This window comes from Benincasa hispida, chromosome 1, assembly GCF_009727055.1.
Source record: "Benincasa hispida cultivar B227 chromosome 1, ASM972705v1, whole genome shotgun sequence".
Lineage (NCBI taxonomy): Eukaryota > Viridiplantae > Streptophyta > Magnoliopsida > Cucurbitales > Cucurbitaceae > Benincasa > Benincasa hispida.
Genome location: NC_052349.1, coordinates 53,060,988 through 53,133,076, shown reverse-complemented (window position 1 = coordinate 53,133,076; position 72,089 = coordinate 53,060,988). Strand labels below are relative to the sequence as shown.

Here is a 72,089-nt window from a genome sequence, read left to right as displayed (position 1 = left end):
TGTTACTACTACAAAAAAAAAAAAGGGATCGTCCTCTAAAAGGCATGCTATTGCTTCTTCTTCAAGAATAAGAGTATTCCAGTAAAAAAAAGGGAAAGGGAAAAAGAAACCTACTAGCAGAAAGGGCAAGACAACTGTTGTAGATAAAGGAAAATGTTTCCATTGCAGTGAAGAAGGGTACTGGAAAATGAACTTCCCACAATACCTTGCGGAGAAAAGAGTAGAGAAAGCAAGACAAGGAAACTAGTCCCTTGTAAAATCCAAGTTTTGAATAGGGGAGAATTTCTCAGAATAACCAGTGGGAGATGCAGTTGTTGTTTAAAGGTAAATTTGTTTACTTTTATTATTATAATGAAAGTTATTTTATCTTTTATAAAGATTGCATAAACCTTTTGTTATAAATGAAATGTTCATTAGCAAAAGTTGTATTTATTCTACCCTATAGCAACTTCTGTTAGAACCAACCAAGTTAAAAGTCATTTGCAAACATTTAGATATTTAAAAATGGCTAGAAATCAATAAAGACAATTGGATCAAAGTAGAGAAAATAGAGAGTTTGAGATTTCTAAGGCTATTTTGATAGAACATGAAATTCAGTTAAAACTCTCTACACCTAGTTGCCTTAATTGTTTTGAACATCATTCCAATTTTAAAGTATTTTCTGAAACTCCATATGAGATATGGAGAACTCATAAAAGTTGTTTATGAGATGTAAAAAATGTTTACATAGCTCAAAAATCTAAAATAGATCGGCATATGTGTTAGTGTCAAAACCTTAAGTATTGGAATACCATTCAAATAACATGTCTATAGTAGGTAATCAAAAAGTAGTATATTTTTTCAAGAAGATGAAAATCAAGTGTTTGTGTTGACAAATACCAAATTTTCTTGAAAAATATACGAGGTCAGCATGTATTATTTGTATTCCATAAAAAGCAATTGTATGTCAATAAGAGTTATTGATCAAAGCTGATACTATAACAAAAGTTGTTTAGATAGATCAGATGCATCTTACTCAAAGAGTTGAGGGTACCTTAGTGTAGTGGATGGAGTGTATGACAACCTAGCCATAATTTGAGTGGAAACTCAAGTCATCAAATCTCAGTGACAACATCGAGAAACAAAGAGTTGTGAAAATAAGATGCATTCTCTATATAATTTAATGAGAAATCCATTGTATACTAAAGTGTTTATAGCAATCCTCTCGACTAAAGTGTTTGAGGATCACCTAGTGCGACTAGGATTATGAGTTAAATAACCTAGGGCAAGTGGGAGAAAAACCCATGGGTATCTGATACCTAAGGATAGGTATGTCTGTAGGAGTGTATCAGCAACAGCGAAAGTAACAAGGATCATTTAAGCATTTTAATTCATTAATTTTGGCAAAATATAAAGCACGCTCTTGCAGAAAACAAGTGAGTTTCATGACATACCTTTGTAGAACCTCTTCAAAGCTCGATCTCTAGCTGCAATCTTCTCCAAATCTTGTTGCAGACAACCTCAAGATCTTCCCCACTATTCTCTTAGTACTCTAGATTGAATTGTGGGACTTAAAACAAGCTTGAATCAATGGATTAAGAAGAATTACTCACAGCAGCAATCTGGTTGAAGAACACTTTCTTCAGCACGAATTTTCTCTAAAATTCTCTCTTGATTGCATGCCCGAAATTCACTCCAAACTCTTCAATATATTGCAGACTATCATGCAAGGAAGAGAGTTGCATGAGTTGACAGCTCATGCTTGGAGTAACACAAGGCAATAGTGATGACTTTTGTGTGAGCAAGTAGAAGATGGATAATGGAAAAACATGTTTTTCCATTTGTGTATTGCATTTTCCAATTTTCTAATTTTATCTCAAAATCAAAATTTGATATTTACAAATTCCATTTTGATTTTAAAAACTAAAAAATAAAATTAATTTTCAAATAAAACTAAATAATTTAATATCAAATATTAAATTAATTTTTACACACATCCATCTTTATATATTTAAATCATATTTAAATATAAATTCTACTATTCCGCTTAATTCTCAAATTAAACACGTAATTATATTTCATATAGTTACTAATTCCCTTAATTCTAATTTGAACGTTTCAATTAACTTATCATGCTATTCTAGAGCTTGTCCATTACGAGCTAGTAGGGGGACTTCGCGGACCTACAGATCATAGGCTCCAACGATCCGAGATTAATTGGCTAAACTCATTAGACTAGATTAATCCCCATTCGTTAACTAATGGGTCACTCCACTAAAGCCCATAGTTGCACTTCCCTCACTGTAGATATATTATGTCTACATGATTTAACCATAATTAGCAAGTCAGCGCTTCACAGGTTGTTCGTAATAACGGTTGGGTCAAATATCTGTTTTACCCCCGAGATTACGACTTATTCCTCAAGTTCCTACTGATCCTCTAATGAACAACTGGTTTGTGATCTAATCACTAAGCCAAACTCTCTCAGTCCAATGAGAGGGTGGGGCCCCTTGTTCAAGACTTGGATTCAGTACTTGAGAGAACAACCTTTCTTCTATCCCTAAATCGGGTAGGCGTGAACTCCGTCTTACACCCTATGTCCCCAGCTATCTATTGGATCTTACCCCTAAAATGGAAGTCTTATTGAGCCGGCACTGTTAAGCCAACCCTCACCTATGCAAAAGGTAATCCTGAATAAATAGAAGTTCATAATCAGCTTAGGATTAAGATCGAGTTACCTAGGTCATCTAGGTAAAATAGTCAGCCTTAAACAGCATTATAAAGTAAGAGTGACTTATTTCTTGGTCTGATCTTATGAAAACTCATTGCATAAGACGCCCCCACTCCTCATGTCATAACATGTACGAATTAGGATCACATCGTATGTAGCACTTTACAACTCTTTGTAACAACTACAGAGTAGGCTGCATCCAATAATGTTACAAGAATAAGGTACCCAACCTTATTCATGTACTATAGATCATTTAGACTATTTACTCAAACTTGATCCACTCTTATGTCTCCACATAAAGTTCAAGTACTCATGTAATAGTCATGGGTCTTAGTTTATTGGATTTAGACTTTCATACAATTTATAAAATCAATAATAAGTTTATTGATTATAGAAAATGTTTATCATTTTACAAACTGCGAATTTTAGGACATAAAACCCAACAATACTCCCACTTGGATTAAAACTCCAGTGGATCAATAATACAAATATATATAATGTTGAGTTTATATGGAGAGAATAAAAATGTACAAATACAATAAACTAGGACATTACAATACCAAAAAATCTCCTACTTGCCCTAGTGATACAAAACTTGTAGTCCTAGTCTTACTAGGTGACCGTCAAACACTTTAGCCGAGAGGGCCTTTGTAAATGGATCAGCTAAGTTGTCTTGTGAAGCAATCTAGGTGACAATCACGTCACCTCAGTGTACAATCTCCCTGATGAGATGTTACTTCCGCTCAATATGCTTTCCTCTTTTATGGCTTCGTGGTTCCTTTGAATTTGCAACTGCTCCACTGTTGTCACAATAGAGAATGACAGGCAAGTGCATATTAGGAACTACTTCCAGATCTGTCAGGAACTTTCTGAGCCATACTGCTTCTTTTGTTGCTTCACTTGCAACTACATACCCAACTTCCATCTTGGAGTCAACAATACAACTCTGCTTGATGCTTCTACACACAACTACTCCTCCGTTTAAAGTGAATATTGACCCCGAAGTTGATTTCCTCGAATCAACATCGGTCTGAAAGTCTGAATCAACGTATCTAGTAAGGATCAGATCCTTAGCACCATACACGAGCATATAATCTCTCGTTCTCCGAAGATACTTGAGAATGTTTTTAACAGCAGTTTAATGATCATATCCAGGATTGGACTGAAATCTGTTGACTACTCCTACAACATAGCGTATATCGGGACAAGTACACAACATTGCATACATTAAACTCCCTACTGCTGATGCATTTGGAATTCAATTCATCTTCTCAACCTCTTGAGATATCTTAGGACTCTGTTCCTTAGACAGGTGAATTCCATGCCTGAAAGGTAAAAATCTTTTCTTGAAGTTTGCATTTTATACCTAGACAACATCTTGTCTATATAAGATGCTTAAGATAATGCTAATATTCTGTTCTTGCGAATCTGAACTATTTGGCTTCCAAGAACATACTGTTCTTCTCCCAAATCTTTCATTTGGAATTGTGAAGCCAGCCATCTCTTAATATCAGCTAGATATTCTACTTCATTCCCAATGAGTAGAATATCATCAACATGACCAGAAAAGCGATAGTTTTGTTAATGATCTTCTTGTATACACGAAGTTCGTCAACATTTTGTTCAAAGCCATAAGATTTGATCGCAGTGTCAAATCTCATATTCCAGAATCTAGAAGCTTGTTTCAATCCATAAATGGATTATTAAGTTTGCAAACATTTTGCTTTTGATCCTGCTGTATAAACCCTTCTGGTTGAGACATATAAATACTCTCTTCAAGATAGCCATTCAAAAAAGTTATCTTGACATCCATTTGCCATATTTCATAATCATAAAATGTAGCTATGGGCAAGAGTATTCTAATTGACTTTATCATGGCAACTGGAGAGAAGGTTTCTTCATAATCTACCCTCTCTCTTTGGGTAAACCCTTTTGCCATAAGTCTAGCTTTGTAGGTTTGTACTTTACCAGCTTGGTCTTGTTTTCTCTTGTTGATCCATTTACAACCAATGGGTTTTACCCCTTCAAGTTGATCTACAAGATCCCAGACAGAATTGAAATACATAGATTCCATTTCAAGGTCTATGACTTTAATCCATTGGTCTTTGTCCACATCATTCATTGCTTGGTTAAAAGACAATGGATCCTCTAAACCATCATCTGGAACAATGACTTGAGTTTCAGTTAAACCCATATACCGGTCAGGCTATTGCACAACTCTCCCACTACGACGAGGCATTCTCAACTCTTGAGAAGGATGTGAAGCCTCAATTTCATCAACAACTCTTGTTGATGGACCTGCTTTATCAACAACTCTTGTTAATACATTTGTCGTTTCTCTAGACATTTCTTCTAAAGCTCTACACATGTGCTGGACAACTCCAAATCCTGAAGTGACATAAATTTCCTTTACATCCTTTCTAAAGCTCGTAAGGCATTTTTGAAACACTTTTCGAGGGAACTATGTTCAAAATATACACCGCAGTCCCAACTGCATGTCCTAAAAAAGAATTTGGTAACTGAGCGTAACTTATCATGGAACGAATCATGTCCAACAAGGTTCTGTTTCTCCTTTCTGCCACACCATTTTGCTAAGGTATGCCAGGGGCCGTGAGTTGAGACTGAATTCCATATTCTATGAAATAGTTCTGAAATTCTAAGTCCATATACTCACCACCTCGATCCGATCAAAGCGTTTTAATCTTTTTACCTAATTGGTTTTCAACCTCAACCTTATACTCCTTGAACTTTTCAAAAGTTTCAGACTTTTGGTGCATTAGTAAATATACCCATACCTAGAATAATCATCTATAAAACTGATGAAATATTCATACCCTCCTTTGCTTTAACATTTAAAGGCCCACAAAGATCTGAGTGAATCAGCTCGGGGGTTCTTTGGCTCTAAGGCCTTTTCCAGAAAAAGATATTTTTGTCATTTTACCCTCAAGACAGGACTCACATGGTGGTAATGAACTGTTTTCCAACTTATTTAGATGACCGCTCTTAACCAATCTCTCAATCCTGTTGAGATTTATGTGACCCAGTCTCAAGTGCCAAAGATAGACATTTGGAGAAATCTTCCTTTTCTTATGAGTCTCAGTAGTCTTAAACATCTCTATGTTCAATATAGCTTTGACCTTAGTTGGTTTTAACATATACAAGTTATTTTCTAATTTTGCAAAGCAAAACTGTTTACTTCCTATATTGATGAACACTTCATCATTTTAGAAATAAACTTTATAATTTTGTTCTAGCAAAGAAGTGATAGATATTAGATTCCTTTTCATAGAAGGAATATAATATACAGTTTTCAAATAAATGTACTTATCTCCTATAAATAACTTCATATCTCCCACTGCTTTGGCTGAAACAACCTCCCCGGTCCCTACCTCAAAGATTGTTTCACCTTCTATTAATTGTCTCTAGGAACTTGTTTCCTATGGGATACTACAAACATGATTTGGGGCACCTGAATCAATTGTCCAGATTTTATCGTATTCTACTAAACATGCTTCGATAACAAGTAAATTATATTTATCATGTTGTTCGAATTCTACACTCTCATCTAAATAATTCAAAATTTCATATGAGTTTGGAGATAGAGGACAATCCTCTGTTAAAACTCTTTTAGTGTAATCAACCGCTAGTAATTTGTTTGTTGATTTTATTTTACTGTTATTTAAATCATAAGTGAGTATTCTAGAAGAATTTGACATGCTGATAAAATTCAAGCAATTTCTAATTAGCAAATTGTAACTAAATCCAAAATCAATTTTTAGCAAAAAGTAATAATGTACCCATAATCATTATTTATTTGAACTGATACTTTAGTGAGTCAGAATATGTTCTACCAAGGAGTATCCTCACTAAAGTAAACAATTTTGACCAAGTACTATCTCTGGAATAACTCTTATTTCTATTATCTCCGGAATAACTCTTATTCCTATAGTCGTTTAGTTATCGTTTTCGGTCATGATCTTTACTAACAATTTAGTAATTCTTGTAAGTATGACTCGTCATTTTCAGATCTTATAAGATAGTATGAATTTGCCTCCGAAATAGAAGACAATATCCGAGACGGAACTATAAGACACTATTCATTTTACTGAAGCCTGGGTTGTTCCGAATCCTATGTTACAACCCTTCATGAGATAGCGTCGCTAAACGACTAGCAAAGAGTCGCTTAAAGCTAACCAGCAAGCGCAACATAGGAATCTCATGATTTAGACTAATGGACGAGACCATAGGATATATTAACACATATCTTTCACTCACTTACTATGAACTACTTCCTTCGTTTACCTTGATATTGACTCATACAAAACACTTTCCGAATGGAGGTCACTTCCAGGGTGACACGAAGCGTCATATGAATCTCATGGTGTAAACTATGTAGAGAAGTGGCACTTGAAATCTATATATCGAATAATAGACATGTTTGAACAACTTCCCCTTATTCACCGTAATCTAGATTTAAGCTAAAAAAATACTTTCCGAATGGAGATTACTTCCAGGGTGACACGAAGTATCGCTTAAATCTGGATTGTGAACTCTTAGAGACGTGAGAGCTAAAAATAACGTATCGTATATGTTATTAATCTCCCACTGAAGTTTTCTCATAACTATATCATATAGAAGTTATTAAACTACCACTGAAGTGTTCTATTGGGTAGATTTATACTTAGGTTCTTTCCGGCTAATAAAACAACCCTAAGTCTATGTGATTTATCTAAGTATAACTCTTATAATTGGATTTTAACCTACGATGTTTATGTGATAAACAAGTTTATTACCTCACATCGCTCACGTATGCTCATAAAACTAGTTACCAACGCTCAATAATTCGGCCATAATGCTTAGGTAGGAGGTGTTTCGTAAACCGTCAACTTAAGTACTCCTTAGACAGGATTATATACCGGTTGAGTTTGTAACCTAAGTTTTATAAGTTTGAATTATTAAAATAGGTCGTCAACCTACGTGAGCATGCAGCTGTTGTTTATGGATTTTAAATGTCTAACCCAATTTTATAACAATTTATAAAACTTTAGACATGCTAAACATCCATAACATACATAAAGCCATTCAATATTTAATATAACACTTATATTAAATACAAGAAACCCTAACATGCATCTTGAACCAAACCAGCCAAAAAAACTTTGAGGTTGAACTGGATTGGACCTCGAGAAAACCGGTCGAACCGGCTGCTTTCAATCCAACCTCAAAGTCTCGCTAAGGGCGATCGTGTAGCGCTGAAGGCAATCGTCTAACACCATCACCTTGTGTTGAGAAGAGGTACACGATCGCTTAGTGTCTGCCATAGCTAAATGATTGCTTAGCTCTATCGTACAGAACTACATGATCGCTTAACACCATCGCCTAGCATTTCATGTCATAGTTTAGTGTCAGCCGCAGCTAAACGATCGCTTAGCTCTATCATATAGAACATCATCGTGTCGTTCAACATTGTAGCTAAATGATCATTTAGTTCTATCATATAGAAACTTCAACGCATCGTTTAGCAACGCATCTACACGATCGCTCAGCGCCGCATCTGGACGATCACTCAGCGCTATCGCATAGCACTTCATCGCTTCGCTTAGCGCCACGCCGCAACTACACGATCGTGTAGTGCCATCGTATAGCAAATTCAACGTATCGTTTAGTTCCAATGCAAAAGCTAAACGATCGCGTAGTGCTATCGCATAGCAATTTGAATGCATCGTTTAGCTCCCGTATGTACACGATCATTTAGCGTTCAACATCACAATGACCAATTCCCATTGCTATACGATCGTCTAGCTTTTCTTCACATCATGTAATGCCTGGAACTAGATGATCGCTTAGCAACTAAACCTCAACAATTATTTTGAGCATAAGCTGAAAACTGGAACAGTAGCTCGGCCTCCTTCACTTATTTCTTCAATTACATCTTAATTTCAACTCTAATGACTCCAAATAAATTACAGACTCTTGCTAACACATAAAAGCTCATCAAACAAGCAAATTTAAATGAGAAACAAAAAGAATTAAAATGCCAGAACTCAGAAAATCATATTAGTGCATCAGTTTCATATTTCTCATATAAAACACCCACCAAACCAAAATTAAACCAAATTGAATGCTTATATGATGTTCTGATACCAATTGTAGAAGTGTATCAGCAACAAGGATCATTTAAGCACTCCAATTCATTAATTTTGGCAAAATATAAAGCATTCTCTTGCAGAAAACAAGTGAGTTTCATGACATACCTTTATAAAACCTCTTCAAAGCTCGATCTTCAGTTGCAATCTTCTCCAAATCTTGTTGCAAACAACCTCAAGATCTTCCCCACTATTCTCTTAGTGCTCTAAATTGAATTGTGGGACTTAAAACAAGCTTGAATCAATGGATTAAGTAGAATTACTCACAGCAGCAATTTGGTTGAAGAACACTTTCTTCAACACGAATTTTCTTTAAAATTTTCTCTTGATTGCATGCCCGAAATTCACTCCAAACTCTTCAATATATTGCAGACTATCATGCAAGGAAGAGAATTGCATGAGTTGCAGCTCATGCTTGGAGTAACACAAGGCAATAGTGATGATTTTTGTGTGAGCAAGTAGAAGATGGATAATGGAAAAACATGTTTTTCCATTTATGTATTGCATTTTCCAATTTTATCTCAAAATCAAAATTTGATATTTCCAAATTCCATTTTGATTTTAAAAACGAAAAAATAAAATTAATTTTAAATAAAGCTAATTAATTTAATATCAAATGTTAAATTAATTTTTACACACATCTATCTTTATATATTTAAATCATATTTAAATATAAATTCTTCTATTCCGCTTAATTCTCAAATTAACACGTAATTATATTTCATATAATTACTAATTTTCTTAATTCTAATTTGAATGTTTTAAATTAACTTATCATGTTATTCTAGAGTTTGTCCATTACGAGCTAGTAGGGGGACCTCACGGACTTACAAATCATGGACTCCAACGATCTGAGATTAATTGGCTAAACTTATTAGACTAGATTAATTCCCATTCGTTAACTAATGGGTCACTCCATTCATTAGACTAGATTAATCCTCATTCGTTAACTAATTGGCTAAACTCATTTACTTGCTTAATTCTTGCTAATTACCCATTGGATTAAGAAAACATCATGGAGAAAATGAATTATGGATGAACGAAAATAGACAGAGAAATGATAATGCAAATGATCATAACATTCAATACTAAAATTAAGCGTCTGATACATGGTGTGAATGATAGACTAAGGAGATGAATACAAGTGATGATAAAGAGATAGAAACAAATATAGAAGAGTGTCAACGTCTTGACACAGATCTGGATGGTGGTTTTTCTTGCCGGCGTGTGAAATGGATAAACAGAAGAGCTTCCCTCTCAGGCTTGCTCGTCTGGTAGAGGTGACCTCCGTACAGAGCTTCGACGGTGGGGATCAGAAGGATTCTTTGCTCGGAGACTCACCTCTCGGCCTTGTCTCTTAATTCTTCCCGGATCTACTCTGATTAGTCGCTCAACCAGTCTCTCTCTTAGAGCAGTATATACATTTTTTCTGATTGAAGACGCCTGCAACTGCATTACCACATTATTTTTCTCAATGTATTGCTTGAGCAGGGAGTCCAATGAATTACAAGAGGTGTTAGAAGAGGATGGTTGGTTTTGCGGCTGTCTCTGATGCCCTTGATTCTGGTTTAGGTGAAAAGGTGGAGGGTTTCCTTGATTCCCGGAGTTGCTATTCTGATGGTTGCTTGGCCCACCTTGGTTATGATTTCCTCCTCAACCGAAGTTAGGGTGATTCCTCCAACTAGGATTATACGTGTTTCTGTAAGGATTATTTTGGATAGCGCATACTTGTTATGGGCTTGATAGGCACATTTCCACCGCATGGCCCCCTCCACATTGGACGCAACTTATTGCGGCCACCTGTGCCGGTGCATTGGGTTGCACATATCCTTGGGAGAGGGCACCTTGATTAAGCGCCATCAATTGGAGGATAGAAGTTACCGTGGCCATTTGTACGGCCAAAGTTGTCATTGTCTCCGCAGGCACAATGGCAGTATCATTTCTTCTTCTCTTGGAGCCTCTTCCTTCGTACCCGTCATCAACCCAGTCATCCATATTCCGAGAGATGCGGTCAATGATGACCTTGGCTTCAGTGTATGTTTTACACATAAAACCTTCTGCCGTGGAGGCATCAACAACAGCTTGCATTGATCTGTTCAGGCCATTATAGAACGTTTCCATCAGAATGCAATCGGGTATCCCAATATGTGGACAATTCTTCACCAATCTTCTGAATCACACCCAGGCGATGCTTAGGGTCTCATTATCCATCTGCTCAAAGTTCAGCACATCCTTTCGTCTTCTTGTGTTGACTGCCGGATGAAAGAACTTCTTCATAAACCGTTCAACCAACTAGTCTCAGGAAGTTATTTCATTTGGCTCCAGTGAATGAGCCCACCTCTTATCCTCATCCCTCAAGGTGTAAGGGAAGAGGTAAATTCTAATACCTTATGGGGTAACGCCAGGTATAGAGAAGTTACCGCACATCTCGACAAAACTAGTCAGATGGGCATGTGGGTCTTCACTTTGCAGACTGCCCCGTATTCTGAATCATTTGGAGCATGACCGGTTTAATCTCGAATCTTGCATTCTCCTCAACTATCGGTCTTGAAATTCCAGGCGAAAAATAATACAGATTAGACGCTGCGTAGTTCCTCATTGGGATGTTGCAATCGGCAACAAGATATACAGGGTCTTGCACTGGCCAGCCCACCCTTTGATTCACTTCGGGTGCCTCATTATTATTATTTTCTGCCATGTTGGCTCTCTTTCACCTCGCTCTGTTCTGGCGTGCTCTTGCACGAAATGTATGCTCGATCTCTGGGTCAGCTTCGAATTCTGGTTCAGTTCCAGTACTCATAAACTGTCAGACTACTCTTCGCGATAAACAGTCAGTACAAAGAGATCTGTCCTGCAAAATATCACAAACGTACTCAACCCTAACCATTACCAATCCCCGGAAATGGCGCCATAAACTTGATGACTTGAAATTGATCGTATGTTGTGCATGCATGATGATGTGCTACAAGCTCATGTTGCCATAAACTTGTAACGCTAAATGTAATCTTATGCTATGTTAATGCTCATGCACATTTTTATGTGATACTACTTCTAGATATATGCGTTGTTAATTATATGCTTGTAGTATGCTATGGAGTAATGCATTGTCACAAGTTTCCTTGCGCTAAAACCAAGTATAATTCCAATGCAAATTTCTCAGAGTAATCCAAGGTCAAACATAGGGATTGTTTTCGTTAATGTGTTACTTTTGTGATACATGCGACCGGTTTTTACAATTAATAAGAATTGGGTTTGTACGTGAATTTAAAGTTGCGGTAAAGTAAAATTGCATTGATAAACTAAATTGCGATGAAGATAAACCTAAGCAAATGTGATACAAGATAGAAGATACATGGTATATATGATACTGAGTTCGAGACTGACTGTGAAGTTTATACAAAGGATCGTGGTATGCGATGGCAAGTCTTTATGGATGAATCAGAAGGAGAAAGAATAATTAGTACAAACGTCGCAAGTTTGTTAATTGCGTTAAAGATGTAACTAAGGTTCCGCTTTCCCTTGGCGTACACCTCTTGGTGATCGGCCGCGTTCCCATATCTCTATGGTGAAACAGGAATGAACGTGGTGAACGCAAGGTTGCTTCCATCTCTGGAAGTACTTCTCGCTTTAGTTTACGCATTCTTCCATCCCTCTCTCGATAGGCGGAATAACATCTCCACTTCTGCTCTCACAGGTGAAGATGCCATCTAGTATGCCTTGACTAAACTTAATTATTTCCTTAACCCAATTAATTTACTTGCTTAATTATTGCTAATTACCCATTGGATTAAGAAAACGTCATGGAGAAAATGAATTATGGATGAACGGAAATAGACAAAGAAATGATAATGGAAATGATCATAACATTCAATACTAAGATTAAGTGTCTGATACATGGTGTGAATGATAGACTAAGGAGATGAATACAAGTGATGATAAAGAGATAGAAACAAATACAGAAGAGTGTCAACGTCTTGACATAGATCTGGATGGTGGTTTTGCTTGCCGGCGTGTGAAATGGATGAACAGAAGAGCTTCCCTCTCAGGCTTGCTTGTCTGGTAGAGGTGACCTCCGTACAGAGCTTCGACGATGGGGATCGGAAGGATTCTTTGCCCGGAGACTCACCTCTCGGTCTAGTCTCTTAATTCTTCCCAGATCTACTCTGATTAGTCGTTCAACTAGTCTCTCTCTCAGATCAGTATATACATTTTTTCTCTTGTATCTAGTATATCTTCAATGAAATTGAAGAAGCTATTTATAGGCGAAGCTTTGACTCTTTGCATTGTGGTTCCCACTTTATTGTTAAGGCAGTTCCTGAAATGATGAAGTGAATATTCCTTCTGTTACACAATCAATCCCGTCAGTAATGCACAATGGTTAGCTGTACATGCCTCAGAATCCTCCGCAATTGCGTTGCTCTTTACATCTTCGATCATTTGCCCGCATGCGGTGTTGTTTTTTATTACCACATGCGGTTGAAGTTGCGTTGATCGCAGAGCTCTTGATCGATTGTCGCATGCGCCGTCATTGCATTGATCGTCTCTTCATTATTGAGTGACGGGCGTAATGCGACGTAGATGCATTGTTCCATTTATCTTTGGGCCATGAACGCATGCGGTGACTTGATTTCCTGCAAAACATAACTGAAACATTCTTTTCTACCATCGCAATGGTGTCAGTGGGTGTATTGACGACAATTTATAATTCTCGCATTTCTTAGCCAATTTCCATACTATCGATGCAACTTTTCTTCCTTTTGGCTGCAATATCTAAATAAAACAATATAAATAACTTGTATTTCTACAAGTTATCAGTTCACACCAAAGGAGAAGGAGATTGCAGCCAGTTTTCGTGATTCAAAGGTACTTCAAAGGTTAGTATTGAAACTCTGTTTTTAGTTCATGAGCATGCTGTTTTTGAAGCCAAAAGTGATGAATTAAAATACTTAATGATCCTGTTTTCTTCCGCTGCTTGCTTCCTTAATCCAACTATTCTTACTATTAGTCTCATTATGATAACCATTGCAACATATATCTTTAAAACTTAGAAGATTTCTTTTTACTAGACTAGAGAACAATGCATTATCAATTGTAAATTTTGTTTCTCTAGGCAAAATAATATTTGCTTTTCTAAAATCTTTGATAAAGTTTGCAGAACCTGATATTATATTTACTTTTGCTTTCAACATTGTCAATTTGGAAAATTATTTTTTATTTGTAACTATCGTATGTGTAGTTGCACTGTCTGTTAAACATAGATTTCATTTGCTCATTTTTGAAACACCCAACATATGAAAATGATCCATGTTTCTTCATTAAAAGAAAATAAGTACAATAAGAAAAACAACACCTAAAATATACAAAAGTTACTAAAAAAAAACATGAAGATAGATAACATTAAGTCTAGATATTCTCAAAATCAAAAGAAACACTTGATGTTCCATCAACTGCGCCAATCTTCTCTTTAGGAGATTCAAAGAAGTTCGCCACATCCATATTTGTCATATGGGATGGGTCAAATATGTCATTATCCTGGTATGCAAAACTTGCTTCCACATTTTTCTCCTTTTCCTTTAGGGAGGCTTGATAGAGGTCAACTAAGTGTTTTGACGTACGATAGGTACGTGACCAATGCCCAGTCATTTCCCATCGGAAGTATTTATTTTCAACACTTTTTAAACTCTTATCTTGTGGAGCTTTTCCTTTGTGATTATCATTTTGTGTGGTTCTTTTTGAAATTTGAATGATTAAAACAACCACCATGAAAACAATAATTATTTCTTCCTCTGCCACGGTCACAACCTCGACCGCGACCACGATCTCAACCACGATTATTATTAAAATTCACAGTATTCACTTCAAGAAATGGTGTCGTTTCGGTTGGTCAAGATTCATTATTTTTCATCAATAACTCGTTATTTTGTTTAGCCACGAGAAGACATAAAATTAATTCAGAATATTGTTTAAAACCTTTCTCTTGATATTGTTGTTGTAGGAGCATATTCAAGAGATGAAATGTAAAAAAAAAAAAAATCTTCTCTAACATATCAACATCAATAATTTTCTCTTTGCATAATATCAATTTCGAATTGATTTTAAACAATTCAAAGTTGTAATCACTTACTGATTTGAAATCTTGTAGCCTAAAGTGTATTCACTCATAACGAGCTTTAGGAAGAATAACTGTTTTTTTATGATCATATCTCTCCTTTAAATTTTTCTATAAGATACGGGGATCTTTTATTGTAAGATACTCAATTTTCAATCCTTTGTGGAGATGATAACGAAGGAAAATCATAGCTTTTGCTTAGTCCTAACTGGATGTCATATTTTCTTCTTTAATAATCTTCTCAAGATTCATAGCATCTAGGTGGATGTCGGCATCAAGTATCTATGACAAATAATTATTGCCGTTAATATCAAGAGCGGAAAATTCTAATTTTGTGAGATTTATCATGATAACACAATCATAAAATATTATACTTATGTTAGAAATTTAATAGATTTGAATATGCAAAATAACATTGAATTCATTAATTATAACGAATAGAGAAAAACCGACATACCTTTAGGACCTACCTTTAGTGGAAAAAATGACAAGAGTTCGTGCTGATAACGTGTTGTGAATTTGAGGAGCATAACATAAAATAACTAAAATTATAAAATTAGATAATACGAAAATCAGTAAAATTCTCACCAATGTATGTGTGATTTTAAGATCCACCAAATGCCAATAGGTAAAGTGACAAGTAGGATGTAGACTGGACACCAAACATCAATAATTACAAGACACATGGATATGAAGTGTGACCAATAACTTTTGAGACACTAAACAATAGACATCTATTTATTATTATAATATTCATAATGGATGAGAGTTTAACATTAAGCAGTTACCCACCCCGGTTAGCAAAAATGAGCTGTATAAAAAAAAATGATGGCCCACATGCCGCGAAAAATGAAAGCTTCTGACGAGACCGCGAACCCACGAGCGGCGGACGAACGGACGTGACTGCTGAAGGCGACCCAGCGGCGATCGTGATCAGACTTGACGGCGGCGACCTCGAACGGACGTGCAACTACCGTTAGATCACAAAGCTTTCGACGAACACCAGCGAATCCCCCCAAGCTTCTGACGAACACCACGGTGACGATTGTGGGCCACGAGAGGTATGGTAGTTTCTTTCGTTAAAGAAACTTAAGTGTGTGCAAAAAAATTGAGGTCCTCGGATGCGAGGATTCGAGGATGATTTTCTTGGACCTCGTACACGAGGTTTGGGTGTTGGTACTGGTTTGAATCAACCAGACAAATGTGAGGTATGGTGTCTTTTGGATTACTGTTCTGTACCATGTTGGTATACGAGAGAAGAGTAATCTATTGAGTCGTAATTTTCAGTATATTACTACTCCAGATTCATCCTAGGCTTTCTTTATTAGTAAGGATATGGTTAGTTTCTCTCAGTATAATTTTGTGAGGGAAATAAACTTGGCTATTTTGAAATTTCTGGGAATGGAGTCTGAGAATACTTTTTAGGTTAACTTCAACGATCACCTCAACTTTCTTGTTTAGTATTAGGGAGGTACTTATGGAATGTTGCTGCACCCAAATGGGGGAGTGAATGATGGCTTACCTCTGACTACTTTGATCTGTTTATTAACTCCAGTCCCCCATTGTGCGTTGCTGCACCTGCACTGCTTTGTAGTTGGAATCTCAGAGTTTGTTTTATTTCTAACATTTCATTCAACATCATAGAGGGTAGCAGTATTTTTTCCTTTGAATCAGTAGAGACATTTTTCTTGCTACTTGGATTTTCTTTCTAATACTGCTGGCTATCCAGGTTGTAAAGTCAACAGGACAATAGGACCCAATGGATACTGATGCTGTATCGGAAGCAAGCACATCAGTTATTTGTGATAACACTAGTGGTCTGGGGGCAGATGAAAATGACAGTATTTCACGGGCTAGTGGAGATTTAGCAAATGGCAGTGAAGTAATAACCAGGTTGGAATTGGATTTAGCACGTGCATCAGAAAAGTTAGTTAACTTAAATGTTCTCATGATGCGTATTGCTACACGGGAGAGCGAGTTTGAAGCTTTTGTTTTAGAGAATGATCATATGTTTGATGATTCTGTTGAAAAAGCATCGGAAATTGATCTCCTAGCTGGATTTTTAGATTCAGAGGTGGACGGGGTGGATGGTTTCTTGGCTAGAATTCAAAATGATATTTTTCATGCTCATGAATTGATACCTTTCTGCAAATTCTCAAAAGAAACTTGCATGTATCTGCAAGAAAAGTTGCAAGATTCTAAAGAATCCTTAAAACAATCACATGAACTGATTTCTGAGATTAGAATGCAGTCGGCAAAGTTACAGAAGAACCTGCGTTGTTATTATAATGGTAAGTAAAAAACCTGATCGACGATTTTATCACAACTAGACCATCATGATGCCTTCTACATCTGCTAGAATTATCTTTTGAGGGCATTCTATGTGCTTATCTAAATCTATGCAAGTAATGATTATAATGATTGTACCTTTTAACGTATGGATATCGACAGGAAATGGTGATAGGGGCACAGACTTGCAAGATACTAATCAATTGTTGGAGAGGAATTCTGTAATAGACATGCGAACAGCTGAACATCAGATACACATTCTGAGGATGCTGGAGAAATCTTTGGCAAGAGAGATGGATCTTGAAAAGAAGCTGACTGAAACAAGTCAAATGGATGATGAACTGAAACTGAGGCTGCATTCTTCACAACAAGATGTTTATTCTTTGGAGGAAGAATTAGAAGATGTTTGTGGGAGGTGTTTTGAGGCAGAAAATGCATCAGAGGTCCTCATAGGAATTTCAAAAGAATTACTTGGTCGACTTCAACTTTTACAATTCCATGTAAATGGTTCAATGCAGAGAGAGGCTGAGTTGAAATTAAAATTTGAAGGCTCCATGGAACAACTGAAAGCTAAAGATTGTGAATTGCTTAATTTCAAGAACAACAATGCTGAGCTGAAGACCACTTTACATTTGCAAATTGATGGCTTGAAATCCAAATTGAGGGAAACTGAAGAAAAACTGATTGTTACCAAGTTTGAGACTGTGACTTTGAAGGAGAAGGTGAGTTCTCTTGAGAAACAGCTTAAGGAATCCGAGGAAAAAAATGAAGCCCTTAGAAGACAGTTAAGGGAATCAGACATGCAACTTCAGCAGGCTGTGGCTTCTGCTGAAGCTAGTCAGGAGAAGCAAAACATGCTATATGTTACAATCAACGACATGGAAAATTTAATCAGGGATCTGAAGTTGAAGGTTGCGAAAGCAGACGGTAGAGCTGATCGTGCAGAGGAGAACTGCATCCTATTATCTGAATCTTATGCGGAACTTAATGAGGAATTGAGGCTTGTCCGTGGAAAACTTGGCTGTTTGGAGACATCCTTACAACAGGCAGAGTATAGAAAGAAGGCTTCAGCAAATGACATTGATGTCCGCACTAAAGTTATAACCAATTTGGTTATGCAATTGGCTATTGAGAGAGATCGTCTTCATAAGCAGGTATTTTTTAATCCTGAAGAAACCAAATAAACTATGTCTAGAACTTGATTTTATTACTTTTTTCAAAAAAATTGTGGGGTATGTAGTTTTGTAATACAAAAATTTATAATCGATAAGAATGTCATTACACCTTTTATTGCTTTTCTTCTGAGAAAAAAAAAAGAAGTAACAGGTGATGAGAAGTTTCTGTGAATGCCAACTTTTGGTCTATACAAACTAGATGGGAAAATTCTTGAAAAACTAGTTTAAGGAAATGAAATCACATAAAAGAAAGTTTTCTTAATCTGCTTGACCTTCCATATTTAGTTTTGTTAGCTGGTCTAGTACTATTGCAGTAAATTTTAATCCCTCGAAGACTACTAAGTTAAGATCAAAGAACCTGGTTTCATTGCCCCTGCAGCAAAAAGTGTTGGAGCTTCCTTCTCAATTGCTCTCAATTCTCATGGGTGCTGATTACATGTGTTAGTGAGGGTAATATAATACAACTGTTATGTGACCTATAAAAACTTTCATTAAAGGTAAAAAGTTCCTTTATTCTTTTATTGAGAAAACCTCTCTCCCAATGAGAGTCAGCATCATAGAGGGTAATACCTTATTGGGACTGCTGAATGTAAACCTGTTAGATGTCCAATTACGAATACTTATGTTAAGAAAGTGAAAAAACTTATTATGGTTAAGACATATGTAAGAAAGAATAATAAGAGGAATAGGGTAATGCAGTTGGTTTGAGTTCGGTACCTTATTAGGGAGCGGGTGGCATGGTATGAGGATATTGATTATTTTGGAAAAAAAAAGGTGTAGTGTGTGTAGAGATTCTCATCCCTTTCAAATTAGCTTGACTTTCAGGAACAATATTTATTTGTTACTCATTGGTTCCCTTTTAAATTCCAAAGTGAAATTGGTTTAAACTATTGCAGTAAAAGCTATATTATTGGAATTATGGCTGGAATGAAATCTAAGAAACTTCCATGACAAGAAACTTCCTTGGATTGATCATTTTGAATTAGCTTGCTTCAAGGCTTCATCTTGGTGTTTTTTTATCAAAGCCATTTGTGGGATTTTCACTACAAGATATTTGCTTCAACTATGGGGAGCCTTTATAATTTCTCTATAGAGTTTAATGTTTATGTTTCTTTTTATTCCTTTTATTCACTCCCTTTGTGGAGTTTATATCCTTTGAGTATTAGTCTCTTTTCATTACATCTATGAAAAGTTTCTTTCTGGTTAAAAAAAATAAAAATAAATAAAGAGGTAAACTAGGTTTGTTGTTTTGTGTATTTGGATCAAGGGGAGCAATATAATTTTTGTTGAGGTTAAGAGATCCAATGAGAAGGTGTGGAATTGATCTGTTCTTTTGGATTGGAATCTGTAAGGTATTTTCTTACAATATGTAATATCGATAAACGATCAAATGGTCTCATGCAATACTAACCTCCAGCCTATTCGAGAGGGTTGGATACTCTCCCTTTCCTCTGAGAATTTTTCTGCAGACAAAAAGCTTAAAACGTACTACTACTCTCTCTTACTATTATATATTGAAACCACACTCACTCCCATACAAACATTCAGTGGTCCCATCGTTATCTACTAACTTTCATGTTGAATTCCCTTCTTGATCCTCTGTGAGTACGTAATCAGTATTTGGGGCCTACCAGAATCCTTTTCTACAGTTAAGTTAGTATTTGGGGCCTAACAGAATCCTTTTCTGTAGCTAGGTATAGAATCGTTTTGTTGAGGCTTGCTTTTTGTATGCCTTTGTACATGCTTTCATTCTTCTCATAGAAAGCATGGTTTCTTACCAAGAAAAAAAGTACAGACCTCAGGTTGAAGAAGAAAGCAAGTGCTGTGGGCAAATACAGATGCAGTGAAACAATATTTTTTTAAGAGGGACTGGCTAGAAAGAAATCACGGAATTATTCACTTACAATCTAGAAGCTTGGCCAAATTTCATTTCTCCTGGCATTCTCTACATTGTTTTGTAATGATGCTCTATATGCTGTGGATACAAATTGCAGAGTTTTTGTTTTTGTTTTGTTTTGTGATTTCCTAAACCATGGCTTTTAGAAGTGGACTGTTCTTTTGACTTTATCAAATAGAATTGTTTCTTCAAATAAGATAACTAAGGTTAAAAAGAATGTATGTGGGTGGAACATTAAAATAAGCAATGTGCTAACTTTACATCTTAGTATAAACTGGTATTGTAATATACCACATCTTTTTTTCAGCTTTCTTTATTGGCAATGGAAAACAAAATATTGGCAGCAAAGTTACAGCAAGCAAATCAGGATTCTGTCGTTAATGATCAAAGTAACACTGTTGAAACTAAAGAAATTGCATCCAAGCAAGATTTTAGTACTGCTACGGCTACTAGCTGTCCAAGTGAAATCGAGGTAGATGAGACAAAGTTGTCTGCTGCCGGCTCTAAGGTAATACTCAAATGATTTATTATTAATTTTTCTGGACTTATTGGATATGGAGACCATCTGTTCATTTATGTCTGTCATAATAAACTTCAAACTTTTTCCCACTAAGCAATAATGCTTTTATATATAATTTTATAGAACACTTCATTAGGATATGAAAAGTTACAGCCAGGAAGGCCCGCAATAAGAGTTTCATGAAAAAAGAAATCATTGAACTCCATTTTGTCATTTTTGTTGCCAATGCTCATGCTTTAGGCTTTTTCCAAATGTAATTTGATGACTGAGAACCTTTCTTATTTTTATTCTTCATTCGTTCACTACCTCCAGGTTTGCACTCATGATTAATAATAATCTGCCTTTCTTTAGCAAAGGCAAACTGATCATTCAAAATAGCATAAGGGAGCCTTAAAGACAAGAACATAGCTCTTACACTAGCAGTAGAATTATTGTTAAAAAGTTAGTCAGTAGTAGGACGAGTAGGAGAATTCTGTCCTCCTTCAGTAGTTCCTCCTCGGTCTTTTTGCCTAGTGAAAACAATTTATCTTTTCCTAGAGAGAGAAATAATTTCATTGATAGATGAAATAGAGGAGTTATAACCCCAAACACCTAGAGTTACAAAAAGGCTCTCTAATTGGAGATTAGATAAGAAAAGCTATAAAGAGAAAAATGTTGCTTATTCTTGCACTAGAAAAGAACAGTAGAGTAAAATTTCCATAAAAGTGATCAAAAGAGTAGGAAAGCTCCTTGAGAAGATGACCATTCCTAGCACTCCAAAGGGTCTGGAAAAAAGCGCAACTGGGTGCAAGCCAAAGAACCTTTTTAGTACCACGAAAAGTCGTGTTGGGGAAAAGAAAAAGACCAACCAAAAGCCTTCAAAATACTTATCCAGAATCAATAGGCAAACGAACAATGAAATCGAACACCTCATCCTCCACTGTAATTTCATTTATAGATTCACGCATAATAAGGAGTTAAAGAGATATAAGGTATTCATTGATGTAACTGATCAACTGTATTGTTAGCCCCAAGACTAAGCTTTCAAAGAAATATCTTGATTGTCTTGGGATAAACATCCTTCTATATCAGAATATAAAGGTCACCTAGATGAGGACCAACAATACTCACCAAATCTTCCATAAGAGATTTCATAGTGCAAAGAAGGATCAAGAGGCCAAATCCAACTGTCAGGAGAAGTTTGCAATCTAATAGTGGGTGTTATCTTTTCCTGTTGGGTCAAGAGCTTGGTTAGGAGGATTAAAGCTAGTGGGATCATCGTGGAACAGAAAAGTCTTTGGGATATTTGAGATAAAAAGCAAAAGATTCTCCACCAAATTGCTCAAATTGAATGGGGTATTTCTTTGCAACAAAATGATGAGCGAACTACGTTTAAAGCTTCTTTGTTTGAAACGATTATCAGTGAGCAATGTATGTTAAGCTAGAGGGAAATTGAAAGCTACAAGAGGCCTTAGACAAGATGACCCGTTATCTCCTTCCCTTTTTATCATCATTGTTGAAATTAGGGTTTTTTACTCTAGGGGCATTTCTGTCTTTATACTTGTACCCTAGGGTTTCCCTTTTTTCTATTTAAACTGGCAGTCTCTGTGTATTCTGTGTATCAGTCATATAATAAAATTCCTTCTTCCCGTGGTTTTTTCTCCCAGATTAGGCTATTTTCTTTCTCTACTCCGTTTTTCATCATGGCATCAGAGCATGGAGACGAAACCTGGCCACCGTTGAGGAAAACCCAATAGGAGAATCCCAAACCACTAACCCAGATATAACTAGTGTTATCCAAAAAACCATTGATACATATTTTCAGTCTGTTCTTCCCCATCTTGAGTGTGACGATCACCCAACCCATTCCGACCAGCCGATCCGAGCCGACCAGCCAGCAGACCAGCCGCCGTAGCCCATCGACCTGCCAACCGGTTCGTTCGAAGCAGGGACGACCAGCCGACGCGGCCTGCAGTTCGGCGATCAGACCCAGCTGCCTGTCGCGATCGACGCTACCCAGTCGCAACCCTGCCACAGCCCATCGCGCCAGTCGCGGTCGATCTTCCCCCCTCAGTTGAACCCTAAAACCGATGGGAAATTTTTGGGTTTCTCTCAGCCACCGCCGAACAGGGAAGCCACAATCGAAGGAGCAAGCTACAGTGGGTTTTACCAGCCGATTCAGCCGAAAATAAATCAGGTCAGTGGCTGTCGGGATCCTATTTTTCAGCCGAATGTGAGCAACAGGTTGGGGCAGTTTTCGCCGGTCATGGGTGAGTTTGGAGGGGGAGATTCTTATCATACCACTAGGACCAAGGGAGTATAATCCAAGATCAATTTACTCAGTTGCAGCTGCAGATTAAACAACAGAACGAGATGTTCCAGTAGTAGATAGCTTCTATTGGGGAAGCCCTAGATCGACATCCAATGTCCAACCAGATCTTAACCAATATCCTGAAAATTCGGTAACTTCGTTCCTCACTTACTCCTCAAATTTATGTTATGGAGCTATAGGCAACTCTTCTAGCTTTATTATAGGAGAAAAGTTGAATGGCGATAATAATTTCTCTTGGTCCCAATCCATTAAAATGGCCCTTGAGAGTCGTCACAAATTTGGGTATCTGACAGGTGAAATACCAAAACTAAGGATAGGTGATCCCCAAGAGCGAATTTGGAAAGGAGAGGATTCTTTGTTGAGATCGATTCTGATTGAAAGTATGGAACCTCAGGTTGGAAAATCCTTATTATATGCAGCCACAGCTCGTGATATTTGGGAGGCAGCCCAAAAACTCTACTCCAGGAGAAGAATGCCTCTCGTTTATATACCCTACGTAAGCAGGTCCATGAATGTAAACAGGGGACAATGGACGTTACAACTTACTTTAATAAACTGTCTCTCTTGTGGCAAGAGATGGATTTGTGCCGCGAAATGATTTGGAACTGTCCTTGTGGAGGAGTTTTACATTATCAGTCTGAGGAAATTGACCGCGTGTATGACTTTCTTGCTGGACTCAACTTTAAATTTGATGTTGTGTGAAGTCGTATATTGGGGACCAGGCCTATACCATCCCTAATGGAAGTCTGTTCTGAAGTTCGCCTGGAGGAAGATAGGTCGAGGGCCATGAACAGTACACTTATGACACCAACAGATTCTACTGCTTTCAAAACATCAGGCCCTGTCCATGATAAACAGAATAGTAAGCCGCCCCAGTGTGTGAACATTGCAAGGAACCCTGGCACACGAAAGATCAGTGCTGGAAGCTTCACAGCCGACTGCCAAATGGTAAGAAACGACAGTCAAGCCGGACACTTGTAGGTGAATCAGTAACTGGAGATACATAGCCTCAGAATCAGGAAACCACTCAGCACACTTCTACTACAGTTGGAGTAAGTGCAATTGTCCAATCAGGTACTTTTCACTCCTTTGGCCTTGTGAGTATAACTGGTAATAAACCATGGATATTAGACTCAGGAGCCACAGACCACTTAACTGGTTCCTCCGATCAATTTCTATCTTATCAACCTGGTGCTGGCAATGAAAGGATCAGGATTGCCGATGGGTCCTTTGCTCTCATTCCTGGAAAAGGACGGGTGTTGCCCTTTGCGGGCTTAATCCTCCAAGATGTGTTGCATGTGCCAAAAGTTTCTTACAATCTTTTATCTATTAATAAAATTACGAGGGATTTGAAATGCTGTGTTATCTTCTCACTTGATGCTATTGTTTTTCAGGATCTGAACTCGGGGATGACGATTGGCACTGCCCGACATGACAGGGGACTCTATTTCCTCACCGAAGAAGCCTCCTTTAGGATATGTGATAGGGCTAGTATGTTTTCATCTCATTTTTCTATTTCTGAAGCTGACTATATGTTATGGCACTATCACCTGGGCCATCCTATTTTTCAGTATATGAATTATTTGTTTCCTCATCTTTTTCATAATGTTAATATTTCTAAGTTAAAATGCGGTGTGTGTGTCCAAGCCAAACAACCTCGTGTTTCTTTCACGTCTCAGCCTTATAAGCCCTCTAAACCATTCACTCTGTTCCATAGCGATGTCTAGGGTTCATCACCTGTTACTACCATAACTGGGAAGCGGTGGTTTGTAACCTTCATTAACGATCATACTAGGCTAACCTGGGTTTTTCTTCTGATAGACAAATCCGAAGTTACATCGATCTTCCAACAATTCTACAATTCTATAGAAACCCAGTTCAATGCCAAAATCGCTATTCTCTAGAGTGATAATGGTCGGGAATATCTTAATAATTCCTTAAGAAAATTCCTAATCTCAAAAGGAATAGTCCATCAGAGTTCCTGTGCGTACACCCCTCAACAAAATGGAGTGGCCGAACGGAAAAACCGTCACCTAGTCGAAGTTGCTCGATCTCTTATGTTTCAACTTCTCTTCCTTCTTATTTATGGGGTGATGCTATCTTGACAGCAGCTCATCTAATAAATCGCATGCCATCCCGGGTTTTAAAGTTCCAAACCCCCTTAGATTTCTTCAAAGAGTCCTACCCAAATACCCGACTTCTTTCTGATGTACCCCTTCGTGTCTTTGGCTGTGTGGTGTTTGTCCATACTCATGGCCCTAACCATATCAAGTTTACCCCTCGGGCTCAGAAATGTGTCTTTGTGGGGTACCCACTACATCAGCGTGGGTACAAGTGTTATCATCACTTTTCCAGAAAATATTTTGTCTCTATGGATGTGACATTCTTTGAAGATCATCCATTCTTCCCCAATAGTTTTCTTTAGGGGGAGAATACTAGTGAAGAAACCAATTGGGGTTCGAGTCTATCTGCCTTGCCTGAACCCATCCTTGATATCAGTACCAATGAACCTATTCTTCCGACCAAACAAGTCCCTTGGATCACATACTACAGGAGGAATCTCAGGAAGGAAATAGCGTGGCCTGATATTTCTTCGGCTCCAGTCCATGAGTCAGAACGGAGATCAGTTCTAGGTACTAATAGTCCTATCCCTGATCATGATAATAAATGTGATAAAACTGATGCTTGTGTTGAAAATGTTGAGAGCAAAAGCAGGAAAGATAATGATAGCAAAGATGTAATTGAGGTCGAGGAATGTGTCGAGACAGATGATTGTGAGACACTTGAGAACGTTGTTGAACCTGGAAGAGAAACATCTCCTACTGAAAACACCATTGAGAGTGGGAAAATGGCAGAACAGGAGGGTGAGTGCAGTATGAAGTCAGAAGGAAGTAAAAACAGAGATGCATCCCTTGACCTTCTGATTGTCCTAAGGAAAGGTACCAGATCTTGTACAAAATATCCGCTGCAAAGTTACTTGTCCTATAGCAACCTGTCTCCTGAGTTCAAGGCCCTCATTACAAATCTAGACACAGTGGTGATACCAATAGTATACACACAACATTGGAAAGCCCTGAATGGAAAGCCGCTGTCATGGAGGAAATGGGGGCTCTCGAGAAAAATCATACGTGGACCAAGTCACTCTTCCAAGTGGTCATAAACAATCAAATGTAAATGGGTGTTCACAATAAGTATAGGCCCGATGGAACAGTTGATAGATACAAGGCCAGATTAGTTGCCAGGGGCTTTACTCAGACTTTCGAGGTTGATTATTCTGAGACTTTGTTGCCCGTCGCAAAGCTAAATACAGTTCGAGTCCTGCTGTCTGTTGCAGTTAATAAGGATTGGCCCCTTCACCAGCTTGATGTGAAGAATGCCTTTCTCAACGGAGAGTTGGAGGAAGAAGTCTACATGAGTCCTTCCCAGGATTCGAGAAACAGTTTAATCACCAAGTTTGCAGGTTAAGGAAGTCCTTATATGGGTTAAAACAGTCTCCAAGGGCCTGGTTTGGCAGGTTTACTACATTTGTAAAGTCACTAGGGTATAGACAGGGTCACTCTGATTATACTCTCTTCACTAAAAAGTCAATATCCGTGAAGATTGCAGTTTTGATTGTTTATGTTGATGACATCGTCATTTCAGGTGATGATACCTCAGAGATTGACCAATTGAAGGCAAAGATGGCTGGAGAATTCGAAATCAAGGACCTTGGAAAACTAAGGTACTTCCTTGGAATGGAAGTAGCTCGATCGAAAGAAGGAATTTCAGTTTCCCAACGGAAATATACTCTGGACTTGCTTAAGGAAACAGGTATGACAGGTTGCAAACCAGTTGACACTCCTATAGAAGCGAATGCAAGGTTAAGTGATATGAGTGAAGGTGTTCCAGTTAGCAAAGAGAGATATCAGCGACTTGTTGGGAAATTAATATCTCTCTCTCATACTAGGCCCGACATCTCATATGCAGTGAGTATGGTAAGTCAGTTTATGTAGTCTCCATACGAAGAACATATGATGGCAGTGGAGCGCATTTTGAGATATCTGAAAACTTCTCCAGGGAAAGGCTTGATGTTTAGGAAAACTAAGAGGCGATGCATCGAAGCTTACACCGATGCAGATTGGGCAGGATCTGTAGTAGACAGAAAGTCGACATCAGGGTATTGTACCTTTGTGTGGGGTAACCTTGATACATGGAGAAGCAAAAAGCAAGGTGTTGTTGCCAGAAGTAGTGTTGAGGCTGAGTACAGGGCCATGAGTCTAGGAATCTGTAAAGAAATTTGGCTTGAAAAAGTTTTAAGAGACCTTGATTAAGATCATACCGGTCCAATGAAACTCTATTGTGATAACAAAGCTGCAATAAACATAGCAAATAACCTAGTTCAACATGATAGAACAAAGCAGGTGGAGATTGATCCATTTCATCAAGGAAAGTCTTGATAGTGACAACATTTGTGTTCTTTATATTCCTTCCAACCAACATATTGCAGATGTCCTAACAAAGGGACTGTCCAGACAGTTGTTTGACGCATGTGTGAGCAAGTTGGGTCTTATTGACATCTACGCCCCAATTTAAGGGGGAGTGTTGAAATTAGGGTTTTTTACTCTAGGTGCATTTTTGTCTTTATACTTGTACCCTAGGGTTTCCCTTCTTTCTATTTAAACTGGCAGTCTCTGTGTATTCTGTGTATCAGTCATATAATAAAATTCCTTCTTCCCGTGGTTTTTTCTCCCTGATTAGGGTTTTCCATGTAAATCTTGCATGTGCTATTTTCTTTCTCTACTCTGTTTTTCATCAATCATCATGGATTGTTTTAGTAGAATTCTCTCTTTGGCACGACAGACAAGGGTTTCATTTGCAGATACAAAGTGCCTCATTTATCCATCAACGTTAATCATCTTCTTTTTGCTGACGATACCCTCCTTTTCTCCACCAACAAGGAGGAGAAAAACGAAAACTTTATCAACTTGATTAGCCTTTTCGAAGCTGTGTCTGGTCTAAACATTAATAGATAAAAACCAGAATTTTGGGTGTCAATGGGATGATACTTGGGTGGAGAATATTGCTATGATTTGATTGTAAGGTGGGAAGTCGGCCGACTACTTACTTGGGACTTCCTCTATATGGCAAGCCTTCCTCATTGACATTTTGGCAATCTGTTATGGACAAGATTGACCAAAGATTACACTCTTGGCAGCACAATCACCTCTCTATAGGCGGTAGGCTAACGCTTTTGAAAGCCACTCTAACCAGTCAGCCTATCTATTTTCTATCTCTCTTTAAAGTGTCAACTAAAGTGGTTGAAGGCATTGAAAAATTTTTTAGAAGGTTTTTGTGAGCTGGTTACAGGGGCAACAAATTCTCTCTCCTGATGAAATGGGATAATCTTAAGAAACCTTTGGAAGAAGCTGGTGGCTTGGAAATCATTGATATTAAACAGCAAAACAGGGCCCTTCTTGCAAATTGGATTTGGCGTTTCTATTCTCAAAAAGATGCTCTCTGGAGGATTTTGATTAAAGCTAAATTATCCTGCCATTATGACTTAATGGCTTGTGATTTGTGCCAATCCTCCTTGAGAAGCCCTTGAAATCACATTATTAAATAGAATGATCTCATCTATGGTAATATTCATTGCATCATTGGCAACAGTGAGGCTACTGGCTTTTGGCATGACTGGTGATGGCACCCTTAGCAGGAATATCCCAACTTTATCATCTTGTAAGAGATATAAAGAGGCATATGTGACTGAGGTATGGGATTCTGAACTTTACTCATGGAACATTAATTTCATAATCTTTTTTTACAGAGGATGAGATTATAGAGTGGGCTGATTCCACTCATTGCACCCCCAACATTGATCTTTCGGGAAGTAGTGATTCATGGTCATGGAAGCTCGACAAAATTGATTTCTCCACCAAATTCTTATACTGCATGGATTATCTATGGATAAAGAATTGTACAAGAAGGTTTGGAGGTGCCCTGGTCCAAACCGTGTTAATTTCCTATTGTGGAAAATTGTTAATTCATGCCTTAGTACTATGGACTGTCTTCAAATTTCTCCTTCCTAGTGCAGCCTTTGTCAATCCAACAATGAATCCATCTTGCACTTTTTCTTCGATTGTCCTTTCAAAACTTCTAAAGAGAAATTATGGAAGTACATTATCTCCGTGGTTTTGTGGAAGATATGGGGCGAAAGAAATGCTTGTATCTTCCAAGAGAAGTACATGACTACAAAAGACATTTTAGACTCCGCCGACGCTTTTTTTTTGGGTGTATAGATGTATCGGCTTTTAAATGCCATAGTAGACGTTCCTTATTAAAAAAATGAAAACACCTTTTGTATACCATATGATTGGTTCCGTTATACTTTTGGATACCTTCGGATATTTCATTTACCAATGGAATTGTCTCTTATCCCAAAAAAAGGTCACTAAAGGAAGGGGACGAGAACAATATCTTCTTTCATAGGTGGTTCAAAGGAATTCAAAGTATAGGCAACCTGAATCCCCGGGCCTAGATCTTAAGGGAGGTTTATAAAAAGTCTGAGCAAAAAAAAAAAAAAAAAAAAAAAGAAGAAGATTTATTAGAGGTGTTCTAGGAGTTTTTTTGAAAATGACATTGTCAACAAACACATCAATGGGACTTGTGAGCCTATTTTCAAAGAAGAAAAAAGTAAATAAGATTTTTGATTTTCGTGCAATTAGCTTGATCTATTCTCTGTACAAAGTGATAGTGAAGGGTCTTGTAGAAAGATTAAAGGTGGTTAGCGACCTTTGTTAGGGTGACAAATTATGGATGCAATCCTTGTTGCTTCGGAATCATTGGGGAATTAGAAGGTGAATAACAATAAAGGGTTCCTTTTAAAGTTAGACCTTAAGAAGGCATATGACAAGGTTGATTGGGGCTTTCTTGATGCTGTCTTCGAGCTAGAAGGCATTGGGAGAATGTGGAGGATTTGGATTAGAGGGTTTTTGAAGAAGACCACAAACTTTTCTTTCACAATTAATGATCGATCGAGAGGGAAGATTATTGCAATAGGAGGCTTGCAGCACAGCAAAGATCTACCTTATCTCCTTTCCTCTTTACCATTATAGAACTTGTGCTTAGTAGTTCGGTCCAGCTTGGTCTTGAGATAAGAATTCTAAAGGGCTTTATTGCTGGGAGGAACAAGGTTGAAGTCTTCCTGCTTTTGTAAGTTGATGACACTACCATTTTCTGCTGTGATGTGTTGTTGATGCTTAGAAATTAGTTGGATACCCTGAATCTAATTTTAGCGGGATTGGGGCTTTCTTTAAATCTTCTGAAAACTTCGCTGATTGGAATTAATGTGAGCAAGGAGGGTTCGTTGACATCTGGGTTGACATCTTTCATTGTCTCTCCCTATAAACCACCTTGGTTTCCCATTGGATGGAAATCATTGTAAAAGCTCATTTTGGGAGCTCTGATTGATAAGCTGGAAGAGTTATCGTTGCTCAATTCATTCTCAACAGTTTGCCCATTTATTATTTTTCTCTTCTAAAGGTCCCCAAGAATGTTATTAAGTCTATGAGGAAGATTATTAGAGATTTTGTATGGAATGGTGGTACTAGACGGGTAGCAACTTGGTTGAATGGAAGTGGACAGCTTTGTCAATGTCCTTGGGTGATCTGGGCGTGGGATCTCTCACGCATTAGGATGCCTCTCTATCAACAAAATGGATTGGGAAGTTTTACCCGGGAGAATGGCTTCCTATGGAAAAAGGTCATTGCTAGCATTTATGGAGTCTTTCAGGGTTGGATGACTGGTGACTTCAAGAAGGAAACAGACTGTGCATTGATATTGCAAAGAATTCCCCCCCGAGTGTTTTACGAGATTTAAAGCTGGCTGTGTAAAAGTATTTGCTTATGGGAAGACATTTGGATTGAGCATCCCCCTTTGTAGACCTGCGTCCCAAGTATTTATGTTGTCCCTTGCAGAAAAATGGCCTTGATTGCTGATTGTTGGGATGGTGGTAGCCTTTTTTGAGTATTTTGTGGTCTCACAAGGGCTCTGGTTTGTGGTCTTGTAAATCTGCCTTTTTTAGTCTTGATTTTAAGATAGGAGCACTTAGGACTTCGATAGCTTTTTCTTTTTTTGGAATTAGACAAACATGTTTCCTATGATTCAACTTCGACTTTCATCAACCGGCTTCCCTAGACCACCTTCCTGGCCATGATCTCTTCGTCTCCAACAACATGCTGTCAACAAATCATTTATCGTTCCAGCTTGAAAAGAAATCATCCTCCATTGATCATAGACATGGTATTGATTGGACAAGAATCACTGAAACAACTAAGAATCACCCTAAAATGCCCCATTATTCTTTGGTTGACCAATTACGTCAAAGCTTTACAGCACGCACCATTGAATCAATGTTTCTTTAGAGAAACTCGCCATGAAGACCAAATCATTTGGGTGGAGAAAACAACCAACCGTAAATGCATCCTTGTAGAAATAGCAAAGCTCGATAATAATGAAGGTATTAGTAAGCTACTGGTCCCAGTGGGGGAAGACAAAAAGTGTTGGTGTAGCTTCTTAACTCTTCTCAACAGTTGTCCACCTAACCCATACAAACAACACTCTCCTTTGAGAGCATACCCACCCACTGCCCTCCATCATAAAGAGGCCCCATCTTACAAAGAAGTTTTGGGTAAAGGACAAGTTGCCCCCCTTTTAGAAAGGGTCACTACTACACACCAAATTTGATTCCATTGTCATTGTCTGTAAGAAATTTTCCATGATTGATTAGTATAGAATAACATGAGCTTTACAACAACACATTAGCTACTTTTGTGCTATCAACCCTTTTAGAGAGGGTCACTGCTACACACAAAGACCAAATTTGATTCCATTGTCATTGTCTGTAAGAAAATTTTCCATGATTGATTAGTATAAAATAACATGAGCTTTACAACAACACATTAGCTACTTTTGTGCTGTCAACCATTTTCTTGCTGATAGAGCAATCTTACATTGTGAGAATGAAGAACAAGCAAATACCCTCTATAACTTCAAAGATTGGTACAAGGTGGGTACCTTTTTCTTGAAGTTCAGCCATTGGAACCAAGACTCTGCCTATCAGAATCAAGTTGTTCCATCGTACAGGGGCTGGTTAAAAATCCGAAATCTCCCTCTTAACAAATGAGATGAGATACCCTAAGAACCATTTGACACCTGTGTGGTGGATACTTGGAGACTGCGAAGAAGACACTATCAAGAATGGATCTTATGGAAGCATCTATTAAGATAAAGAACAAACACTTTGGCTTTATTCCCGTGGAGGTATGGTTCCCATCTTCCTTTGTCAATTTACATCCAAATTGATCCATTATTTGGGGCAGAAAATCACATTAGTTTTATGTACGATGTTCATGGCAATATACCGCTGGCAGCCATAGTTGCTGAATAGAATGAAACAAAATAGAGAAGCATCCTCGACCCTTTCCCTGGAGATGCGACCTATGGGCCTACCTGGCCATTGATTGGCTGTGCCCTTGTGATAGTGTTAGATTGCATTTCTGCACCTCCTGCTTCCGTAGAATTGACAATATGCAACCTTATTGGCTTATCCCTCTAGAATCTGACCTAATTATCCCTTCCTCTCCACGATCCTCCACCCGACCCTCTTATCCATCGACCTTATAACCCACTGATCTCTTGGCCCAACAAGACCCACCTGATAGCCCAAACCAACTATACACCCCAAATATACAAACCAATCTTCCTCATCCACAAGCCACCATCTTACCCGACCTAGATAACCCAACCCATCTTTCTCATCCAGAAGCCTAGCCATCACCCCCCAATTTGCCCCCACCTTCTCCTTTGATGCTTCAAGATTTCATTGTGGGACAAGCTGTGGTGTTCCAGGAGGCTAATTCCCCATCTACTCTTGTTGAACATTATGTTATGGACACCGACATTGAAGATAGTGTTGAGGATCCTAGTTTAGACTTAAAGTGTCTTCTACCATGGCTTTTTAAGAATAAACTCTTTATCACGGCTATACCTGCGGCCAAGAAGAAGTCCAAAAATGTCAAAAAGTAGAGACAACTTATTAAGGAACTATTGGGCCTTAGGTCTTCTGTCAACTATGACAAGCCACCCTCTTCTTCTCAAGGCAGGAAAAGAACCTTTGTTATGATCATTGTTTCTTGGAATGTTAGGGGTCTCGATGAATAGGCTAAACGAGTCCTCATTAAAAAGGAGACTGACACATATAACCTTACCATTGTCATTCTACAGGGAACTAAGACTATTTAGTTTGACCGTCTTCTTATTCAATCCATATGGAGCTCGAGCTCCCAAAATATTGTGTGGACTTCATTGGGAGCTAACAGTTCGGTCGATGCTATTCACATCATGTGGAATGATCTAGCTTTCTTTGTCTTAGACATCACTAGAGATGAATACACTCTTTCCTTTCTCATTACTGTTGATGACGGGTATAGCCTTTGGTTGACAGGGCTCTACAGACCTTGTCGATACAGGGGCATGCCTTTTTTTTTTTTTGCGCAAAAGTTGGAAGACTTATCCGCATTGTGTTTAGATTTATGGATTATGGGAGGAGATTTCAATGTCTCCAGATGGTGACATGATAAATCGAGGGATGGGGCGACCGCTAGGAATATGAGATTGTTCAATTCCTTCATTGAGAGTAACAACCTTGTTGACTTGCCCCTCAATAATGGCCTCTACACTTGGTCTAGCTTTCGAGACAACCCCACCTCTCGCCCTCATTGACAGTCTTAGTCGTAGACCCCATATTGAAAAAATTTAAGGATGCTTTGGTAAAATGCCTTGATAGACCTACCTCGGATCACTTCCCGATTATGCCAACTAGGATCCTTTAAGTGGGCTTCCCTTCCCATTTCATTTTGAGAACATGTGGATGAAACATTGCACTTTCCCTCCTTTGGTTAGAAAATGGTGGTTTGGAATTGGTTGACTGGTCGGGTCATGGAATTACGCAAAAGCTCAAAACGTTTATAGGGGTCGTTAAGAAATGGAACAAGTCCACCTTTGGTTGATTGATAACTCTAAAGAACCAGCTTCTGTTTCATCTTGCTGGCTTGGATTCTATGGAAGAGTGTGGCCCTTTACAATCAACTGACTTAGAAAGAAGAAGGCAGCTTAAGGCCCAAATACTATCCGTAAGTACAAAAGAAGAATTATTATGGCGACCAAAGTGCAAAAATAGATGGCTAAAAGGAGACATGAATTTGGCAAACTTCTGCAGACTTATTAATGCAAAAAAGAGAGAATTCAGTGGTGGAGGTTTTATCTAGAGAGGGGATTAGCCTTCTTTCAGAGGAGAAAATTGTGGCAGAATTTGTCTCCCTCTATGAAACTCTCTACACAAAAGATGTTGGCCACCGTCACCTACCACATAATAAACAGTGGGATCCTATTTTCCCTCAGCAAGAGATCTCAAGTTTCCTTTCGCAAAAATGGAGATTCTTTTAGCCATTTGGGATCTTGGCTCAAACAAATCACTGGGCCCGAACGGATCTACTGCAGAATTCTATAAAAAATATTGGAACATCCTCAAGAAAAACATAAAGAGAGTGTTCCAAAATTTTTTCAAGAAGGGGATCATTAATGCTAACTTGAATGAAACAGACATTTATCTTATCCCAAAAATGTTTGATGCTCGTATGGTGGGTGATTATAGACCCATTAGCCTTATCTTTTGTCAATACAAGATCATTTCCAGAGTACTTTCTGAATGCCTCAAGAGAGTTTTGCCAAACACAAATTGTCAATCTGCTTTTGTTGAAGGTCGACAGATTCTTGATGCATCTTTAATTGCTAATGAAGTCATTGAAGACATTGCTAGAAGAAAGAAACAAGGGCAGTGATTAAAATTGACTTTGAGAAGGCTTTTGACATGGCTGATTGGGACTTCCTCGATCTTGTTCTTATGGCAAAAGAACAAATTTGTGTAGCTGATTTGTGTAGCTGACATGGCTGATTTGGATCATTATGGAAAAGGTGGATACAGGGCTGCATATCCTCATCAAATTTGTGTAGCATTATTATTGGGTGCCCTAAAGGTAAGATTTGAGCTTCACGTGGTCTCAGACAAGGTGACCCTCCTATCACCCTTTTTTTTATCGTTATGGATTGTTTAAGCGGAATGATGACTGAGGCTAGTTTCAATGGCTTGACCAAAAGTTTAAGCATCGAGCATAGCTCTACATCTCCTCTTTGCAGATGATACCATCCTATTCACAGATAAGAGTGACAAAGCAATTGAAAATCTCTTTGACCTTATTAGTAGTTTTGAGAAGGCTTCTGGTTTGAACATAAACCGAAACAAGACTGAAATCATGGGTATCAACACAACACAAGCTAAGATGGAGATGATTGTTGGAAGGTTTGGATGCAAACTGAGGCATCGGCCTTGCTCCTATCTTGGATTACCCTTGTTTGACAAGCCAGAAACTGATACCTTTGGAATCCTATTGTCGAAAAGATTGAAGGGAGATTAGCTACATGGAACCATAATCAGATTTCTAAGGGCAGACGTCTTAAGCTCTTGCAGGCTACTCTATCAAACCTCCCCACATACTTATCTCTCTACAAAATGCCCTCCACAGTTGTCAATAACGTTGAGAAATTGTATATGAATTTCCTATGAATTTCCTTTGGAAGGGTGGACCATCTCAACAAGGATCACATCTTGTTAGGTGGGATAAAGTCATCAAGACTCGAACACAAGGGGCCTCGGTTTTCTGCGTTTGGCTGATAATAATCATGCTCTTCTTGCTAAGTGGATATGGAGATATTACCATGAAGATGAGGTTTTCTGGAGGCAGATTATTGATGCAAAATATGGATCGACACCATATAACTCTTGGCCAAACGACAATTTTCCTAACTATATAAAAGGTCCTTGGTGGGCGATCTTGCTACACATGAACCTTAAAAGGGACAATGTTTCTATACTAGTGGAAAGCGGGAAAAGCACCTCTTTTTGGTCTGATTGGCGGCTGCAGAATTCTGCCCTAAAAGAGGTGTATCCTCATTTATACAATATTTCTAACCAAAAGCTATCCACCATTCATGATCTATGGGACACTCGTCATGGATGGTCTCTCTACTATAGGAAAAATTTTTAAGATGAGGAGCTTGAAGAATGGATAGATCTTATTGATAGCTGAGTCCATTTATCCACCACCAAGGACAAATGGATTTGGCAACTAGAGACAAAGGGATCCTGTTAGGATACCTTCTAACAAGAAAACACTCAAGAACACGGAATAAACTCAAGAACAATCCAATATGGAAATATGTTGAAATATATTATAAAATCATTGAAAATAACAAGATAACCCCTAGCCTTTTTTAAGGGCTAGACTCTCCCAAATTCCCAAATTAGAAAATCCCGCAAAATACTTCACTCTTACTCCCACCCCACTCATACTATTTATAACCTAAAAAATCTAACAAACTTAATGTATAATTACTAGAACATCCCGTACTAGTCATCATACTAATTATCCCAATATATTCCTAACTAGTGGCCTTATAATACTTTGCCCTTCGAAGGTAACCTTGTCCTCAAGGTGTGCTTACAAAATATGATCATAAAAGTTGGGCAACCCTTTTTTTTTTTTTTTTTTTTCCCTTTTTTAAACAAGCACCACCAACCCCTCTTCAACCTTGGACAAATTTGCCTTCTCTTCAGCTTTGGAAAAGATTTGGGCTTCACTTAGTTCACTTGGGTTTAGCCCAATAAGCAACCAAGGACTCCACAGTATTTCCACGGGCCTATCTCCACACCATTTGCTGTAGTGTTAAAATTTGAAAATCCTCCCTAATGGGCTAGGTCCATGTTCCACTTGCTTGTTCAACCTTTCTGGGCCCAAACCCCATCTTCCTTAGAAGTATCAATTAGCTTCAAGTAATTTCAGCTCATAATCAAGTCTAAAATAAGGCTGCCACTTTGTCCATTCCCGGGTTCCGTATTACTAGGTTGATGACTTGGGCCCGTTTGAGGCATTTGAAGCCCATATTCCATGAAAGAACAAACCTTAGCTCTAGTCCATTTTCTTAATTCTTTTTCTTTTTCTTATTCACTTATGTCTGACACCTCTTTGCTAATTTTGTTTTCCTTAAACAAAAAGAATTGGACCTGCATTCCCAACCCCAAAACCTTCACAGAATCAATGATGCCTATTTTTCTAGCCTCCGGTCCCCCCGTCCTGACACTTCACGTGGGTATGAAATTTGTTTTCCTCTTCAAAATTTTTTCCTCCCACGCCTTCTTCTCCGTCCATGGTAGTCCGTCCCCTCTGTAATTTTCAGCCCAAAAAACCTCCCATCTCTCCTGTATATGAAAATTGATTTGGCCGGTCGATCATTTTGCCATCCTGGCCAATGACCTGCCGGTGTCTGTCTCTCCACCGCGGCTAACCATCCTCTCAACTTTGAGCAGCAACATTTTTCGCCCTTCCACTGGTGACCGATGACAAGTCTATTCTTTATCAATTTTCTGTCAGCCCTCTCTCTTTTCTGACCATGTCGTAGTCGACAGGTTCTCATTTCCCTATTCTATCTTTCCATCTTGTTTCCCCCTTTTTATCAATCAGGCGCTCTTTTTCCGATGGCTATGATGCCTATCCGACCTCATGTTTGCCGTTGGTTTCTCTTCGCTGCATAACCTCCCCATCACTCCCCTAGTTTGCGGAGGATCAAACACCAAATAAAATAGCAAATCGAAATGCTTACCTCAAGTAATTCATGGCCAAAATACACGATCAACCTCCAAACACTGCCACTCCTTTGAGTTGTTTCTTCCCTTTTCATCGGTTGAAACTCCTTTCGAGTAGCCCACCGAAGTCCACTCTCATGTTGCATAGACTTTCCACCATTCTTTTGTTTCCTCCGCTCCCGGTGTCTATCGCTAAGTCATTCCTCCGTTGTTTTTTCATTCGCCTTCCACTTCGCCTTCTTGTCGGTAATGTTTGTCTCCTTCCCTCTGATGCTTCTACCTCCTTTGATCGGTGTTTCTACTTCCACCAAGTCCTTGTCTCCGACTATCTTACCCTACTGCGATCTATTTTAGTAGGGAGTATGGAGCCTCAAATTGGCGAACCCCTACTATATGTAGCCTCTGCTCGGGATATTTGGGAGGCAGTACAGAAACTGTACTCCAAACGACAGAATGCTTCCAAGCTTTACACCTTACGGAAAGAAGTCCATGAATGCAAGCAGGGAACAATGGACGTTACGACATATTTCAACAAGCTATCTCTTATCTGACAAGAAATGGATTTATGTCGAGAGATGGTCTGGAATTGCCCATATAGGGGAGTTTTACATTACCAGTCTGAGGAGATCGATCGAGTTTATGGTTTTCTAGCGGGATTGAATTCGAAGTTTGATGCAGTAAGGAGTCGAATATTAGGAACTCGTCCGATACCATCTCTGATGGAAGTTTATTCTGAAATCCGCCTTGAGGAGGACAGGTCGAGTGCTATGAATAATACACTTGTCTCGTCAACTGATTTAGTTGTTTTTAAAGCATCGAGTTATGCTAATAATAAGAAAAACGGTAAGCCAGCACCGGTATGTGAACACTGTAAGAAGCCCTGGCACACTAAAGATCAATGTTGGAAGTTGCATGGTCGTTCGCCGAATGGTAAAAGACGTCAGTCAGGGCCTGGACGAGCACTGGCCAGTGAATCAACAAATGGAGGTTCTCAACCTCAGAACCAGGAAACCAATCAGACTAGCTCTAGTACAGTGGGTGTAAGCGCGATCGCCCAATTAGGTACACTTCAATCCTTTGGTCTTGTTACTATTACTGGTAACAAGCCGCGAATTCTAGATTCAGGGGCTACAGACCACTTGACTGGTTCTTTCGACCAGTTTATTTCATACCATCAAAGTGTTGGGAATGAGAGGATTAGAATTGCTGATAGGTCCTTCGCCCTTGTAGCCAGGAAAGGCCGCTTGTCACCCTTTGAGGGGTTGATTCTTCAGAATGTGTTGCATGTACCTAAAATATCTTATAATCTGTTATCTATCAGTAAAATTACAAGGGATTTGAGATGTCGGATTACTTTCTCACCTGATGCTGTTGTTTCTCAGGACCTGAACTCGGGGACAACGATTGGCACTGCCCGACACGATGGGGGGTTCTATTTCCTCATTAAAGATGCTTCTTCTAGGATATGTGATGGGACTAGTTTACTTTCTTCTTGTTTTTCTACCTCTGAAACTGATTATATGTTGTGGCACTATCGTCTTGGACATCCTAGTTTTCATTATATGAAATATTTGTTTCCTCATCTGTTTCGCAATATTAATCTGTCTAATTTAAATTGTGATGTGTGTGTCCAAACTAAACAACCATGTGTAGCTAAAGCCTCAGCCTTATAAGCCTTCCAAACCATTCACCCTCTTCCATAGCGATGTGTGCGGTTCGTCACCCGTTACTATTGCCACAGGCAAACGGTATTTTGTAACCTTCATTGATGACCACACTAGATTCACTTGGGTCTTCTTTCTTATCGACGAATCTGAAGTCGCATCTGTTTTCAAACAGTTCTACAGTTCTATAGAAACCCAGCTTAATGCAAAGATCGCTATCCTTCGTAGTGACAATGGTCGGAAATTTTTTAATAACTCCCTCGGGGAATTCCTATTCTCTAAAGGCATTGTCCATCAAAGTTCGTGTGCGTATACTCCTCAACAAAATGAGGTAGCCAAGCAGAAAAATCGTCATTTGATCGAAGTTGCTCGGTCTCTTATGTTGTCAACTTCTCTTCCGTCCTTTTTATGGGGAGATGCGGTTCTAACAACTTCTCATTTGATAAACCGAATGCTTTCCCGGGCCTTAAAATTCCAAACCCCCTTAGACTGTTTCAGAGAGTCTTATCCTGATAACCGACTCATTTCTGATGTTTCGCTTCGGGTGTTTGGATGCGTTGTGTTTGTTCATACTCATGGCCCTAATCAAACCAAATTTACCCCCAGGCCCAAAAGTGTCTTCGTGGGATACCCACTACATCAATGTGGGTACAAATGTTACCATCCTTCTTCCCGAAAGTATTTTGTCTCCATGGATGTGACCTTCGAAGATCATCCCTTCTTTTCCCTTAGTCCTCTTCAGGGGAGAGTACGAGTAAAGAGACTAGTTGGGGTCTGAGTATGTCAGTCTTACCTGAATCGATTCCTAACATAAGTGTCAATGAACCCATTCTGCCCATCGAACAAGTCCCATGGATCACGTACTATAGGAGGAATCTCAGAAAGGAAATAGCGCTGCCTGTTACTTCCTGGCTCTAGAACAGGTGTCAGTTTCAGGTACAAGTACTCCTATACCTGATAATGGTAACGTTTATGCTGGCAATGATGCTTGTGTTGAAAGTGACGTAAGTAAAGACAAGAAAGACAGTGACAGTACTAAGGACTGTACCGAGAGTGTAATTGATACAAGTGGTGGTAATTGTGAAGAACTAGTCCCAACAGAGAATGTTATTGACATTGGAGGAGATCCCTTAGAAGATAAGACACAGGAACAGAAAGCCGAAGTCAGTAGGGAGCCAGAAGAGAAGAAAGATCATGATGCCTCTCTTGATCTTCCTATTGCCTTAAGGAAGGGTACAAGATCATGCACGAAGTATCCTCTGCAGAGTTACTTGTCTTATAGCAACTTGTCTCTCGTATTTAAAGCCCTCACTACAAACCTAGACACACTTACAATACCGAGCAGTATATATGCAGCAATGGAGATTCCCGAATGGAGAGCTGTAGTCATGGAAGAGATGGGGGCACTTGAGAAAAATAACACGTGGGACCAGGTCATTCTTCCTAAGGGACACAAAGCAGTTGGGTGCAAGTGAGTGTTTATCGTTGAATATAAACCTGATGGAACAATTGACAGATACAAGGCCTGGTTAGTTGCAAGGGGCTTCACTCAGACCTTCGGAATAGATTATTCCGAGACTTTTTCCCCAGTAGCTTATGAAGCACAGACACAGATATGGCTACACGATACGGATACGACGATTCGTTAATTTCTAAAAAATTAAGATACGGATACGTCTAAGGATGCATCATTTTTATATATTTTTTTAATATATATATTTCTAAAAAGCGAAGATATTGATACGTTGAAGATACAATTTTTTCTTTAAAAAAATCTAGGATATAGATAAATTTAGCTAGCATACAAGTTAATAACAATAGCACAAAATAGAATACAAACACTGAAATACAATACAAAAAAAAGCAACATCTAAGATAGTGAAGTACAATAGTTAATAAAATGCAATAGAAAAGTGGCTCATATTGCAAAGAAGAAGAAGATTAGAGAGAGAAGTAGGAAGATAAACGAAGAACTTATTGTTGAAGATATCCAAATGGTTTATATTTTGGTGGACTTTGTGGGGACTCAAATATGAATATGAAGATTAGATGATTCTAGTCTAGAGTTTGATCCATTATTTTTTTTTTCTTTTAGTTTTGGACTCGAGTATTGAGCTTTTTAAATAAGTTGCCTAATTTTAGATTGGGAAAGATTAAATGTGTCACTTGTCTTTTTTCTTTAAAAAAGAGTATGCATAGAAATAGATACGTCAAATCGCGTGTTAGATACGTATTTGGGAAGTATCGGTATCCGATCGTGTCTGATACTGATTCTTTGCCTCATATGAGTATCTGTGCTTCATAGCCAGTAGCAAAATTAAACACAGTTTGTGTTCTTCTCTCAGTTGCAGTTAATAAAGACTGGCCACTCCACTAGTTTGATGTGAAGAATGTCTTCCTTAATGGGGAATTAGAAGAAGAAGTGTACATGAGTCCACCTCCAGGGTTCGAGAAACAGTTCAATCACCGGGTATGTAAACTGCGAAAGTCCTTTGTATGAGTTGAAACAGTCTTCGAGAGCCTGGCTTGACAGGTTCACTACTTTTGTGAAGTCACAGGGGTACAGTCAGGGATACTCAGATCACACCCTCTTTACAAAGAAATTAGCATTAGGGAAAATTGCAGTTTTGATTGTGTATGTAAATGACATTGTTATTTCAGGTGATGATGTTTCAGAAATTGACAGATTGAAGAGGAAAATGGCTGAGAAATTTGAAATCAAAGATCTCGGGAGGTTAAGATATTTTCTCGGAATGGAAGTGGCAAGATTGAAAGAAGGTATTTCAGTGTCTCAACAAAAATACACTCTGGATTTACTTAAGGAGACAGGTATGACGGGCTGTAAACCAATAGACACTCCTATGGAAGCTAATGCTAGACTCAGTGACTTAAGGAACAATGCTCTAGTTGACAAGGAGAGATATCAGCGACTTGTTGGGAAGTTAATCTATCTCTCCCATATCAGACCAGATATTGCATATGCAGTCAGTGTAGTTAGTCAGTTCATGCAGTCATCTTACGAAGAACATATGGGAGCAGTAGAGCGCATTCTGAGGTATTTGAAAACCTCTTCGGGCAGAGGGTTGATGTTCAGGAAGTCCTACAAACGATGTATCGAGGCATACATAGATGCCGACTGGGCAGGCTCATTCGTAGACAGGAAGTCGACATCGGGATGCCGTACCTTCGTGTGGGGTAACCTTGTGATGTGGAGGAGTAAGAAACAAGGGGTTGTTGCCAGAAGTAGTGCTGAAGCTGAATACAGGGCCATGAGTTTGGGGATATGTCAGGAAATTTGGCTGGAAAAGGTCTTAAGTGATCTTGGTCAAGGTCATGATGGACCTATGAAACTCTACTGTGATAACAAAGCCACAATAAGTATCGCCAATAACCCCGTACAACATGACAGAACAAAACATGTGGAGATTGATAGGCATTTCATCAAGGAACGATTGGACAGTGGCAACATAAGTGTTCCCTATATTCCTTCTAGTCAGCAGATTGCAGATGTTCTTACGAAAGGGCTTCCTAGACATTTTTTCGACTCATGTATTAGCAAGTTGGGACGTAAGTTGGGCCTCATTGATATCTACGTCCCAACTTGAGAGGGAGAGTTGAAATTAAGGTGTTAGTCCTAGGGGCGGTTTTTTCTTTTCACTATACCCTAGGGTTTCCCTTTTTTCTATTTAAGCATGTAGTCTCTGTGTATCTTGAGTATAAAAAATTATAATAAGAAAAACTCTGTATCGTGGGTTTTTCTCCCTATATTAGGGTTTTCCACGTATACCTGTGTGTGCTTTTCTTCTTCCTTCTTTTTTTACTTTTCATCAATAACCAAAATATCATACAAACTTAATGTCTAATTACTAAAACGCGCCTTACTAATCATACTAATTATCCCAAAATCACACTCTTCTCCGCAAAAGCACTTTCCGTATCTTTGGGAACTGATTCGGCCTCCAAAAACCACCCTCTTCATGGAGCAATATGGGAGGATTTTTACACCAAAAAGGTTGAACTGGGAAATTAGCCACAATGCCATCAACACTTGCGATAGGGTTCAAAGACGATGCTCTCTCTCCACACTGTCATCATTTGCAAATCTGACCAAGTAACATCTAGCCACCTGTTTATCAATTGTCAGTTTGCTGCCAGGTTTTGGAAGATCTTCTCATCTTTTGGATGGTATACTGCCTTACCTATGAACATTGACAGCCTCCTACCGTATACTCTCTGGACATCCCATTACCAAACAAAAGAAGATAATGTGGATGCATTTGATTTGTGCTTTTTTTTGGATTATGTGGAATGAGAGAAATAAACGTCTTTTCAATGACAAGGGAAGCTCCTTTGATTTTTATCTTGAGCTCATTATCTTTTGTGCCATGACATGGTGCAAATTTAAATCTTACTATGATTCATTGATTCCTATAATCTTTCTTCTCTTTTGACCAATTGGAGGATTCTTTTGTAACTCTATTGGCATGGGCTTCGGCCACTTTTTGTAAATTTGATCAATGAAATCTGTTTCTTATAACAAAAAGTCTTGATTCTAAGACCACAAAGGTGGAATCTCACTTACTGGGACGATGTGGAAGCATAAAAGTTCCAAGAAGTTAAACATTTTCCTTTGGTTTTTGGTCCATAGGAGTTTGAATACCGATAATAGACCCCAAAGGGAATTTAGGAGGTGGTCTGTGTTGCCCTAGGATGTAGAATGTGCTTGAAAGAGATAGAAGACATTGATCACCTCATCCTCCACTGCAATTTCGTTTATAGATTGTGGATCTAAAGCTTGAGATTATCGTTTTGTATCCCAAGAAACCTGATGATGGATGATGGAAGGCCTTTTCGTGCGGAATTTGAGAAGAAATTCTTTTGTAGTTACAACCTATGTTGATTATTAGCGACTGGAAGCTCCCATTGTATAGCTTTTCATTGAGGGGTCTCCTCTACCCTCACATCGAGGCTTTTTGTTCTTTTTAGAATATAATCTTTTGATTATTTCTTTAAAAAAAAATCTGGTGGGATTACAGTTAATGAGTCACGATGGTAGGAGACTAGGAGGCTTAAGAGGGAACTTGAAATTTCACATGGAATTTTTTATTCTAGTTACAAAATTGATAATTTTTATTTGATAAGTTCTCATTGGATCAACGTGGAACTATGGACGTTTTGAGTAGATTTGTTTACAATTTTCAATTAGGATCATAGCCTATGAAACCACATTTAATGGCACTAGAATCTGGTCTGTCCCTATGGTGATGAAAATTGTGAACAGAATTGCAATAAAAGAACTCTCACGGGGACTTGGACTTATAAGTCTACTTTTAGGGCTAGTTTTAAGTTTAGCTTTTAGGGATAGAGACATTGGTGGTTGATGAAGGCATACCATCCACGAGCTATGTGGTTGCAAGAGGCTGCTGTCTTTAAACATGCTTAGCAGAGTTGACAAAGATCATTGACCTAACTATATCTAAGGGCGTCTAGTTTTCCTGGTCGGCCACCCTATTTGGTTGAGTATATCAATCAAAATATGAGCCCAAGTAGATCATTTTGGACCTAGCTATATCTAAGGGCCTCCAGTTTTCTTGGTCGACTTCCCTATTTGGTTGAGTATATCAATCAAAATATGAACCCAAGTGAATGATATATATTCTTTTTGAAGTAAGTTTTTAAAATCATAGGAAAAAGAAAAGGAAAAGCTCCTTTTCTTTAAGGGAAGTTTTAAATCATAGAAAAAGATAAAAAGCTCTTATAAACACTTGAAGGGTAGTTATTTCTAATAATTAATAAATAGATAATTCAGGAAGTAAATTTAGAAAGAAGGTAACAATGCAACAAATAATAATAATATTATTATAATGACATAATATAGTGATAAAGAAAACCACTATGGATCCATGTAAATAATAAAGGGTTGGAGGGAATGGGTACAAGCCGTGGGAGACCACTAACCTTAGAATTTAATATCCTAATATCCTATTCACCTTGGCAATCAAGCGTAGTAGTATTAGTATTAGATAGTTGTCCTGTAAAAATAATGAGGTGTGCACAAACTGGTTTGGACATTTATATAAAAGGGAAAGAAAAATGAGCATTATTGTCATTAGCATCTCTTGTTTTCAAGTAATTCAAGTCTTCTGATATTAAAGACTGGAGGGATATTCAACATTGCTAATTGTTCTCTCCTAATTTACGTGAAAAGTATACCCGTATGAAAGGAATTTGATGGTGCAGGATAAGATCGGATGAATGGCTAGTTAATAATAAATTTCAATTTAGTTCCGTAACGAATAATGCATTTCTTAAGATTAGAGCTTAAGATCATTGTTGAGCCTATTCTAGTTATATTTGTTAGAAAACTGTCAACATTTGTATAATTACAAGTTTCAAAACATGCTTTATAATCACATAAGTAAGAGATATCACTTGACTTGTTTTTTGTGAATGTACCAACCAAGAGATTATGAGATTTAGTTTTTAAAAAACTTATCATCTTTGAACCGAACCAAGAGGGCAATACTTGTTATTGATGGTATTTGACACAATTCTCTTTCGGGGTAGAAGAATTAAACTGATCAAATGAACTAAAATAGGAATTAAAAACTTATCTGATCAAAGGAAATCTGAAGAAGATGTCCGATTCAGATTTACGACATGGCAACTTACAAAAGAACTTCAAAATAAAATAACTTTAAAGAACCCGAGAGAACTTAAGTGAAACTTGAAGGAAATACAAAAAGACTTCTAACAGCAACTAACAGCACACCACATCACTTATTGAACAAATGCTGGCTAATTAGACACAACATGCAAGATAAATGGTAGAAGTGGACTACTGGACAAAGTGACAATCTATAAAAGGAATTTGATACATTGCTTCAGAAATAGGATATAACCCACTTTGTGGCAACCAGTCAATTTAATAGGGATACAATGTCATCATTTTGTTAGTAGGGTTAAGCGACTATATGAAATCACTCTTCAAGGTCTGTTGAAGTAATTGAGATATGATTTTTAATGTTCTCGGTATTCTCTCTATTTGTCTTCATTCATTCTGTTGTGTTATTGTCTGAAATTTAATGTTGGTGACCACTGGGAAATTTATTTGTACTGAAAGAGATCATCTTCTTTCTTTCTTTCTTTCTTTATTTTTTTTCTTTATTTTTTTTTTTTTGGGATAAAACTCAGGATGATGTCTCAGTTGGTGGGAGTGCGGCTCATTCCGCTGCTATTGAATCTGATTTAGAGACCATGAGAAGAATCGATGTAACTGTTTTGAGCTCAAAGCATCTATTCCTAGTACTGCCTGTTTTAATCATAATTGCTGCAGTTTACCTGTCTTCACTTCAAGATTAACGAATTTACAGAACTCAAAAAACAGCCTCATTGGCTAAGGATAGGGTCATTTCAATCTGTATCCTGAACCTCCAAAGAAATCATTAACAGGGAGATTTCCAAATTTTGCTGGTTGTATAGAACTTTGTAACGTCCTTGTCGACACAGCAGAGAATTTTCTGGCTTTTGTCGCAAATGATATTAAAGCTGAGACCGAGAACTGACTGAGAGTGAGGAAGTGTGCTGCTAGGCTAACCGTATGATTACCTAGATGAGTCAATGGAAGAATGAAAAAGGAAGCTTTCGCTGTAGCTTATCGAGGGTATAGTTTCACTCATTTGTTTTCCCTTTTAGGCCACTTTTCTCTGGAAACAAGACTTATTCAGGTACTATAATAACAGTTCTTTGATTTCTTACTGCTGTTGGATCTATTAAATTGACATGATGTTAATACAATATCGGAGATGATCAGTATTCGGTCCTTGCCTATGTTTTATGTGAATGGTGCTAATGGACAAAACACAGCCACTTAAACAAGAATAGAATGCATTGGACTTGGGCTGAAAAACAATATGAATTTTGGTTAAATTATAAATTTAGTCTATTTTGTTTCTGATTTCTGAAGATTTCATTTCAATTAGGATTTCAATGGAAACTGCAAAGCTTAGAGATTAGATGGCAACCGTCATCAAAATTTTGAACTAAAATTTTTATTTGGTAATGATAAAATTCTTTGTACTACCGTTTATTGTTGGATTGTTGAATGAAAGACCTCTATTAATCTCTAAAATAATTAATAAATTTTCAGGATATGACATGGGACAAAACTGAAATTGTAAGATTACATCTTTCTCTTTGAAGAAATTGTAGCCTTTATACAAGAGGATTGAGTGGATATGTTTCGCATTTTGCCCTCTATTCCACTCAGTCTATTAGTAATGATGGTCTGTTGGACAAAGTGCACTCATGAATCTATAGAGGCATGTAAGTGTATTTGGTTTGATTAATGGGCATTTAGAATGTAAAACAGTTAGCTCCAAAGAGGTAGAAGAGAAAAAAACCTATAAAATTGGTCTCCTCGCCCTTGAACTCTACTCTAGGAAGCCTTAGTTGGGAGAAACCGATAAGTTGGGATTGCTAGTGTTCTACATTTTCTGAATAAGAATTGGGATAAAAACTTTTACTTTCTTTAGGATCTTGTCCTTTCAAATAATCTTTTTATCAGACCCTGGAAATGATAGAGATGTCCTTTCTTTGGAACACATCAGAAACCTTTTGCTTACAACTGAAGCTTCATAACAGTGTTTGATTTTGTGAAATATGAGAATGAACAATGGATTTTCTGTTGTCCCTTCATGCATTAAATTTTAGAGTCAGTCAACGCGGTTTCGTATGGTTGTCAAAAGAAAATTCGAATTCTAGAATGTGTGTGTATACATATATATTTTGTTAAACGAGACTTGTCAACTCCCAAAAAGTTATCAAAAAATATTTAGATGTATCATGGGCAACACCTTCTTTTGTGCATTTCATTAAATTGTACCATCATAATTTTGGACTTGCAATGCTTTTATTTTGTGTGATGAAAGTAGGATGCATAAAGATACACTACTACCTATGATGTGAGATTCAAATCTATATTTGTAAAATTAAATGGTTTTGGCTACTTTTTCTTTTACCTTTGAGATTGCTGTTGTTTGGTTCCCATGTAGTGGATATCTCTAAACTCAACCTTGTTGCTCCAAATTGAAAAAAAGACTGTTGTTTGTCTTTGAGTTAGTAAGAGGTTCATTTTTCTTTTTAAGAAAGAACATGCTTGCTTGTTTTGTCACAACTATAACCTTCATGTATTGAGGCATGACGACAGATTTTAATTAGAGATTAAAAGCATATTTTTCTCCATTTTGACTTGATTAATAAACCGAGTGGATCATGTTTCCTTTATATTTATGATTCATATGATTTAAGTTGAAATTAAGGTGGAGAATATTATACCAATGTGGAGATAGAGAATGGGTCCTAAATAACATTGAAATCATACTCTAAATTTGACCATGTAGATAAAATCTTTGAAATTCGAACAATATTGTGAGCCTTTATGACTTGATCCATCCTATACATAGACGAGAATTATTGAATATCAAACAAAAGCAATGATTGTTATCTTAGTAGGAGTAAAGTAGAAGCTCCATCGACTAGACAATGTATAGTAGTAGTGAAAGAACGTTCTTTGTGTAAAAGTTTGTTAAGATTACAACAGAAGTGGTTACCGGCACTATTTATACCATAATGTGGTTTGTGATTTGACTTTATCAAATAGACAATAGACTTATTGGAGAATAGGAGTTAGCATATATAATATTAATTGCTGAAATGTAAAATCTACATACATGAATGAATGACTTGTTCAAGAGAAACTTGGTGTTTTGTTCAAAAGAAAGATTTTTACGAGAGTGATTGAAGTTCCACATCTATTAAAAATGAATAAGACAACGTGTTTAAGCGGACTATATCTTGCGAATTTAACCATAATTTAGTGTATAATGTATCTATTAGTTTTTTAAAGATAGATTGTTCAGTCTCCTATTTCCAATTTTGTTGCTAAAAAGGAAGAGAGAGAACAATATGTCGGTTGGTATGACAAAGTTCGGTAGAATCGAATATGTATGCATAATTCTAAATAAGGGATTAAGGAACATAAAAAGTACATGTAAATAGGTTTAAGCAAGACTTGGGTGGAGTTATCTAAAACATGTAGGGTTCTGATTTAGTGAGTGCTAACTACTATCTAATCAATTGTTTGACACTAGATATTCAAGGCCTTCTTTGACATGAAATTCTTAGGGACCTTTCGAGTGCTGAGTTAGTTATCATAATATGTGATTATTACAAGATTTAAAAATCGTAACATATCACTGATATATTAATGATATATCTGTAAAATCATATATTCAATAGAGATATTTGGAGGTGAGTTAGTTTTTTTTTCGAAATTTAATGATATAACGGCTATATCGGCTATATATCTTTTCCTGGAAATATCCTTTGACACCTAAGAAAATAGTGGATACTTTACTGACATATCGTGGATATTCTATCATTTTATTCTGGGAATATCATAAAATTATCATGGATATCTTGCCGACATATCGTATGAATATCTTGTTAGTTTTTTTTCCAATATCAAGGTTTTTCAATGTGATACCTTTTCCAATTTTCGTTGTTTCTCAATTGTTAATCCAAAACTTTTGTTTCTATAGAATTTGAATTTGGAAAAACTGCGCGCACGCACGCGCGCACATATATATATATAGATATTTAACTTCATTGAATGAGTTTGGACAGTTAATATGGACATACACAATATGTAGTAATTATGACTATTCTCATAGTAACAGTAATAATTTAAGTGATTATGATTCCTATGTTTATAGTAACCCATTGATCTATACATGGGGACCACAACTTCCTCATGAAAGTGATGAAGACTTAGAGCTTCTATATTATCAACATTCTTCAGAGCATCTTCATTTGGATGAAACATGGTGTGATCCCAAGTATCCTTCTATTGGTAGATTTGTGGTCGACATTGAGACTCATGGATGACATACTTCCAATTATGTGAGGAATTTTGGACATACCATGACTTAGGAGCAGTATTGTCATTATCAAATAAATTATGCTAATGCTAGGCCGGTATCTTCTAAATTATTTTTATACTATTGAATCTTGTACTCAACCTTCATTTTGTATGACCTAGACTTTATTAATGAAATATTCAGTCTCATACTCAAGTTTGGGTCTTCATTATTATCTATTATTCTATTACCAATTGTTGATGCCAAATTTTGGACGGGAAAAAACGTACCTGACCTTCACGTGATATCAACGGTAAATTTGTAATTTGAGGAAGTGGAGACCTGCAAAACAAAGAAAAGGGGCTCTGATGCCAAAGCCAGTATGATAACTAAATAATAAAAAAGAAATAAGAAGTTTGAAAATATCTCATATGAAGTTTTAATGATGTATTTATAGGGGGATTTGATCTAGGATTTATCTTAAATCTATTAGGATTGGGATATGAGATTTTTCTAATCCCAAACAAGATCAAAACTTATATTATCTAATTTTATCTTTATCTTTTACTAAATTTTGACTTATTTTATTAGGTCCAAATTTACTCACAACAGTAGCCCCCACTCCTAAATTGGGACATCATGGATCGACTGTTTGCAAGTGGGGTTGTTCGATACGAACTTGAGAGTATAGCTTTGACTATCATTGCTACGTTGGCGGCTTCATAACCTATTATATGACATATCGACCTTGTTATCTTTGGTATAGTCATATCGCACTTGGCTCCTCCGAGATCAATCTCGGATCTATGGTCTTGCTTGGAATATCTAACGAATTTTTTTTTTTTTTTTTGAAAACCTGGCTACGTTCTTGATGCACATACACCACAATTAAGTAGCGTTAAGCATGGAATTTACACCGTACCCGTCTTTTATTTCGAGGGGCTTAGGAGTACGATCTTGGCATTTGTTGCCAATTGAGGGTCATCCCTTAAGACAAGCCTCATTGCGAATATTGGCTAAATCGTCATTGTATCTAGTCAATTCTCTAATTTTCTTTCCCCTACACTTATCATCACCGCTGCCACCGGAGAAGAAGAACTCGAGAGAGTTGCTCCACCACTCCACCACCGAGCACAATACACTTACCATCTCTATTGCCGAGAATCATCTTCTTATTCCATTCATCTCTTTACTTTACTTTTCATTTTACATTTTATTTATGCACTTTATTAGACGGCGATCAAAACAATCCTCAAGTACCTTCAGAGAATGAGGGACTATATGCTTATATATGGAGATAAGGATTTGATCCTTACAGGATATATGGACTCTGACGTTCAGACTGATCGGGATTCTCAGAAATCCACATCAGGTTCAGTGTTTACTTTGAATGGAGGAGCTATAGTATGGCGAAGTATCAAGCAAATATGCATTGTAGACTCCACTATGGAAGCCGAATACGTAGTTGCTTGTGAAGCTGCTAAAGAGGCTATTTGGCTTAAAAGTTCCTTACTGATTTGGAAGTTGTTCCAAATATGTCTTTGCTCATCACACTTTATTGTGATAACAGTGGTGTTGTGACAAATTCTAAGGAACCTAGGAGTCATTGAAGAAGCAAACATACAGAGCGAAAATATCACTTGATTCGGGACATTGTGCATCGAGGTGACATGATTGTCATGAAGATTGCTTTGGAGCACAACATTGCTAATCCGTTTACGAAGGTCTCACGACTAAAGTGTTCGAGGGTCATCTAAAAAGTCTGGGTCTACAGGATATGCGACATATTGCCTAGAGTAAGTGTGAGATGTTATTGGGGTATAGTGTATACTCTATGGTATTTTTGTACTTTATTTGTATTGTACATTAGGCTCCCTAAGTTTTAGGACAAGTGGGAGATTGTTGTGATTGGTGTCCTAAATCTCTTGATTCTCATAGTTCGTAAACATTGTATAAAATTTTTTTATTAATAAAATAATTTTTATTTTATGAGCATACACTTAATCCAATAAACTAAAAATCCTAGGTTATTTTATGTAATTTAAACAAGTATGTAGAAACATATAGGTGGACCTTGTTTAAATAATAACCTAAACCGTCTATAGTAGATCGATAATGCTAGGTACCTTATCCTAATAACACTACGGATATGGCTCACTTTGTAGATGTTACAAGTGTTGTAAAGTGCTACAAATGATCTGATCCTGATCATTCATGTAGAGACATGTGAGCGAGGGTATCCTATACAAATAGTTTGTGTAAGATTGGACCATGAAATGATTAGTCTTGTTATATAATACCATTAATAATAGAGACTTACAATTCAACAGGAGGACCATAGGTTACATGACCTGAATCCTGAGTGAGTTGTGAACTTTTGCTCATAAAGATAGTCTTTGATTTGTATGGGTGAGAGTGGCCAGATTGCCAACTTAATATGCCTACCATTTTGGGGATTTGTCTGATTGGGGAGTTGGGGAGTTGGAAACATAGCTACACAAGATGAAATTCACTCATTCCCTGATGTGGCCACACCCTCTCTTGGCCCGAGAGGGACTTGGTCATAGTTGGACTATGATTTATTGTTCATTAGAGGAATCAGTGGTATTTAAGGAGTTAGATGTAATTACAGAACAAAACGATGATTTTGACCCAATAGTACTTACGAGCAATTTGTGAAAGGTCATCACATCGTTGACTAGTTATATCCAATGGACAGAGAAATATATCTGTAGTGTGAAGAGTGCAATAGACGATCTTTATTGGAATGACCGACAATTAATGGATGTTGGGTAATTTAATTAAAGAATTTAATTAATTATTCAAGTACCATTGGAGCTTTAATCTACAGGTCCATAAGGTCCCCTTTATAGATCATAGAATTAATTTTGGATTGATTTGAATTGTTCAAATTAATTAATTATATATGATATAATTAATTAAAATAATTATTTATGTGATATAATTTATATAAGGGCTGTTTTCAAATATAGAAAAATGAATAAAAATATTTACAAGATATAGCAAAATTTTAGAACCATCAATGATAGACATTGATAGACACTGATAGACTTGTAATAATGTTCCTTAATATAATTTATTTGATACATTATAATATAAAGTATTTTGAGAGGAATTTGAATATGATTCAAATATTAATTATATGAATGAGATTCATATAATTAAACTTAATATAAATATGATTTATATTAAATACCATAAATAGTTGAGAGAAATTAAATATTTGAATATGATTTGAATATTAATTATATGGATAAGATTCATATAATTGAATTTTGTATAAATATGATTTATATTAAATGTCATGCATTGTTCAGAGAAAATAAAACTATAGATTATATTGTATTTGATACAATATAAGGACAATATGTTGTGTTATATTTAATATAACATACAGTATATATATAAAATAAGATAGTTATTATATATATACATACATATATATATATATATATATATATATATATATATATTATATATTATTTAATTAAATTAAATTAAATTAAATTTTAATTTAATTAAAGAGAGGGAGTTACAACTTCCTTCCCCTAATTTCTCTAATGATACATGTGTGGGTTGAAGGGGGTTGAATAATTTATTTCACTCTTCATCTTCTTCCTTGGTTTTCTGAGAGAATAATTCTCTCCGGCAAAAAAATCACAAAGAAGAAAATCTTCCTCTCTTCCCTCTCATCTCCTTTCCCTCTTGCAAATATGGAGTAGAGCACATACCTCCTGCCCTATTTTCAATCCCTAAGGAGAATACAGGAGGTTCTCTTTTGTGGTGGTATCTTGATTGGGAGATCGGACTGTGTTCGTGGATCGAGGGACGGCGAAGAAGTGTTCTTCAAGGGTATATATACTCTTCCCCATTTCTTATATAAAAGCATGCTGTAATTTAGAATTTATAATGCATAATCGATTTCTCTTCTTCTGTAATTTTCTGGGTTCTATGAAACACACACACACAAAAAAAAGGGAATGATTCCGCTTCTATTGCGAAACCGTCAATGGTTTCCTTTCACCTTTCACTTTTATTTTAAAATAAAATATAAAGTTATATATCATATATCAGTGTATATATATATATACATCAAATATAACATAAAATTATTAATCTCTCATAAAATCTATAGTGTTTAATATAAATCTAATTCATATTAAATTTTAACCTATAGTTTTTATATGAATCAAATTCATATAAATATATATTTGAATTATTCAAATATTTATTTCTTCTCAAAATAAACTATATATTATAATGTATTAAATACATTATATTAATTATATCACATGTAATTAATTTAAATTAATTATACTATATATAATTAATTTTTTCAATTAATTTGAACAATTCAAATTAACCCAATATTAATTTGATTCTCAATTATACCAATTGAGCTACTGAGGGGACCTTAGGACCTATAGATTGAAGCTCCAATCGTACCTTAATAATTAATCAACTTTGATTAAATGTCAGTCATTCCACTCAAGACCGACAACTACATTCTTTGCACTATAGATATATTTCTCTGTCCATTGGATTTAACCAATCAACAGTGCGATGACTTTCACAAATTGCTCGTAAGTACACCTAGACTAAAATTACAGTTTTTCCCTTGTAGTTACATCTTACTTCTTAAGTACTACTGATCCGTCTAATGAACAATAAGTCATAATCCAACTATGACCAAATCCCTCTCGGGCCAAGAGAGGGTATGGCGCCATATCGTTCAAGCCCCAGAATCAACCCTTAAGAGAGTAATTTATCTACTTACCCTGATAGTAGGGAATGAGTGAATTCCTTCTTGTGTAGCTGTGTTCCCAGCTCCCTAATCAAACGAATCCCCAAAATGGTAGGCATATTGAGTCGGCGAACTAACCACTCTCACCCATGCAAATCAAAGAACCGCCTTCATAAACAGAAGTTCACAACCCACTCAAGATTCAGGTTCATGTCACCTATGATCATTTTGGTGAAATGCAAGTCTCTACTATTAACGGTATTATATAATGAGACTATTCATTTCGTGGTCTGGTCTTATACAAACCCTTTCGTATAGAACATCCCGCTCACATGTCTTTATATGAATGATCAAGATCAGATCATTAGTAGAACTTTATAACAATTGTACCATCTACAAAGTGGACCATGTTCGTAGTATCACTAGGATAAGATACTTAGCCTTATCCATCTACTACAGACCATTTAGGTTATCACTTAAACATGATCCACCTCTGTATGTCTCCACATACATTTTTAAGCTACAGAAGATAACCTTGGATGTTTGTTTATTAGTTTTGTGGGTTAATGCTACTAAATGTTAAATAAAACACCTCAAATTTTATAAACAAACTGTTTGTACAATACAATTATAAACTACAGGATCCACGATATTTAGGGCATCAACTGCAACAATCTTCTACTTGTCCTAAAGCTAGTGTGATATACATTATAAAAGACATACTAATACAAAAGTACACAAAACAAGAAACTAGGGCATAAAACACTCCCAGTACAAAATCTCCCACTTGCTCTAAACCAGATGCTGTATGTTCTGTAGACCTATACTCTGCAGGTAATCCTCAAACACCATAGCTGTAAGAGCCTTCATAAATAGATCAGAAATGTTTTGTGTCGAAGCTATTTGCATGACGATCACATCCCCTCGATGCACATTCTCTTGAATGAGAGGATACTTTCGTTCTATATGCTTCTCGCGTTTGTAACTCCTAGGCTTTCGGGAATTAGCCACATCACCACTATTATCAATAAAGAGTGATGGGATTTGACATGTCTGAAATCACTTCTATATCGTTAGGAATTTCTTGAGCCAGACAATCTCCTTGGCAACTTCACAAGATGCCACATACTCTGTCCATAGTGGAGTCAACAATGCACCCTTTCTTGGCGCTTCTCTAGACTACAGCCCATCCGTTAAGAGTGAGCACTAATCCTTAAGTGGATTTCCTAGAATCCTTATCAATCTGAAAGTCAGAGTCTGTGTATCTTGTAAAGATCAAATTCTTAGATCCATACACGAGTATGTAGTCTCTCGTTTCAAAGATACTTGAGCATGTTCTTAATTGCAGTCTAGTGATCAAATTCTGGATTAGACTGATATCTACTAACTATCCCTACTACATAAAAGATGTCAGGTCGAGTACATAATATCGCATACATCAGGCAACCAACAGCCGATGCATAGAGGATCTGTCTCATTTCCTTAACCTCTAGAGGTGTCTTAGGACACTTTTTAGACAAACCAACTTCATGCTTGAAAAGAAGTAAGCCTCTCTTGGAGTTCTGCATCGAAAACTTGACAAACATTTCGTTAATGTATGATGCTTGAGATAAGGCCAACGATTTGTTCTTTTGATCTTTAAAGATCTGAATGCCCAGAACAAATTGTGCCTCTCCCAAATCTTTCATTTGGAATTGGGTTTCTAGTCAATTTTTAATTTCAGTTAGTAGACCTACATCATTCCCAATCAGCAGGATATCGTCTACATACAACACAAAGAAAGCTACTAAACTGTTGATGATTCTCTTGTAACATAAGGTTCATCAATATTCTGCTCAAAATCATAAGATTTGATCACAATATCAAATCTTATATTCTAAGATCGAGAAACTTATTTCAATTCATAAAGAAACTGATTAAGCTTGCAAACCTTTAACTCTTGACTTTGGGTTATGAATCTCTCAGGCTGTTGCATATATATGGTCTCCTAAATATTGCCATTTAGAAACGCAGTCTTAACGTCCATTTGTTAAATTTCATAGTTATAATATGAGGTAATGGATAAGAGTATTCGAATAGACTTCAACATGGAAATATATGAGAAAGTCTTCTTATAGTCGGCTCTCTTAACTTGGGTATAACCTTTTGCCACAAGTATAGCCTTGAAGGTTTGCACCTTCTCATCAACACTTCATTTTCTCCTATAGATCCACTTGTAACCTATAGGTTAACCCCATCAGGTTGATCTACAAGATCTCAAACTGAATTGAAGTACATAAACTCTATTTTGAGATCCATGACTTTGATCCATTCATCTTTATCAACATCCTTCATTGCCTTTTGTAAAACAATGGATCTTCAATATCACTGTCAACTACGAAAACTAGGGTTTCTATTAAACCCATATAGCGAATAGGTGGGTTTGCAACCCTCCCACTACGTCGAGACTCCCTCAACGTTCGAGGTGGATGTAACCTACTAGATGAACCAATTCCAATAACTCTTGGTGAGGTATTGGGCTCTTCAACAACTCTTGTTGAAGGTTCAGTAGTTTCACTGCAAAGTTAACTTAATACTATCTTACTTCGAGCCTTATGCTCCCTTATGTGGTCCTCTTCTAAAAGTGTAGCGTTCGTCGAACAAACACTTTATTATCTTTAGGATCGTAGAAGAAAACACCTCTCGCTCCTTTTGGGTAACCTACAAAAAGGCACAATTTTAAACAAGGTTCTAATTTCTTAGGATTTTCCTCAAGCATATGTGTTGGGCAGCTTCAGATCCTGAAATGGTGTAAACTACCTTTACGACCATTCCATAACTCCAAAGATGTTCCAATAACACTTTTGAATGGACCACAATTCAAAATGTAGGCTAAAGTCTATACTACATAACCCCAAAACAAGGAAGGTAAGGAAGCATAACTCATCGTAGACCGAACTATGTTCAATAGGGTCCGATTTCTTCTTTCTGATATACCATTTTGCTGGGATGTATCAGGTGCTGAGTGTTGTGATACAATTTCATGTTCTATCAAATAGTCCTGGAATTTTAAATCCATATACTCTCTACCTCGATCAGATCGAAATGTTTTTATTGTTTTATTTAATGCATTTTCAACTTTAGCCTTGTACTCCTTGAACTTTTCAGGGCTTTAGACTTATGTTGCGTTAAATAAACATACCCACATCCGGTATAATCATCGGTGAAAGTGATGAAATATTCAAACCCTCCTCTTACCTTAACATTCATAGAACCACAGAGGTTTGAATGCACAAGTTCTAAAGGCTCTTTAACTCTATGACCTTTTCCAGTAAAAGATCTTTTAGTCATTTTTTATTCAAGACTCACATAAAGGTAAAGAATATTCTTCTAACTCGCTTAGAACTCTATTCTTAATCATTCTCTCATTCCTATTAAGATTTATGTGTCCTAATCTTATGTGCTTAAGATGGACATTTTCTTTAGGAGAAATTTTCTGTCTTTTATTCTAGGTTACCGAAGTTTTAGACAGTTCAGTATTTAGGAGGGCCTTTGTTTGCTAATGGTCTTAGCACATATAAATTATTTTCCAGCTTAGAAGAACAAAATTCTATACCATTCTTAAAAATAAACACTTTATTTAAAAAAAATTATACAGAATAAAGTTGTTCGATTAAACACTTTACAGAAATTAAGTTCATTTTCAAGTCGGGAACTAAATATACATTTTCAAGTAAAATATAATTTTTTCTATAAAGTAAGCTAGAGTCCTCCTAATGCCCTAGCAGAGACGACATGCCCAGTTCCTACGTACATCGTCATCTCACCAAGTGCTAGCTTCCTCTAGGAATTAATCCCTGAAATAAAGAACAAATGTGGTTAGTGGCACCCAAATCTATTATCTAGGCCGAATCATCATTCTCCACTAAATAAGTCTCAAATACAAGTAAATCACATTTATCTTGCTTGGCCTTCTTCTTTTCTGCCAACTAATTGGGAGAATTCCTTCTCCAATGTCCCTTTTGGCTGAACAAATTCCCTTTGTAGCATTGGTCTTTTTGCCCTTTGGGCAGCAGCTGGCGGGTAAGCCTTTCCCTTTCCACCTTTATTCTGCTTCCACTTTTTGGTGGCGAAAGAGGAAAGCACAGACTTAGTTCAAGAGGTCAAACCTCTGTAGAACTTTTTGGCAACATTTGCCTAATCCAATTTTTCCTTGACTTTCATCAAGAATTAGAAAGTCTGTAACTCGTTGAGCAAGGTGGTCAGGTTATAGTCAATCCTGTTCATAATAATATTACTATGGAACTGTAGAAAACTTTCAGGTAAAGTTTTCAGGATGAAGCTAACCTAACTGGCCTCATCAATGACCCATTCATCTTAGCCATATTAAAATGGACCATCATGTTCAGAATGTGTTCTCGAACAAAGGCCTTATCTGGCATGGGGGAATTCAAGATGAAATTGAGTGCATTGTGCTTGAGTTGAGTGGAAGGTTGTCCAAACATTCCCTGCAGGGACTCCATGATCTCATGGGCAGTGAACATGGGCTCATGCTTCTTGGCCAAGACCTCGGAGAGGCTTTCCAAGATGTACGCTCAAGCCTTTTCATTTTCCCGTACCCGACGTTTGTATGCCTCCCGGACGTTTCATGTTGCATTTGAAGCGGGGGCTTGAGGATATTCCTCAACAAGGATAAATCTTAGGTCATCGATGATCAGAATTGTATTGATTTTGTTTTATAGGTGATGTAATTTTTCCGGTTAATTTGTCAGCGACAAGCACGTTAAGAGTTGCAGAAATCATATTTGTAAAATTTGTTGAAACATACAATTCATTTACATTAGTATTCATGCATTACCCATTTAGGAAAAATCAATCAAATTTAGCAAACTAACTTAAAGTAGCCTATATGACAACTATTTTGCAATGATATTTCAGTGAGATAGGGTAAAAGCCAACGTAGGGTGAACAAGTACCCCTTCACTGAAATGAGACAATCTTAAACAATAATTACAACAGAACAACTCTTTGTTCTCATAATTATTAGTCACCATTATTCAATCCAAAAATTGTTAACTAGCTAAAAACTTTCTCATAAGTGTAATCCCTCATTTTATATTATAGAGTTCTGCCCTAGAGCCAACCATATGGAAAAATTGATTGGGCTAAAAACTAAAGTAACTCTATCCATTTCTGGAGTTTGGGTAAAGTCATGTAGATGCCATCCGTAAGTAAAGGTGCCTCAAGGCCAAGCATGAAAATTTATCAAAAACTAATGAGAGACTATGGAATGTGTTGACACATGTCCTGCTCTCACTTACTATAAACACTCTCTCCATTCATATTGGTATTGATCTATACATGCACCAACCGTAGGGGGACACAAGCAAAGGTGCCTCGAGGCCCAGTATAGGTCTCACAGTATGAACTTTGAGGGAGAAACTTGATAAGAATAGTGAAGTATCATATACCCCATATTCCTTCCATTGAGTGTTTTACCTAGGATTAATTTAATTTAGAAAATTACGGCCACTTATTTTTTTTAAGTATTTGTTTAAATTTCCCCAGTAGTAACTTTAGTTTATATAGTTTAATTTTGATTATTGTTCATCAAACATTTTAATAAACTTTAATTAACAATCACATGCTTGTAGCAAATCTGTCTAATTTACCTTCCAAGTCAGTTCCCAGGTAAGGGTATTCCGTTTTCGTCAGCTTAAATACCCCAGTCTAGACAAAACTAGTTTAGACAAAGATTCCTTATGGATATATTTGGTACAACATTAATCTTTTATTAAAACCAACTTAATCCTATTAAACTGATTAAAAAGATTAAACTTATTTCTAATCTTAATAGATACATTGTGAACTTAGGTTCATGTGAATCATATTTTAAACTATTTTTAAAAAATGATTTTAACCTAAGTTAGCATGCAAATCTTTGTTATTGATTTTAATTTCTAATTTCATTTAATTATAACAATTATAAAAAATGAAATAAATTAAAACCAAACATTGCATGTGAAATTTTACTTAGGAAAAATATAATAATTGTGAAATTACCTAAAGTAATGACATGCTTCATGCAATTTCAATTTAGTTTTCATCACTTAAACATACATAACCATTATATTCTAAAGTAATGAAAAAAATAACATTCAAACATACATCCAACAATATATTATAACTCTTAATAATATAAATGATGCATGACAATGTTATTAATGCATGCAAACGTATATTATAATATTTATATTATATGATGCATGAGCATGCAATAAAATTAAATCATGCAACTATATTATACCAATTATAATATTTATGATGCATGATGAGTAATGCATAACCTATGGCAGAATTTTACTATATGCCATAGATTATGACATATATAAAATAAATAAATCATATATCCAATGCATAATTTAAAAAAGAACAATTTATTGATCTGGGATTAAACTCTTAAACAATTAATTAAATTAATATAACTTTTATATTAATTTAATTAATTAAATAACTATTTACTACAAAAAGAACTTCAAAACAGGCAGAATCGGCCCAATTCCATGAACTGTTGTTGAACCGGACCCGCGAACCGCTTGAACCTCACGAACCGCATGCGAACTGGGTGCAACGCGCACCTCTTTTCTATTTCAGAGTGTCTGTTTTCTTTCATTTTTTTTCTTTGGCCTTGTTTTCTTCAGAATTTCGTCAGAAAAAACACAAACGACACGGACTTAACCAAATACAGACTCTATTGCAAATTTATGCCCAAAACAACAGGCCCTTACAAACCTATTTGTAAAAAAATGCAATACATCTATACAGTCCAACCCCGAAAACATCCAAAAATTGCAAAACCTCATTCATCAATATGAATTTTAGAATAATAAATGTAATCTCACCATAAAAATTGTAAATTAATTCAGAAAACTAACAAAATTAGGAATAAAAACGCCGCTCTGATAGCAATTGAAGGACTGTGAAGTCCGAAGCGGAAGCGGGATCAGTCCAATTTTAGTTTTTCACATAATGTAAAGTATAGAAAATATAAAATATGCATTCTAAAAGAAATTTATTTTACAGCATGTTTTTTTTAAAAAAAAAACAGTGAAAAGAATAATAGGGTTTCGAAAATCCAACCTCTTGAAGACAAGATTCTTCACGTATTTTTCCTGAAATGGCACAAACTCTTCGAATTCCTTGGACATCGAATCCCATCCAAAAACCCAAATGAATGTACACAACCATAAGAACTACCAAGGTATTCTCCTTTTGGGGTGAGAATCCATAAGTGTGTGGGGCATTTTGTTAATTTTTGGGAAGAAGGATAAGATAATCTTTTTGAGAGGAGATTTTACCAAAGCAAATCATTTTTGAAAAAAGAAAAAAAAACTCTATTCTACGTGCAGGATAAGAAAGAAGACCATTTTTTTCCTATTACTCCCCACAATCTACGATAAAAAAGAGAGAGGGGGAGGGAGTTACATAACTCTCTTTCACTTTTATTTTAAAATAAAATATAAAATTATATATCATATATCAATATATATATAAAAATAACTAATTATACATATATTTTTTGGGGTTGATGTCCTAAATCTCGTGAGTCCTATAGTTTTTAATTGTATCGTACTAACAATTTATTTATTTAATAAAATTGGTATTTTATTTGACATTTAGTAACATTAATCCACAAAACCAATGAACAAATATCCAAGGTTATCTTTTGTAGCTTAAACATGTATGTAGAGACATACAAGTGGATGTGTTTAAGTGATAATCTAAATGGTCTGTAGTAGATGGATAAGAATACGTACCTTATCCTTGTGATACTACGGATACAACCCGCTTTGTAAATGTTACAATTGTTGTAAAATTCTACAAATGATCTGATACTAATCATTCATATAAAAACATATGAGCGGGGACGTTCTATACAAAAGGGTTTGTATAAGACCGGACCACGAAATGGATAGTCTTATTATATAATGCCCTTAATAGTAGAGACTTACATTTCACCAGGATGACCATAGGTGACATGACCTAAATCTTGATTGAGTTGTTAACTCTTGCCTATTAGGCGGTCCTTTGATTTGCATGGGTGAGTGTGGCAAGTTCGCTGACTCAATATGTCTACCATTTTGTGGATCCGTCTAATTGAGAAGTTGGGAACATAGGTACAGAAGACAGAATTCACTCCTTCCCTACTATTAGGGTAAGTAAATAAATTGCTCCCTTAAGGGTTGATTCTGGCGCTTGAACAATGTGGCGCCACAGTTCTCTTGGCCCGAGAGAAGTTTGGTCATAGTTGGAATATGACTTATTGTTCATTAGAAGGATCAGTGGTACTTAAGGAGTTAGATGTAACTATAGAAATAAAACGGTAATTTTGGCCCAGTTGTACTTACGAGCAATTTGTGAAGAGTTATTGCACTGTTGAATGATTATATCCAATGGACACATAAATATAGCTGTAGTGCAAAAAGTGCAACTATTGGTCTTTAGTGGAGTGATCGGTAGTTAATGGATGTTGGGTAATTTAATTAAAGAAGTTTAATTAATTATCCATGTACCATTAGAGCTTCAATCTACAGGTTCATAAGGTCCCCTTGGTAGCTCAATTAGGATAATTGGGAATCAAATGATTTTTGGGTTAATTTGAATTGTTCAAATTAATTGAGTGAATTAATTATATATGATATAGTTAATTTAAATTTAATTATATATGGTATAGTTAGTATAATATTTTTGATACATTATAATATAAGGTTTATTTTGAGAGAAAATTAATATTTAAATATGATTCAAATATTAATTATATGGATTAGATTCATATAATTAATTTAAATATAAACTTGATTTATATTAAATATCATAAATGATTGAGAGAATTCAAACTATAGATAATATTGATTTGATACGATATAAAAACTATAATTTATGTGTTATATTCGATATAACATATAGTTTAATATATACCATATGATAAGTTAGTTATCATATATATACATACATACATACATACATACATACATGTGCATGTATGTATGTATGTATGTATGTATGTATGTATGTATGTATGTATGTATGTATGTGTATACATATATATGTATGTATGTATATATGTATGTACGAATTTTCTCTATAGACAAAATACTCTCTCCCTCTCTTCCCAAATATTAACATAGAGCCCACAAAACTCCTGTACCAAGGTTTCGGAATGGTGATGTCCCAAGTTCTTGGGTTCTTGGGTATTGCTTCTATTCGTGTTCTAAGGTGGGTTCGTGACCAATCGAGAAGGAAATTATGAAGATTCTTTTGACTACAAGGGTAAGTGTGACTAATCCTAAAATTCCCTCTGTAATTTATGATGCATGCTGTAAAATCTTGTTATAATGCATAATGTAGTTCTTCGAAACTTTAATTCTTTTTGAAATTGAAAATTGGGACTGATCCCCGCTTCCGCATCGAACCTCACAGTCCTTCAATATTAAAAATTAATATATATATATATATATATAAAAGNATCAAGTATAACATAAAATTATTAATCTTTCATTAAATCTATAGTGTTCATATTAAAAATTAATATAGCTCAAATGTAATTCATATTAAATTTTAACCTATAGTTTTCATATGAATCAAATTCATGTAAATTTATATTTGAATCATATTCAAATATTCAATTCCCCTCAAAATAAGGTATATATTATAATGTATCAAATACATTATATTAATTATATCACATGTAATTAATTTAAAATAATTATATCATATATAATTAATTCCCTTAATTAATTTAAACAATTCAAATTAACCCTAAATTAATTTGATTCTCAATTGTACCAGTTGAGCTAACGAGGGGACCTTATGGACCTATAGATTGAAGCTCCAATGGTACTTGAATAATGACTTTTTATTAAATTACTCAACTTTCATTAACTGTCTGTCATTCTACTAAAGACCGACAGCTGTATTCTTCACACTATAGATATATTTTTGTATCCTTGGATTTAATCAATCAACAATTTGACGACCTTTCGCAGACTGCTCTTAAATACAGTTGGGCCAAAATTACTGTTTTACCCCAGAAGTTACATCTAATTCTTTAATTACCACTGATCCCTCTAATGAACAATAAGTCATAGTCAACTATGACCAAACCCCTCTTGAGCCAATAGAGGGTGTGACTCCACATAATTCAAGTCCCAGAATCAACCCTTAAGAGAGTAATTTATTTACTTACCATGACAGTAGAGAATGAGTGAATTCCTTCTTATGTAGCTGTGTTCCCAGCTCCCTAATCAGACGAATCCCCAAAGTGGTAGGCATATTGAGTCTGCGAACTGACAACTCTGACCCATATAAATCAAAGGACTGCCTTCATAGGAAGGAGTTCAACACTCACTCAGAATTTAGGTCATGTCACCTATGGTTATCCTGGTGAAATATAAGTCTATACTATTAAGGGTGTTATATAATGAGACTATTCATTTCGTGGTTTGGTCCTATACAAACCCTTTTTGTATAGAACACCCCCTCTCACATGTCTTTACATGAATGATAAGGATCAGATAATTTGTAGAATTTTACAATAATTGTATCATCTACAAAGCGTATTCGTAATGTCACTAGGATAAAGTACCCAACCTTATCCATTTACTACAGACCATTTAGGTTATCACTAAAACATGATCCCAGCCTTATCCATTTACTACAGACCATTTAGTTTATCACTTAAACACGATCCATTTGTATGTCTCCACTTACATTTTTAAGCTATAGAAGATAACCTTGAATGTTTGTTTATTGGTTTTGTTGCTATTAAATGTTAAATAAAGGACCTCAAATTTTATAAACAAACTGTTTGTACAATACAATTAAAAACTATAAGAACCACGAGATTTAGAGCATAAACCCAAACAGGTGTTGAATACTAGAAATAAAATAGGGAAACATTGATCTTTTGTTTGGGATCTAGTGTAGAGGGTGTCGTTGTGCATGCCCGCCGGTCCGAGCAAGGAAAGTAAGTACAGAGAGAAAAATCACCGATCCAAGACTTATACCACAAACACAGTAAAGTGGTAAGATCGAGGTCAAATATACAGAGAGACTAATAATTAGCTAGGATAATTCAAGAATTCCAAGTAATAGGGTTTCGTTGGTTTTTGTAAAAAAAAATTAACAAACAATCAAAGAAATAAGAATGGGCACATAAAAAGGGTTGAATTAATTTGATTTGAAACACCTTGGGATTAGTATACATGTTTTATATTTTTATCATCAGGTACTAGTTAATTTTACTACTGTAAACTCCACAAACTATTAGAAAATCTAATAGCCCAATTAGCCAATTTTGATAAAAAAAAAAAAAAAATCAAACTAGCACTAACTCAATTTATAACTCTTTCTTCTTAACGACATACAAGTTAAAACTGAATTGCATTACGAAAGGGTTCAATTGTTGAGACATACTACAAGCCAAAAAATGCATATCTTATAGCATGATTAATTGGGAAAGATTATATTAGGCATACACGAGTTTGGTCAGAAAAAGTCTAGACCTAAACATGTGATCCTAATATGCGTAACTAAATCAATCAATATATGCATAGGCTATGACGATTTTGCAAACAAGAATTTCAATAAACTAATTTGTTCAATCAATTTATAAAATTTTTATTAAGATTTAATCAAATCCACTCAAAGAGTTCACAATAATTAAGTAAAATCAACCAGCTTTCCTTCAAGAATTAAGTCACACAACAGAAAATTCCATTACCAGTTGAATGGCGTTAGTATCCTTCAATGAGAACAATGAGCACAGGGTTGAATGGCGATGGAGATGCCACTGTGGGTGTGCGTAGGTTGGTGCGACGGTGACAGAGAAGAAGATGGGATTAATGGAAATGGAGGGAGACACCACTTCATAGGAGAAGGTGAAGGTAGATCATCGGGCAGACGAAGAGGTGTTTTGGTCGGCCATTTGGAACGCTAGAGGAGTAGATATGAATAGAAAGAATGTCGGAAAGCCTTAAAGTTTCGCCGGAAAGCCTTTAATGTATAGAGGATTTAAGGTTTAGGTAAGCACAAGGAATTAGGATACTCAAGAAGAGGGATTTAAATAGGCGAATAGTGGAAAGGGAAACGATGGACTGCCTCGCGATTCAAGGCAATCACAATGCTAAGCACAATAATGGCGATTTGATGGAATGTCAAGTAGCGCATCTTTTCACTGACCTAGGGTGGGATGATGTATCGTTCCATTACCTACAATGAGTTCTTTTTTAGATGTGTTGGGCTACAATTTTCACGAATCACCAATCTCAATGCAACACTCATCGAATCAGAAAATCCCAATTACCATTTTTTTTAGAGATGAATTAAATAATAAAACAAAAATTAGCAAGCAGTTGATAAAAATTAAAGAGGTTAGAAGAACAAAAATAAGAAATAAGCAATCTAAATGAAAAGAACAACAGTAAAAGAAAAAGGATACACAAAAAAAATGCGATGCGTCGCATAATGGATATTGCTTCAAAGTGCAGGGACTCCTTGTATTGCATCATTTGGGCTTCCCCAAGTCTATGGAGATTTTTTCATGGTGAAAATCCCCTCCATAGTAAGGTTTGATCCTTTGCCCATTTACTTTGAATGTGTTGGTCTCATCTTCACTAATCAATTCTTCCACTCTATGCAAATAGACTTCTTTGATGATGAATGGTCCTAAACAACGTGATTTTAGCTTTCCTGGAAAAAGACGAAGTCGAGAGTAAATAATAAAACTTTTTGGCCAATTTCAAAGTTTTTCTTATGGATGCGTTGATCATGCCAACGCTTTGTTCGCTCTTTGTTAATTTTGGCATTCTTATATGATTGCAGCCTCCATTCATCTAGTTCCAATAGCTCAAGCTTCCTCGCATCTCCCGCACTCTTCAAATCAAAGTTAAGATTTTTTATGGCCCAAAATGCTTTGTGTTCAAGTTCTAGTGGCAAGTGGCAGGCTTTCCTGAAGACTAGAGCATAAGGGGACATTCCTATGGGAGTTTTGTATGTAGTGTGGTATGCCCATAATGCTTCGTCTTGTCTTTGAGCCCAATCTTTACGCGTCAGGTTAACAACTTTCTCCAACACTGTCTTGATTTCCCTATTTGATACCTCTGCTCGACCATTTGTTTGGGGGTGGTATACTGTGGCTATTTTATGGTGAACGTTGTATTTGATGAGAATCTTGCTGACGATGCGATTGATGAAATGTGTGCCTTCATCGCTTATAGTGGCATGTAGAGTGCCAAAGCGTGTGAAGATATTTTTCTGCAAGAATTTTGAGACCGTGAACGCATCATTTGAGGCACAGGAAATCGCCTTCACCCATTTGGATACATAATCAACAACTAACAAAATGTAGTTGTGGCCATTAGACGATGGAAATAACCCCACAAAATTGATTCTCCACACATCAAATAATTCCACCTCTAGGATGACATTCATTGGCATTTTGTTTTGTTTTGTTTTGTTTTTTTCCTGAAATGTTCTCGGTGCGTTGGCACCTGTCGCATTTCATGACATATTCGTGCGCATCCTTAAATAAGGTGGGCCAATAGTATCCATTCTGCAAGACCATCGCAGCTGTGTGCTGACTTCCAAAATGTCCACCATAGGGTGATTCATGGAATTTAAAGAGGATGCGATGAAATTCTGTTTCTGGAACTCATTGTCTCAGGATATGGTCAAGTCCTCTTTTGTATAGGTTGGGCTCATCCCAATAATAGAATTTATAGTCGTGCATGAGCCTTTTCTTTTGTTGAAAGGTATATTCTTCTGGAAATTGCTTGCAAAGTAGGAAATTAACAATGTCTGCATACCAGGGCAAGTATTCATCGATTTTCAATAGCATTCATCAGAAAATGAGGTGTATATAAAAGGTTGTATGCGATCATTTTCATGATTTTCAAGTCTTGATAAATTATCAGTGACCTTATTCTCTGACCTTTTTCTATTTGTAATCTTTGTGTCAAACTCCTGAAGTAGTAGGACCCATTTAATCAATCTTGGTTTTGCATACTTCTTTGTCATCAAGTATTTGATAGCAGAATGATTTGTGTGAATGATGACCTTTGATCCCAGCAGATAAGGTCAAAACTTTTCCATGGCAAAAACCACCACAAGCAACTCTTTCTCAGTCGACGTATAATTCTCCTACGTGCTATTAAGGGTCTTACTTGCGATGCGATAGGATGAAGAGTCCTTCTATTCGCTGAGCTAAAGCTGCTTCTATCACATATCCACTAGCATCATACATAAGTTCAAATTGTTTCGTCCAATCTGGCAATATTAGGACTGAAGTTGAGACTAGCACTTTCTTTAACTTCTCAAATGCATTCAAACAATTGGCCTTGAAATCAAAAGGTCGGTCCACCTCTAGCAGCATGTTTAGTGGTCGAAATTTCTGAGAAATCCTTGACAAATCTACGATAGAAACTAGGATGTCCTAGAAAACTTCTCAAAGTCTTCACATTCGTAGGGGGCGGTAGCTTTTCAATGGCCTCAATCTTTGCTCGATCAACTTCTAGACCAGACTTAGAAACCTTGTGTTCGAGAACAATCCCCTCTGTCACCATGAAATGACACTTTCCCAATTTAGAACCAGATTTATGTCTTTACATCTCTTTAGGATTTTTTCTAGACTTTTCAGGCACACTTCATACGTCCTTTCGTAGACTGAAAAATCGTCCATAAATATTTTTCTAGAATCTTCAAGATAATCCGAAAAGATAGCCATCATGCACCTTTGAAATGTGCTATGAGCATTGCACAGTCCGAACGACATGCGACAAAAAGCGAACATCCCATATGGGCATGTGAATGTCATTTTCTCTTGATCCTTGGGTGCGATCATAATTTGGTTATACCCTTCGTATTCGTCCAAAAAGAAAAAGTAGTCATTCCCCTCCAAACTATCCAGAATTTGGTTAAGGAAGGGTAATGGAAAGTGATCCTTTTTTGTCGCAGCGTTGACTTTCCGATAATCCATGCAGATCTTCCAACCGGTAACTATATGCATTGATATTAATTCGTTGTTCTCATTGGGTACGACTGTCATTCCTCTTTTCTTTGGCACACAATGCACTAAGCTGACCCATTTGATAATTTCCTTTTTGACCACTTCTTTCATCGCAGGGTTTAACCTGTGTTGAGGTTCAACAGAGCTCTTCTGACCTTCTTCCAATATGATTTTGTGTATGCAATAGGATGGACTTATACCCTTATTATCAACAAGGGTCCACCCTATGGCTTTGTTGTATTTTTTAATACTTCAAAAGGGTTGCTTCTCTTTCTTTGGAAAGTGTGTATGATATGATGATTGGCAAGGTTTCACTCTGTCCCAGGAAAGTATACTTTAAATGGGTTGGTGACACCTTTAATTCCAGAGGTTGTTCCAGAGAAGTTTTATTCAAGCCATTTTCTTCCTCTATATTCATCGGTTCACAAGTTTTCTGTATTACAGTCATCACATTACATGATTTGACTGCAGTGTAGGCCTCTTCCTTTGGTCCTGATTCTTCATCTGCTTCCCAATCAAAACTGCAGGGCCATTCCTCATCTATATCGCATGAGTGTACTTCATCCGGGTATTTCATCGCCTTAATGATGCTAAACTTTAGCTTTTTACTATTGTCATTCATTGCAATCTCTCCTTTATGTACATCGATCCGCGCTCTTATAGTGGAGAGAAATGACCATCCCAAGATAGTAGGGACATCTTTATCAGCTTCATAATCAAGTATAATGAAGTCTGCAGGAAGGATGAATTTATCCACTTTGACCAACACATCTTCCAACTTCCTTTTCAGATGTACAAGAGATCGGTCTACTAATTGGAGGGTCACTGTGGTGAGAGTGAGTTCTCCAATCTCTAATTGTTTAAAAATTGACGAGGGCATTAGATTTATGCTTGCCCCTAGATCGCATAGAGCATGCCCAATATAAATTCCTCCAATTGAACAAGGTATTGTAAAACTTCCAGGGTCTCTCATCTTTGGAGGAATTATCGTATTGACTTGCGTTAAAGCCACCATCTCGTATTTCCCTATGCTTCTTTTCTTGGATATAATATCCTTTAAGAACATAGCATAGGTGGACATTTGCTCTATTACTTCCACAAAAGAGATGTTGATGTGCAGCTGTTTTAATATTCCAAGAAAGATTTGATATTTATTTTCATCACTTTTCTTCTTTTTCAACCTTTGTGGAAATGGAGGTGATTGCTCTTCCTGTGGTGTTAATGCTGTAGGAGTTGTTGTGGTTATTTCTTCGTTCTTGTACTTCCTTATGAACACTTTCTTCGGACGCATTATCTTTATCTTGTTGACTTTTAGATTCTTCATGCGATTTTCCTTTTACAGCCTCTACTATTATGTGTCCACTCTGTAATGTCACCGCTTGACATTGTTCCTTGCCTTTGTCTCTCAAGTGGTGAGAAATTTCTGCGGTGCTGGGAAATGCTCTTTGTTGCCTGTTTTTCAATCCGCCAGTGATCTGGCCCATTTGTAATTCAAGATTGCGAATGGATGTTGCTTGATTTTGAAGAACTATTTCATTCTTTTGAATGTATTCCTTTGGTAAATTTTCTAAGGAAGAGGATATGGATGACTGGGATGAATTGGTTGTTTGCTGAAATCCATTTGATCTTTGTTGAAACCTGGTAGCCCATCTCTATGGACATTATGAGGATTGACTTGTGCTTGCTACTGATTACCACCCCAAGAAAAATTCGGATGGTTTCTCCAACCAGGATTATACGTGTTAGAAAAAGGGTTGTTTTTAATGAGGTAGACAGATTGAGGATTGTGCGGGCACTCCTCAAAGGA

At 36.7% G+C, this 72,089-nt stretch overlaps 3 protein-coding genes across 6 annotated transcripts; 1 reads left to right on the top strand and 2 right to left on the bottom strand.

The window, feature by feature from the left end:
* The first annotated feature begins 15,761 nt into the window (after window positions 1–15,761).
* LOC120081680 (WPP domain-interacting tail-anchored protein 1-like) lies at window positions 15,762–47,332 on the top strand. 4 transcript variants are annotated; one of them, XM_039036776.1, is made up of 6 exons: window positions 15,762–16,026; window positions 16,695–17,256; window positions 17,417–18,408; window positions 20,634–20,834; window positions 24,552–24,648; window positions 39,274–41,197. In XM_039036776.1, exons 2-6 carry the CDS (start codon window positions 16,725–16,727, stop codon window positions 39,336–39,338), a joined length of 1,887 nt encoding a protein of 628 aa, XP_038892704.1. In that variant the 5' UTR covers window positions 15,762–16,026; window positions 16,695–16,724; the 3' UTR covers window positions 39,339–41,197. The 4 variants fall into 4 exon arrangements, with proteins under 4 accessions (XP_038892704.1, XP_038892712.1, XP_038892685.1 ...); XM_039036784.1 differs by lacking the exon at window positions 39,274–41,197 and adding an exon at window positions 46,750–46,882 and having other exon boundaries at window positions 15,763–16,026; XM_039036757.1 differs by lacking the exons at window positions 24,552–24,648; window positions 39,274–41,197 and adding an exon at window positions 46,750–47,332 and having other exon boundaries at window positions 15,764–16,026.
* Window positions 47,333–67,783: 20,451 nt separating this feature from the next.
* LOC120077927 lies at window positions 67,784–68,709 on the bottom strand. The gene is made up of 2 exons (XM_039032041.1): window positions 68,055–68,709; window positions 67,784–67,968 (listed from the first exon to the last, which is right to left on the bottom strand). Exons 1-2 carry the CDS (start codon window positions 68,707–68,709, stop codon window positions 67,784–67,786), a joined length of 840 nt encoding a protein of 279 aa, XP_038887969.1.
* A 1,817-nt stretch (window positions 68,710–70,526) lies between these two features.
* On the bottom strand, window positions 70,527–71,363 carry LOC120077920. The gene has a single exon (XM_039032029.1). The coding sequence runs from the start codon at window positions 71,361–71,363 to the stop codon at window positions 70,527–70,529; it is 837 nt and encodes a 278-aa protein (XP_038887957.1).
* Window positions 71,364–72,089: the final 726 nt, after the last annotated feature.

What these genes read in the sequence shown, in the direction of transcription:
- LOC120081680 (XM_039036757.1), top strand. Translation starts at nt 16,725, where the DNA reads ATGGATACTGATGCTGTATCGGAAGCAAGCACATCAGTTATTTGTGAT. An exon ending in GAGATCGTCTTCATAAGCAG is followed by an intron (nt 18,409 to 20,633) that starts GTATTTTTTAAT and finishes TCTTTTTTTCAG; the next exon opens with CTTTCTTTATTGGCAATGGA. An exon ending in TGTCTGCTGCCGGCTCTAAG is followed by an intron (nt 20,835 to 46,749) that starts GTAATACTCAAA and finishes GATAAAACTCAG; the next exon opens with GATGATGTCTCAGTTGGTGG.
- LOC120077927 (XM_039032041.1), bottom strand. Translation starts at nt 68,709, where the DNA reads ATGAATGTCATCCTAGAGGTGGAATTATTTGATGTGTGGAGAATCAAT. An exon ending in TAACAAAGAGCGAACAAAGC is followed by an intron (nt 67,969 to 68,054) that starts GTTGGCATGATC and finishes GTCTTTTTCCAG; the next exon opens with GAAAGCTAAAATCACGTTGT.
- LOC120077920 (XM_039032029.1), bottom strand. Translation starts at nt 71,363, where the DNA reads ATGTCCACCTATGCTATGTTCTTAAAGGATATTATATCCAAGAAAAGA.